Here is a 71,144-nt window from a genome sequence, read left to right on the forward strand (position 1 = left end):
CAGATTTGTACCTTGTCAGCTCGGGGATTTGAACTTGCAACCTTCCGGTTACTAGTCCAATGCTCTAACCACTAGACTACCCTGCCGACAAATCATAATGGATTACCATTTTAAATTAAGGCCGTAACACAACATAACACACAGGTGTGAATACCTTCTGAAGGCACTGTACATGCGCTCCAGTCCCTATGGAAAACATTGTTTCCATTGTAACTCCGCAGAATATCACAACTACTGACTCCACTGTAGTTTCCACAATGATTGTGGACAACTGTCACATCAAGGACATCATAGACCGGACTCTAAAACTGACATTAAAGTCTAATGGAAGCCTTTGTTGTGAAATAAAGGTTGTGATGTCTGTTTATAGCACTTCTCATAATGTGGTCTCACTGCTCTGTCTTTAGCAGCACATGCATGGATGGAGCCTCAGATTAACTGGTGCATCTCCTCTGGCTTGGCAGGTCACTCCAGAATCGATCGATCTAGATGGTGTACGTTATATTATTTATGATAATTATGCTTTTGGACTGTTTTGATCCATGTTTACCGTTTCAGCAGGCTAGATTTGTGGAGCAGGTATAGAAGAGAGTTAAAATGAGGGTGCGAAGAGCGACCTGACCTAAGGACAATCGCGAGAGATGTGCAGGGGGCAGCTGTATTCTCTAACTCCAGGATGTTGTGGCGTAGAAAGCAGAGGGGGAGCCGCTCTGTTCAGGTAGCGCTGTTCTCCAGAACACCTGATTTATATATGAGCCCAGGCTATGTGACGTCAGAGCAGGGAGGGGAGGTGCACTCCTCAGCCGCAATGCAGTACAGCACACACACACACCCACATAGTGAGATCCTCACACCTCATCTTCCTCACCACCGCTGTGCTTCTTTTCATACCACCTCAGTTGGTGTTCCGTTCAGAACTGTTCCTTTCTTCATAGTGTGTATACTGGCATGTACAGTTGAAGTCAGAGGTTTACATACACCTTAGCCAAATACATATAAACTCAGTTTTCACAATTCCTGACATTTAATCCTCGTAACAATTCCCTGTCGTAGGTCAGTTAGGATCACCACTTTATTTTAAGAATGTGAAATGTCAGAATAATGGAAGAGAATAATTGATTTAAGCTTTTATTTCTTTCATCACATTCCCAGTGGGTCAGAAGTTTACATACACTCAAATTAGTATTTGGTAGCCTTGGGTTAAGTGTTTTGGGTAGCCTTCCACAAGCTTCCCACAATAAGTTGGGTGAATTTTAGCCCATTTCTCCTGACAGAGCTGGTGTAACTGAGTCAGGTTTGTAGGCCTCCTTGCTCGCACACACTTTTTCAGTTCTGCCCACTCATTTTCTATAGGCTTGAGTACATGGCTTTGTGATGGCCACTCCAATACCATGATTTTGTTGTCCTTAAGCCATTTTGCCACAACCTTGGAAGTATGCTTGGGGTTATTGTCCATTTGGAAGATCCATTTGCGACCAAGCTTTAACTTCCTGACTGATGTCTTGAGATGTTGCTTCAATATATCCACATAATTTTCTTGCTTCATGATGCCATCTATTTTGTGAAGTGCACCAGTCCCTCCTGCAGCAAATCACCCCCACAACATGATGCTGCCACCCCCGTGCTTCACGGTTGGGATGGTGTTCTTCAGCTTGCAAGCCTCCCCCTTTTTCCTCCAAACATAACGATGGTCAGTATGGCCAAACAGTTCTCTTTTTGTTTTCATCAGACGAGGGGACATATCTCCAAAAAGCACGATCTTTGTCTCCATGTGCAGTTGCAAACCGGCCTTTCAGGTTACGTCGATATAGGACTTGTTTTACTGTGGATAAAGATACTTTTGTACCTGTTTCCTCCAGAATCTTCACAAGGTCCTTTGCTGTTGTTCTGGGATTGATTTGCACTTTTCGCACCAAAGTATGTTAATCTCTAGGTGACAGAACATGTCTCCTTCCTGAGCAGTATGATGGCTGCATGGTCCCATGGTGTTTATACTTGCGTACCATTGTTTGTACAGATGATCGTGGTACCTTCAGGCGTTTGGACATTGCTCCTAAGGATGAACCAGACTTGTGGAGGTCTGATTTCTTTTGATGTTCCCATGATGTCAAGCAGAGGCACTGAGTTTGAAGGTAGACCTTCAATTGACTCATTATGTAAATTAGCCTATCAGAAGCTTCTAAAGCCTTCTAATGACATAATTCTCTGGAATTTTCCAAGCTGTTTAAAGGCAGTCAACTTAGTGTATGTAAACTTCTGACCCACTGGAATTGTGATAAGTGAAAAAATCTGTTAACAATTGTTGGAAAAATTACTCATGCCTAAAGTAGATGTCCTAACCAACTTGCCAAACTAGTGTTTGAACAAGAAATTTGTGGAGTGGTTGAAAAACGAGTTTCAATGACCCCAACCTAAGTTCCGACTTCAATTGTACATGAGAGGAACTAGACGGAAGCGATATAATTTGTCGTCTAGTACCTCAGTACTATACCAGTAAATTATCTATTTTAGCAAGCCATTTTTTTTCTCACTGGACACACACTGGTTGAATCAATGCCAGTTTCCACACCATTTCAATGAAATTACATTGAACCAATGAGGAATAGACGTTTAATTGACGTCTTTGCCCAGGTCAGGTCGAAACCATCACTGAGGCAATCAGTATATTTCACACCAGAGTATATTTTAGTATTAGAATGATATAATAATAATAACACACAGAAATTGTTCAGTTTGAACATTTTATTAGTTACATCAGTTTGTATTGCATATTCTTAGCAGTTTATACATGGCACAGTCGTCCCTGACTTCAGAGTTCTCCTCCCTGACCTAGCATACTAACCACAGCACAGTGACTCAGCATAACCATCAGACAGGGAGCTGTTTAAGGTGCACAATGAGCGGGTTCATAGTCTCTTTGCTTTTTATAGTCAATATAATATACTAATTTATATCGTCATAAATATACACATACAGTACAATATATTCACCTGACACAATCTTTTATAGACATTTGTTGACATCTCTGCCCTTGAAGGCTTCAGAAGGTACATGGCCCTGTGCTGTGCTCCCAGCCAGAGCAATGTTGCTATTTTAATGCACTTGTTATTATTGTTGGGAAGTCAGACACATTCAGATAGAGTTTAGAGCATTCTGCATTCTTTACAGTCATACATTAGAATAAGCATCATATCAGGGTTGAGTACCCAGTAACTAGAGAAACACTATTGCTTTGCTTGTTTACTGTTTGTCTCCTACTCTGCTCTGGCCTCTCTTTACAAAGGCTTCTCAGATCTTCAGTAGCCTCCCTCCCTCCCCCTTCCATCCCTCCCCGATAATTCTTTGGCGTCTCTCTCTCTCTCTCTCTCTCTCTCTCTCTCTCTCTCTCTCTCTCTCTCTCTCTCTCTCTCTCTCTCTCTCTCTCTCTCGGCTCATACACAACGCGTTAGTGATTCACTTCATGGCTTTCTCTTTGACCTCAGTGCTGGAGGACTTTTCGTCCTTCTCTGCCTTCCCTTCCACCTTCGTATCCTTAACCTCTTTACTGTCGGACCCTTTAGAGGCCTCCTGCTTGTCCTCCTTCACCTCCTCTTTGGGCTCTGGTTTCTTCTCTTTCTTGCTCTCTGTTTTCTCTGGTGATTCTTTGGGGGCAGGCTTCAACTCTGCCTGAGGTTTGTCGTCTGTTTTGGATGGGGCCTGTTTCTCATCTTCCTTCTTATCAGGGATGGGGCTCTCCTTGGCGGGGGCGGGCTTCTCCTCTGCAGGCTTGGCCAAGGCGGCGGCAGGAGGGGCAGGTGTTGGGGTCTCCTCTGGCTTGCTCTCCTTCTTGGGATCTGGTTTATCTGTCTTCTCCTCAGCCTTCTCTTTAGGCTCGCTCCCACTCTTCTCTTTCTCCTTGGGTTCTGGCTCCTGTTTCTTCTCCTCTTTTACAGGCTGGGGTTGTTCCTTCTCTTTCTTCTCCTCCTTGGCTGGTTTGTCTTCTGCAGGGGGCTTGGCCTTCTCCTGGATGGGGGACTTGGGTTCAGGAGACTTGGGGAGGGGGACTTGGGTTCAGGAGACTTGGAGAGGGGGATTTGGGAGGAGGGGACTTAGACTCTGGGGATTTGCTAGGGGGAGATTTAGATGGTGATTTCACAGCCAGGGATTTGAGCTGGGGAGATTTCTCCGTGGGAGATTTGGGGGCAGGAGACTTGGCGGGTGATTTGGGGAGGGGAGATTTGGCTGGGGGTGATTTGGATTCAGGGGATTTGACGGCGGGAGATTTGGGCTGGGGGGTTTTGGTGGGAGACTTAGATGGAGAAGCAGCCTCCTCAGGTGACTTAGACTTCTCTTTCTCCTCACCTGACTCCTCTTCCCCCTTATCCTCAGATCCTTCCTCTTCCTCCTTATCACCCTCTTCCTCCTCCCCTCCCTTATCCTCAGATCCTTCCCCTTCCTCCTTATCACCCTCTTCCTCCTCTCCTCCCTTATCCTCAGATCCTTCCCCTTCCTCCTTATCACCCTCTTCCTCCTCTCCTCCCTTATCCTCAGATCCTTCCCCCTCTCCTACCTCAGCTTTGGTCTCATCCTCTTCCTTTACTTCCTCTTCATTCTCTTCGCCCTTCTCTTCCTCTCCTTCCTCTGTCACCTCAGTGACCTGTGTCTCATCCGTCTGTTCCTCCAGTATGACTGTGTCTGAGAGCTCCTCCCCCTTAAGCTTAAGGTGAACGGAGGAGTAGGAGAACAGGCTTGGCCCAGATAGGAAACGTGTCTCCTCCCCTTCCAGCAACTTCCTGTTTAGGGGAAGAATATGGGAAGTACAGTCTGAGTTGGGTGTGTCAATACAGTCTCCTGTTAAAAAATATATATATATTCCAAGAGTAAGGTTGTTCAGAGCCAGTCTGAACACCCCTAACCTCTCCCCCTTAACCCCTGACCCACCTGTAGGCAGCTATCTCTATATCCAGAGCCATCTTGACATTCAGCAGCTCCTGATATTCTCTCAGCTGACTGGCCATCTCCCACTTAGTACTCTTCAGCTCACCGTCCAGCTGGTGGATGGTCTCCTACAGACACACACACACACACACACACACACACACACGTTGGTGAGCAATGTGTGTCAGAATGAAGGAGAAAGAGAAAAGCCAGACAGATGGTCAGTCAGACAGAGGAGTGTACCTGTAGGGAGTGGATATCCCCATGGTGTCTGTCCTCACTATCCATGCGTTGCCTCTCCAAAGACTCCTTGGTTCCTTTGAGGGTCTCCAGTTCGATGGTGCGGCTCTGCAGCTGTCGTCTATACTCGGCTATCTCCTCTTGGGCACCGCGGATTGCATCCGTATTAGAGTGAGCTGCATCCGCCAACCGTTCCATACGCACTTCAGAAGGTGGTGGATAGGGTCAGAGGCAGGGTGTTAGAGGTCATGGGGACAGGGGCTATAACCCAAAATTATAAAATAGTCTCCTGTCTTAGGACTGGCCAGGTGCCTGAATGCTTTTCTGTATTGAGCTTTAGTAAAGGTCTGTCATTGAGAACACACATCCTCTTCTCCAGGAAGGAGTGACCTTGACACTGCCTGTCTGTCTGTCAGAGGTCTGACTCAGATACATGACACTGAACAACATATTGATGAAAATCTTGTCAAAAAAATATTCCAAGGAGTCTTGAATGAGGCATCTGTGTTTTTAGGGACCTAATACTGCTGACTCATAGTTGCCTGCGGCAGGAATGCATGATAAACAGTAATAAGATTTTCCAAACAGGACTGCAGGTGGACAGATCGAGTTTACACCAGACAGAACACTTAGTCCTCTCCATAAAATAAACCAGTGGACTATTTCATCACATTATTCACATCCAATACTTTTTCCAAATGCAATCATAGCCTATCATTTCATAACTATGACGTTTGATTCGAAAGTACCCTTGTCACTCAAGGTGTCATTATAGTAATTGGTATGCACTCATAGGAGGATGCTTACGCAGGTTTAGCTGAATATATAGCCTAGAGAGTTTAAAGCAGTTCGCTTCCAATTGTGATCTTACGAGGCGTCAATGTCCCAAATGGGATTGATAATAGCCTAGATGCACCACTATGTACCACTAGCCTATTTGATTGTAAAACCAAAGCGCTCCCAAATTCAGCACCATGGACAGCGAGCAATGATGCGTCACCGCACGGCCACACATTATAGTCCTATAAGACTATAAAACTGGCTTTCTCACGACCACTCTAGGTAAAGCCAGGTGGGTATTAAGGTAGATTGATATAAAGTTGCACCTCTCACCTTTGAACCATCCCTCTGCCTGCATTGCGCTCTTGGTTGCGTGGCCATCCAGCTGAGCGCGGATCTCCCGCAGCGCGCTCGTCACGTCTGCCTTGATCGTGTCTCGAGCCTCGAACCTCACCTGTGTACCCTGGATCTGTGCGAGCATCTCGGCCACCTCATCCTCGTGGTTCTTCTTCAGGAACGCGGCTTCTTCCTGCAGCGCAAACAGCTTCTTGTCCAGCTCCAGCCGTGCAAGCCCAGACTCATCCACATACTTGTTCATGACGCGTGCTGCGGCCTCCAGCTCCTCCCGGCTGCGTGCCTCGTCCTCGAGCCTGGTCCGCACATGCTGGATGTCCTCTTCAAGGTGGTCATGCTCCAAGAGTGTGCGTGCCTTCTCCCCGGTCAACTGCTGGACCATAACCCTCAGGTCCCCCAGCTCACGCTGATAGTGCTCTCCGACGGTAGCGCGCCCCGTCTGGCTCTGTCGCAGCGCAGCCGCTTCCTGCTCCAGATTCGAGTTAATCAGCTCGAGGTTCCGCACCTTGTCGATGTAACCGGCGAACCGGTCGTTGAGTGTCTGCAGAATCTCCTTCTCGTTCCTCCGAGCCATGTCGCCATTAAAGATTTCCAAGCTGTCGGCAGAGGCTGCCTGGCTGTAGGCCGGGCGGTGGCGCTGGGAGGTCGTCCATGGCTGGGAGTGGTAGCCGGAGGAGGAGAGGGAAGCGGCGGGCCGGGCAGAGTGTCCCTGTGGTGTCCTGCGATAGGATCCGTGGCCGTAGAGGTAGTCCAGTGGGTAGCTCATCTCTAAGCCGGATGCAGACTGCGGCAGGGTGAAGAGAGTTGAGCTTTTATACCGCGGGAGGAGAAACAACTCAGCAGGAACAATCTCTCTCTTTAAAGAGACATCATCTTCGCTATCGTCATCACCCCTCCTTCCTTATCACACAGACTAACCACAGAAACACCATGATACAGCGGATGATAGGCTTCTTGAATTTTCTCCCAAATGTCCAATTGTATGATATTATTTACTCTTGATTTCTGAGTGCCCACAATGGGATTACGTGCCATGTTCGTTACAGTAGACCTAGGCCTATAGGCTTCAACTTTTTGAAACAAATGATGCCCACAATACCATGATCACCAAAAGAAAAGTACATGGCTAATACATGCTGGGTTTAAATTCTATGATTGGGTTTGGACTAGTTTTATGTGCAGCTCTTCATTCTATTTGTCAGTGCTGTGAATACATGACAGTGGAAGTGTGTGTGGTTCTGTCAGTGGGCCAGGTGTGTCCCCCAGGTGGGTTGGAGTGGATCTGCAGACTCACACTGCAGAGGTAAACCAACTGCACAGCAGCAGAAAGCGGCGCTTTCTCTTTGTCTCTCCCCCCCTCTCTCTCTCTCGCTCTCCCTCTCGCTCACACACCTGGCTGGCCCACTGACAACTTTACACCTCATAACAGTGTGTGAGGTTTGACACGTCTTCATCATGATCCTCAGAAATGTATATAAGTGGATGGATCAGAATGACCTCTGTCAATAACCCAGGTTATTTGAAAAATTTGACAGTGGAGAATTGTGCTGTACGCAGACACTTGCTATTTTAGTGCGGCCCTTGTAGGTGTGTCAGCTGATTTGGAAGACTGTGTCTGAGGATAATTCTGTCCCTACTACAGCACCTATTGATCAGACTCCTTCAGGCTTCACACACACACACACACACACACACACACACACACACACACACACACACACACACACACACACACACAGCACACAGCACACAGCACACACACACACACAGCACCATGGCTGTAAATCTTAAAGGAACACCTTAAATATCTCTGTCATTGTAAAGTTCTGCAGCCCCATTTTACACAACTTTATACCGTCATGATCGTGGATACAAAGACTGAAATGTTTCTGCACGTGTCAACATTGCACAAGCCCTTGTATTTTCTCTGTTTGTATATGGCAGGTGATCACCCTTAGACCGAGACCCATACGTTGTCATGGCCTTCTCCTCTGTGACATAAACACTCACATTGACATTTTTGTCATTTTGCAGATGCTCTTATCCAGAGCGACTCACAGAAGCCTAGTCGGCATGGTGAATCGAATCAGCAACCCTTTGGCCCAACGCTCTTAACCGCTAGGCTATCTGCCACATATTTCTCATCACATTTATGATCACATATTTATAATCATATTTATCAGACAGAGTATCACATTTAGACCAGAAATGAACACTCCACATGCTTCTAGTCCCAGTTACTCACTACATCCACTATATACAATGCCTTCGGAAAGTATTCAGACTCCTTGACTTTTTCCTAATTTTGTTATGTTACAGCCTTATTCTAAAAAAAATGTTTTTAATTAATCCTCAGCAATCTACACACAACACGCCATAATGACAAAACAAAAGCCGGTTTTTAGTAATGTATTAAAAATTAAAAACAGAAATACCTTATTTACATAAGTATTCAGACCCTTTGCTATGAGACTCGAAATTGAGCTCAAGTGCATCCTCTTTCCATCGATCATCCTTGAGATGTTTCTACAACTTGATTGGTGTCCACCTGTGGTAAATTCAATTGATTGGCCAGATTTGGAAAGGCACACACCTGAGAATTGTACGTAGAGCTCCGAGACAGGTTTGTGTCGAGGCATAGATCTGGAGAAGGGTACCAAAAAATGTCTGTAGCATTGAATGTCCCCAAGAACAGTGGCCTGCATCATTATTAAATGGAAGAAATTTGGAACCACCAAGACTCTTTCCAGAGCTGGCCGCCCAACCAAACTGAGGAGTCGGGGGAGAAGGGCCTTGGTCGGGGAGGTGACCAAGAATCCGATGGTCCCTCTGACAGAGCGCCAGAGTTCCTCTGTGGAAATGGGAGAGCCTTCCAGAAGGACAACCATCTCTGCAGCATACGACCAATCAGGCCTTTATGGTAGAGTGGCCAGACGGAAGCCACTCCTCAGTAAAAGGCACCTGACCGCCTGCTTGTAGTTTGCCAAAAGGCACCTAAAGACTCTCAGACCATGAGAAACAAGATTATCTGGTCTGATGAAACCAAGATGGAACTCTTTGGCCTGAATGCGAAGTGTCACGTCTGGAGGAAACCTGGCACCATCCCTACGGTGAAGCATGCTGGTGGCACTATCATGCCGTGGGGATATTTTTCACTGGCAGGGACTGGGAGACTAGTCGGGATCGAGGCAAAGATGAACAGAGCAAAGTACAGAGAGATCCTTGATGAAAACCTGCTCCTGAGTGCTCAGGACCTCAGACCGAGGCGAAGGTTCACCTTCCAACAGGACAACGACCCTAAGCACACAGCCAAGACAACGCAGGAGTGGCTTTGGGACAAATCTCTGAATATCCTTGAGTGGCCCAGCCAGAGCCTGTACTTGAACCTGATCAAACATCTCCTGAGAGACCTGAAAATAGCTGTGCAGCAATGCTCCCCATCCAACCTGACAGAGCTTGAGAGGATCTGCAGAAAAGAATGGGAGAAACTCCCGAAATACAGGTGTGCCAAATATTTTTTTTAACTAGGCAAGTCAGTTAAGAACAAATTCTTATTTACACTGACAGCTTACTGGGGAACAGTGGGTTAACTGCCTTGTTCAGGGGCAGAACAACTGATTTTTACCTTGTCAGCTCAGGGATTCGAACCAGCAACCTTTCGGTTACTGGCCCAATGCTCTAACCACTAAGACTTGAGGCTGTAATCACTGACAAAGATGCTTCCACAAAGTACTGAGTAAAGGTTCTGAATACTTATGTAATTTAGCAAAAATTCTAAAAAACATTTTTTTCTTTGTCATTATAGTGTATTGTGCGTAGATTGATGAGGGGGGGAACTATTTAATACATTTTACAGTAAGGCTGTAACCTAACAAAATGTGGAAAAAGTCAAGGGGTCTGAATACTTTCCAAAAGCACTGTATCAGTTGACTGCGGGTGGAGCAGAGAGCACTGAGCCAGAATGGAGGGGTAGAGGGGTGGCCTGCACTCTCAGTCCTTGGAATGTCAATCAGTTTGAAGTTTGAGGAAGGTAAGTGAAGTGAAATGGGATGAAGTAAGAGGAAGAGAAAAAGAAGAGGGGAGGAGGAGGGAGATGAAGAGGAAGGGGAGAAGAGATTTGATGGACATGGAGGGAGGAGAGAGAGATGATGGAGGGAGGGTGAAGAGAGTGACCTTGGAAAGACAGAGCTCTACTGGCAGGCCTCATATAGATGAGTCAGCATCTGTACATTTAACGTTTTGGATGATATTACATTGTGTGTGTGTGTTTGTGTGTGTGCAAGAGAGAGATGTCAACCATTTCCAAGTCCATTGACATACAGTATACTTGTCTTTGGTGACCTAAACACCAGAACTCGACAAGAACCCGACACCTTCAGCACACAGAGGGACAAGCACATACCTGGAGGGGACAGCATTCCCTCCCAAATATTCCCCTCTAGACACAGCTACAACAAAACAACCAAGAAAAATGGGTCACAACTTTTGCAGCTCTGTCGCACACTGGGTCTGTTCAGAGTCAATGGTAGGCTTCGAGTGGATTCCTACAGTAGGTTAACCTACAACTCATCTCTTGGCCATAGTACTATGGACAACTTTATCACCGACCTCATCCTAGAGTCTCTCAGCAAGTTCACAGTCAGCCTACTAGCACCCTTATCAGACCACAACAAAATCCAAATCTACTTGAACAGAGCAATACCCAGCCATGAGGTAGCGAAACCGAACAAACTGCATGCTATTAAGAAATGCTATAGATGGAAGGAGGGTGGTGTAGAAACGTACCAACAAAAACAATTGACCAACAACAAATCCAATCCCTCCTAGACAAAATGTCTCTCTTCAATAGTGAAGGTGTGAACTTAGCAGTAGGAAGCCTGAACAGTAAATTGAACCTATCAGCTAGCTATTAAAATAAAAACATTCTAGAAGAAAACATAAGAAAACTAAGAAAAATGAGAAATAGTTTGATGAAGAATATAAAAATCTGAGAAAGAAATTGATAAACCTATCCAACCAAAAACACAGGTACCCAGAACCTATGCATTCACAATGGGGAAACACTAAAACAGTGAAGAAATACACAAAGAACGAATAAAGAACAGCATGTCATAAAACAGCTCGTTTGTGATTAAAGAAAACTTTTGAATAAAATGACTGATGTGGAAATGTGAACACTTTAAACAAACAACAACACAAAGAGCCATCTATCCAACATGGAGATGTATGGATGAACCACTTCAACAACATTTTAGGCCATATAACAAAGAACCAAGAGCAAACACATATGCATGATCATTTGCAAAACTCAGAATCAGCTATTAAAGACTACCAGAACTTGCTGGATTCTCCAATTACATTGAATGAGCTACAGGACAAAATACAAACTCTCCAAACCAAAAACGCCTGTGCTGTTGATGGTATACAAAACAAAATGATAAAATACACAGACCACAAATTAAAATGGCCTATACTTAAAACTCATCAATGTTATCCCCAGCTCTGGCATCTTCCCCAATATTTGGAACCAAGGTCTGATCACCCCAATCCATATAAATGGAGACAAATTTGACCTCTACAGTTACACTGGAACCTGTGTCAACAGTATTCCTCAGGAAAATCCTCTGCAGTATCATCAAAAGCAAAAAAAACATTTCCTCAGTGAAAACAATGTCCTGAGCAAATGTCAAAATGGCTTCTCACCAAAATATCACACGGCAGACCACATGTACACCCTGCAAACCCTAATTAACAAAACAAAAAACTATTATAAAATCAATGTACACAAACAAGTGTCCAGTTAAAATTGGCAATAAAGAGCCGTGGGACGAGACAGGGATGCAGCTTGAGTCCCACCCTTTTCAACATATATATCAGGTCATTGGCGAGGGAATAAGAACAGTCGGCATCACCCTGCCTCACCATACTAGACTCTGAAGTAAAATGTTTACTGTTTGCAAATTATATTGTGCTTCTGTCCCCAACCAAGGAGGGCCTACAGCACCACCATATCTTCTGCACAGATTCTGTCAGACTTAGGCCCGGACGGTAAATCGCATTAAGAGAAAAAATAATGATGTTCCAAAAAAGTTCCCCATGCCAGGACAATAAATGCAAATTCTTTCTAGATACCGTTGCCATAGATTACACAACGATTTATACCTACAGTTGAAGTAGGAAGTTTACATACACCTTAGTCAAATATATTTCAATTCAGTTTTTCACAATTCCTGACATTTAATCCAAGTAAAAATTCCCTGTTTTAGGTAAATTTGGATCACCACTTTATTTTAAGAATGTGAAATGTCAGAATAATAGTAGAGAGAATTATTTATTCCAGCTTTTATTTATTTTATCACATTCCCAGTGGGTCAGAAGTTTACATACACTCAATAGTATTTACTAGCATTGCCTTTAAATTGTTTAACTTGGGTTAAACGTTTTGGGTATCCTTCCACAAGCTTCCCACAATAAGTTGGGTGAATTTTGGCCTATTCCTCCTGACAGAGCTGGTGTAACTGAGTCAGGTTTGTAGGCCTCCTTGCTCTCACACGCTTTTTCAGTTTTGCCTAAATCAAATCAAATCAAATCAAATTTATTTATATAGCCCTTCGTACATCAGCTGATATCTCAAAGTGCTGTACAGAAACCCAGCCTAAAACCCCAAACAGCAAGCAATGCAGGTGTAGAAGCACGGTGGCTAGGAAAAACTCCCTAGAAAGGCCAAAACCTAGGAAGAAACCTAGAGAGGAACCAGGCTATGTGGGGTGGCCAGTCCTCTTCTGGCTGTGCCGGGTGGAGATTATAACAGAACATGGCCAAGATGTTCAAATGTTCATAAATGACCAGCATGGTCGAATAATAATAAGGCAGAACAGTTGAAACTGGAGCAGCAGCACAGTCAGGTGGAAGTTGAAACTGGAGCAGCAGCATGGCCAGGTGGACTGGGGACAGCATGGAGTCATCATGTCAGGTAGTCCTGGGGCATGGTCCTAGGGCTCAGGTCAGTTGAAACTGGAACAGCAGCATGGCCAGGTGGACTGGGGACAGCAAGGAGTCATCATGTCAGGTAGTCCTGGAGCTCAGGTCCTAGGGCTCGGGTCCTCCGAGAGAGAGAAAGAAAGAGAGAAGGAGAGAATTAGAGAACGCACACTTAGATTCACACAGGACACCGAATAGGACAGGAGAAGTACTCCAGATATAACAAACTGACCCCAGCCCCCGACACATAAACTACTGCAGCATAAATACTGGAGGCTGAGACAGGAGGGGTCAGGAGACACTGTGGCCCCATCCGAGGTCACCCCGGACAGGGCCAAACAGGAAGGATATAACCCCACCCACTTTGCCAAAGCACAGCCCCCACACCACTAGAGGGATATCTTCAACCACCAACTTACCATCCTGAGACAAGGCTGAGTATAGCCCACAAAGATCTCCGCCACGGCACAACCCAGGGGGGCGCCAACCCAGACAGGATGACCACAACAGTGAATCAACCCACTCAGGTGACGCACCCCCTCCAGGGACGGCATGAGAGAGCCCCAGTAAGCCAGTGACCCAGCTCCTGTAATAGGGTTAGAGGCAGAGAATCCCAGTGGAAAGAGGGGAACCGGCCAGGCAGAGACAGCAAGGGCGGTTCGTTGCTCCAGAGCCTTTCCGTTCACCTTCCCACTCCTGGGCCAGACTACACTCAATCATATGACCCACTGAAGAGATGAGTCTTCAGTAAAGCCTACAAATTTTCTATAGGATTGAGGTCAGGGCTTTGTGATGGCCACTCCAATACCTTGACTTTGTTGTCCTTAAGCCATTTTGCCACAACTTTGGAAGTATGCTTGGGGTTATTGTCCATTTGGAAGACCCATTTGTGACCAAGCTTTAACTTCCTGACTGATGTCTTGAGATGTTGCTTCAATATATCCACATAATTTTCTTGCCTCATGATGCCATCTATTTTGTGAAGTGCACCAGTCCCTCCTGCAGCAAAGCACCCCACAACATGATGCTGCCACCAACATGATGCTGATTCACAGTTGGGATGGTGTTCTTTGGCTTGCAAGCATCTCCCTTTTGCCTTCAAACATAACGATAGTCATTATGGCTAAACAGTTCTATTTTTGTTTCATCAGACCAGAGGACATTTCTCCAAAAAGTACAATCTTTGTCCCCGTGTGCATTTGCAAACAGTAGTCTGGCTTTTTTATGGTGGTTTTGGAGCAGTGGCTTCTTCCTTGCTGAGCGGCCTTTCAAGTTATGTCGATATAGGACTCGTTTTACTGTGGATATAGATTATTTTGTACCTGTTTCCTCCAGCATCTTCACAAGGTCCTTTGCTGTTGTTCCGTGATTGATTGGCACTTTTCACACCAAACTACGTTCATCTCTAGGAGGCAGAACGTGTCTCCTAGATCGGTATGATGGCTGCATGGTCCCATGTTGTTTATACTTGCGTACTATTGTTTGTACAGATGAACGTGGTACCTTCAGGCGTTTGGAAATTGCTCCCAAGGATGAACCAGACATGTGGAGGTCTACAATGATTTATTTTTAGGTCTTGGCTGATTTCTTTTGATGTTCCCATGATGTCAAGCACAGAGGCACTGAGTTTGAAGGTAGGCCTACATCCACGGGTACACCTCCAATTGAATCAAATTATGTCAATTAGCCTATCAGAAGCTTCTAAAGCCATTACATAATTTTCTGGGATTTTCCAAGCTGTTTAAAGGCACAGTAAACTTAGTGTATGTAATCTCCTGACTTTCTGGATTTGTGATACAGTGAAATAATCTGTCTGTAAACAATTGTTGGAAAAATGACTTGTCATGCACAAAGTAGATGTCCTAACCGACTTGCCAAAACTATAGTTTTTTAACAAGAAATGGGTAGAGTGGTTGAAAAACGAGTTTTAATGACTCCAACCTAAGTGTATGTAAACTTCCAACTGCAACTGTACCTCTGCCTAAAAATCAAAACCACAGGTAACTTCCACAAGGCTGTAAATGGTCTAAGAGACAAAGCTAGAAGGGCTTTCAATGCCATCAAAACTAACAGAAAACTCTACATCCCAATTAGGATCTGTCTAAAAATACTTCAATCAGGTATAGAACCAGTTACTCTCTATGGTTGTGAGGTCTGGGGTACACTCACCAACCAATAATTCACAAAAAAAAAAAAATCCAGAAAACCAATTCTGCAGCCACCTAAAGGGAAGTGATGCCCACACATTCCACCACAAAGCCCTCACTTACAGAGAGAGGAACCTATCCAGCTGGTTCCTGGGCTCTGTTCACAAACAGAACTCACAGAGCCTCAGGACAGCAACACAATTTGACCCAACCAAACTATGAAAAAACAAAAGGAAAACTGTTTAACACACTGGAAAGAATAAACAAAAAAAAGAGCAAACTGGAATACGATCTAGCCCTAAACAGAGAATACGATCTAGCCCTAAACAGAGAATACGATCTAGCCCTAAACAGAGAATACGATCTAGCCCTAAACAGAGAATACGATCTAGCCCTAAACAGAGAATACGATCTAGCCCTAAACAGAGAATACGATCTAGCCCTAAACAGAGAATACGATCTAGCCCTAAACAGAGAATACGATCTAGCCCTAAACAGAGAAGCCCTAAACGATCTAGCCCTAAACAGAGAATACGATCTAGCCCTAAACAGAGAATACGATCTAGCCCTAAACAGAGAATACGATCTAGTCCTAAACAGAGAATACGATCTAGCCCTAAACAGAGAATACGATCTAGCCCTAAACAGAGAATACGATCTAGCCCTAAACAGAGAATACGATCTAGCCCTAAACAGAGAATACGATCTAGCCCTAAACAGAGAATACGATCTAGCCCTAAACAGAGAATACGATCTAGCCCTAAACAGAGAATACGATCTAGCCCTAAACAGAGAATACGATCTAGCCCTAAACAGAGAATACGGTCTAGCCCTAAACAGAGAATACGATCTAGCCCTAAACAGAGAATACGATCTAGCCCTAAACAGAGAATACGATCTAGCCCTAAACAGAGAATACGATCTAGCCCTAAACAGAGAATACGATCTAGCCCTAAACAGAGAATACGATCTAGCCCTAAACAGAGAATACGAGCCCTCTAGCCCTAAACAGAGAATACGATCTAGCCCTAAACAGAGAATACGATCTAGCCCTAAACAGAGAATACGATCTAGCCCTAAACAGAGAATACGATCTAGCCCTAAACAGAGAATACGATCTAGCCCTAAACAGAGAGAATACGATCTAGCCCTAAACAGAGAATACGGTCTAGCCCTAAACAGAGAATACGATCTAGCCCTAAACAGAGAATACGATCTAGCCCTAAACAGAGAATACGATCTAGCCCTAAACAGAGAATACGATCTAGCCCTAAACAGAGAATACGATCTAGCCCTAAACAGAGAATACGATCTAGTCCTAAACAGAGAATACGATCTAGCCCTAAACAGAGAATACGATCTAGCCCTAAACAGAGAATACGATCTAGCCCTAAACAGAGAATACGATCTAGCCCTAAACAGAGAATACGATCTAGCCCTAAACAGAGAATACGATCTAGCCCTAAACAGAGAATACGATCTAGCCCTAAACAGAGAATACACAGTAGCAGAATACCTGACCAATGTGACAGACGTCACTGACCACATGAAATGGTCCATTTACACAGACAGTGTGGTGAAACCAAATCCAATTTTATTTGTCACATGCGCCGAATACGACAGGTAGACCTTACAGTGAAATGGTGCGGCAGGGTAGCCTAGTTGTTAGAGTGTTGGACTAGTAACCGGAAGGTTGCAAGTTCAAATCCCCAAGCTGACAAGGTTCTACCCCTGAACAGGCAGTCAACCCACTGTTCCTAGGCCGTTATTGAAAATAAGAATTTGTTCTTAACTGACTTGCCTAGGTAAAGGTAAAAAAAAAAAAAAAAGCTTACTTATAAGCCCTTAACCAACAATGCAGTTTTAAGAAAAGAAAAATACATTTAAAAAATAATTAAAGAGCAGCAGTAAACTAACAATAGTGAGGCTTTATTTTATTTGTTATTTTAGCAGGTAAGTTGACTGAGAACACATTCTCATTTGCAGCAATGACCTGGGGAATAGTTACAGGGGATGAATGAGCCAATTGTAAACTGGGGATTATTAGGTGACCATGATGGTTTGAGGGCCAGATTGGGAATTTAGCCAGGACACTGGGGTTAACACCCCTACTCTAACGATAAGTGCCATGGGATCTTTAAGGACCTCAGAGAGTCAAGACACCTGTTTAATGTCCCATCTGAAAGACAGCACCCTACACAGGACAGTGTCCCCAATCACTGAATTGGGTTATATATTTTTTTAAACCAGAGGAAAGAGTGCCTCCTTCTGGCCCTCCAACACCACTTCCAGCAGCATCTGGTCTCCCATCCAGGAACTGACCAGGACCAACCCTGTTTAGCTTCAGAAGCAAGCCAGCAGTGGTATGCAGGGTGGTATGCTGCTGGCACTGAAAGGGGGTACTGGGGGGTACCTGTACAGAGTCAATGTGCAGGGGCACCGGTTAGTCGAGGTAATATGTACATGTAGGTAGAGTTATTAAAGTGAGTATGCATAGATAATAAACACAGAGTAGCAGCAGCATAAAAGGGGAGGGGCAATGCAAATAGTGTGGGGAAGCCATTTGATTAGATGTTCAGGAGTCTTATGGCTTGGGAGTAGAAGCTGTTTAGAAGCCTCTTGGACATAGACTTGGCGCTCCGGTCCCTCTTGTCGTGCAGTAGCTGAGAGGACAGTCTGTGACTAGGGTCGCTGGAGTCTGACAATTTTTAGGGCCTTCCTCTGACACCACCTGGTATAGAGGTCCTGGATGGCAGGAAGCTTTCCCCCAGTGATGTACTGGGCCGTACGCACTACCCTTTGTGCCTTAACATCGGAGGCCGAGCAGTTACCATACCAGGCAGTGATGCTCTCGATGGTGCAGCTGTAGAACCTTATGAGGATCTGAGAACCCATGCCAAATCTTTTCAGTCTCCTGAGGGGGAATAGGCTTTTTCGTGCCCTCTTCACGACTGTCTTGATGTGCTTGGACCATGTTAGTTTGCTGGTGATGTGGACAACAAGGAACTTGAAACTCTCAAGAAGCAACATTAAAACAGCCCAGGTTACAGCAACCTCATAATGGGTACATGGAAAATTTGAGTATCATGTAGTAGCCTAAACCTATTGATGTTACATTGAACTGGGTGAATGTAATAAAGCACCCGATGTCCCAGGAACGCCAAGAATATCATCAAGGACCTCAGCCACCCTACTCATGCCTGTTCCCAAGAAGACAGTGCAGGTGTGTCAAAACTGAGACGGAGAGACTGAAACAGCTTCTATTTCGAGGCCTATTTCCACCCAGTATCCTGCCCTGAACCTTAGTCACTGTTCTAGCTGGCTACCACACGGTACTCTACCGTGCACCTTAGAGACTGCTGCCCTATGTACATAGTCATTGAACACTGGTCACTTTAATAATGTTTACATACTATTTTTTATACTTCATATGTATATACTATATTCTAGTCAAGGCTGATCCTATATAGCATCACAGTGCTAGAGGTGTCACTACAGACCCTGGTTCAATTCCAGGCTGTATCACAACCGGCCGTGATTGGGAGTCTTATAGGGCGGCGCACAATTGGCTCAGCGTTGTCCGGGTTAGACCGTGATTGTAAATAAGAATTTGTTCTTAACTGACTTGCCTAATTAAATAAAGGTTAAATAAAAATCTAATTAAAAAAGATCTACTGCTGTACACATCTTTTCTATTCACTGTCCATAGTCTATATACACCATTATACACACATATATATTTACAGTATATTCCGGACTCTGACATTGCTCGTTCTGATATTTGCACCTGCGATAACATCTGAAAATATGTGTAAAGTTGATTTAATTGTAATTTTATTTGAGCTGCACTTCCTTACCTCCTGCCAAAGGTATGGCCATATTTGAGACACATATTTCCCACAGATCCACAAAGAATTTGAAAACAAGTCAAACATTGATATACTCCCATATATGTTAGGCTAAATACTGCAATGTGCAATCCCAGCAGCAAGATTTGTGACCTTTTGCCATGGAAACAGGGCAACCAGTGGAGCACATACATCATTGAAATACAACCAATATTATCTGTTTACTTATCGTCCCCTACTGTTCACACTACAACTATTTGCACATGGTTAAATCACTGTACATCGCTGATAACGTTTGAGTGCAATGTTTACTGTACACTTGTACTTTTTTGTTGACGTTGTTTTAGTTTATTCTCACTTTAGTTTTTTCCCCACTTGCTTTGATAATGTAACATGTTTCACATGCCATTAAAGCCCCTTTGAATGGAATCGAGAGTGTTGCCTGCTTTATCCAGTAGGCGGCGGTAGAGCAACATGGACATACGCCGGACAGAACATTCTTCGCTGACAAATAGCTTCCTGTCTTTGACTCCAGAGAGGGAAAGTTCGAAACAACAACAGAGACACGAGCGGTTGTATTTTGAAATATTTGTAAAGGATTGTGTGACAACGATGTCTCGCGTATCTGCTCCATGTTTGCTGGACAGATGGACTGAAGAAAATAACGCTATCGTAGACAAGTGGAAGGTGAGCTACTATAGCTAGCTAGCTAGCCAACAAAAGAAGGGTCACGTCTAGATGGATCCAACAATTGTCAAAAGTATACTCGTGTGTGTATGTATATATATATATATATATATATATACACACACACACACACACACAACTTCCTACAAATGATGAATCCCTTCGTGACCACAAAGTGTTGCCCTCTATCAATTGAATTTGGCAGTTAATTAACGTTATACTGAACAAAAATATGAACGCAACATGTAAAGTGTTGGTTTCATGAGCTGAAACAAAAAAATGTCTCAAATGTTATGGACAAAGGTGCTAACATCCCTGTTAGTGAGCATTTCTCCTTTGCCAAGATAATCCGTCCACCTGACAGGTGTGGCATATCAAGAAGCTGATTAAACAGCATGATCATTACACAGGTGCACCTTGTGTTGGGGAAAAATAAAAGGCCGCTCTAAAATGTACAGTTTGGTCACAACACGATGCCATAGATGTTTTAATTGAGTGTGCAATTGGCATACTGATTGCAGGAAGGTCCACCAGCACTGTTGCCAGATAATTTCTCTACCTCCAATGTAATTTTAGAGAATTTGTCAGGATGTCCAACTGGCCTCACAACCACAGACCACGTGTTACCACGCCAGCCCAGGACTTCCACATCCGACTTCTTCACCAGCAGAGTTGTCTGAGACCAGCCACCTGGACAGCTGATGACACTGGGTTTGCACAACCAAAGAATTTCAGCACAAACTGTCAGAAACTCTCTCAGGGAAGCTCATCTGCATGCTTGTCGTCCTCACCAGGGTCTTTGCTGATATCAACGTTGTGAACAGATTGCCCCATGGTGGCGGTGAGGACCGGGTTATCATATGGGCAGGCAGGCATAAGCTATGGACAACAAACACAATTAGATTTTATCGATTGCATATGGGTACACAGAGATATCCTGAGGCCCGTTTTCATGCCATTCATCTGCTGCCTTCACCTCTTGTTTTAGCATGATCATGGACGGCTCCGTGTCACTAGGATCTATACACAATTCCTGGAAGCTGAAAATGTCCCAGTTCTTCCATGGCCTGCATACTCACCAGATGTCACCCATTGAGCCTGTTTGGGATGCTCTGGATCTACGTTTACGACAGTGTGTTCCAATTCCTGCCAATATCCAGCAATTTCGCACAGCCATTGAAGAGGTGTGGGACAACATCCACAGGCCACAATCAACAGCCTGATCAACTCTATGCGAAGGATATGTCGCACCAGATACTGACTGGTTTTCAGATCCACGCCACAATCTTTTTTTTAAAAGGTATCTGCGACCAACAGATCTGTATTCCCAGTCATGTGAAATTCATAGATTAGGGCCTAATTAATTTATTTCAATTGACTGATTTCTTTGTTGCATGTCGCGTTTTATATTTTTGTTCAGTGTAACTGCTTCCATAGCCTCTTTAAAGTGAACTCTGGGGTAAAAAACTGTTCTTTGTATTCACATTGTCCTTGCCTTTGAATGAAGACTCAACTCTTTTGCCAGTTTACCGGATGACGGTAAACCCGGATGACGCTGTGCCAATTGAGCGCCGCTCTATGGGACTCCCAATCACAGCCGGTTGTGATACAGCCTGGAATCGAACCAGAGTCTGTAGTGACTCCTCTACCACTGAGATGCATTGCCTTAGACCGCTGTGCCACTCGGGAGCCCATTTAATAGAAATGAGTGTATCTGGGAATTAACGGTAAATGTACTACTGGTGAGCCATTCCCGCAGCCTCCACAATGGATTAGTCCACTCTGAGAAGCGTGAATCAGACAGGTTTCTCGTGTGCCATAAAAATGTTTATATATTTATTTGGGACTGTTAGGCTGTTGGTCGACCAAGTTTTTTTTTTTGTCTATCTACCAAACAATCGCTGACCTCCAACTTTAGTTTTCATTCACGGCACCTACTGTACTAGAGTGCCCCGCCTCCCGAGTATTTAAATTTAAAAAATTACCAATAGAAGTATAAAGATGCAGGAACGCCCCAAATTGCGGGTCGCAAATGCACCCGTCTCATTTATTAGGCTACAGATTAAATTAATTATGGTAATTTCACAGGGTGATGAGCTTGGTGCTCCTTTCCAATAAATATTGAGTGTATTATTCTGGTGACATGATCGCTATTTTGTCAAAAATAATCTAATGTAGTGGGCTATACCAGCTTTGTATCTGCAAGCTGTTGGCTAGAGCGCACTTGCCAATACCAGAGGGGGCACACATTATATAACGCAAACAGTAGAGTTGAACATTTGTGGAAAATCATTTAGCTTGTATTTTATATTCGATACATTGGAATTGAACCGGAAGGGTAGTTTATGTGCACTATGGCATCACGCACAGCCTTTTCTCCGCAACAAGTCAATTCGATGGAAACCCATCTCTGGTAGGAAAATGCGCATATTGTTTTTATGCACATTTTGTCTATGTTCACGTGAAAATCTGTCGCCAAATGGATGGTGGCACCAATGTGAGGGGATTTGGCAGGGGAAACGGTGTTGCAGTAGGCCATTGTGTGGTGTGGGAATAATAACATGCAAACCTGAAAAAGGAAACCGGACCGTGGAATTTAAGTGTACCAAACTCAGACCACTTCTGGAGATGGTCTCAGTTCGGTTCGCTACAGGGCTCTTTTCTAAGGGTCTGAGTTCCTTTGGAGCATTAACACTGCACAGAAAATTAAGCGAACAGCACTGAGTTCACGAAAGTTGTCTGAAAGGGACCAAGTGTGACAACACCCTAACAAACGTGTCTTTTCAGCAACATCGTGACAGAGGAGACGCAGTAACTCGGGAACAGGGTCTGACACTACTGAAGTGGTGCTACGTGGAGAGTCACAAACTATTACAGAAAATACAAGGTGCAATATCTAAGATGGCGTTTAATTTAAGCTAGCACCCCCCAAAAAAGTCTTATACAGATAAGTCTCCCCTCACCTCCTCTCCATCCCTTTCCGCCCCCTCACCTCCCTTCCCCTCCAGGTGTACTTGCGGTGCCGGCCCATGTCCAGTTGGAGTTGACTGTGGTGTATAACTGCTGTCTGTTCTCCTTCAGTCAGACACAACTCACTGAGGCAGAGCATGTCCTCACACACAGCCTGGAGAGAGGTATGAAACACGTGCACACTCACACAGGTAGGAAACACACACATCTATCTTTGCCCTCTTCCCCCATCTCTCTCACCTCACCCCCTGTACTTTGTGCAGCTCTCGGTGCTGTAGGTTGTGATCGTCCACCTCCCAACCCCCCAGTGTTCTGGTGTATGGTTCTAAAGTCCCTGGGTTCCACACCTTCCCTGCGCTCCTGTGCTCTGCATCTGCTCTGTCTGAGCTGGGCTCTCTGGCTGTCTACCTGCAGACTGGGGCACATACAGGAGCTGCAGGTAGTGTGTGTGTGTGTGTGTGACCAACCTGTTATTGGATTTCTCTGTGTGTAAAACACTAGGATTGGCGTATTAGGTCATGATGAAGTAATCAGAAATGAGGTCTTGAAACAATAGTTCTTTACTGTTACACACTGACATCACAAATATTCATGTTTTTCTGGTTCCTGTCTGCAGGAAGAGCTGCAATCACTCTCTGAGGGACTGGGGGCAGTAGAGGTGGCTGTGGAGAGGAGTGCAGTCAGGCCAGCGGTGCTAGTGCACCCCGGGGATCTAAAAGACCTCCTTCTCATCTGCACTGTCATCGCTCAAGGTCTGAACCATTCAGAGCTCCCCATGCTGGTTAGATTAACCCTTACCTGTCCAAGGTCAGAGAGGTTTAACCCTTACCTGTCCTTACCTTTGCAGGTGCTGAGCTGCTGTGTGAGGGGCGGTGTTCAGAGGCCCTGACTGTTCTTCAGAGAGACCCCTCCCCATTGGCCCCCAGAGAACTGCTGGCCCAGATACACACTCTCACAGGCCTCTGCCTCAGCCGCACGGTAAAAACACACACCTCACAAGCCCTTCAGACGCATGGTGAGAGAGAGAGTGATGACAACTGAGATGTGTTTATGTGCAGGGTCGTCCACACAGTGCTATGCAGTGTTATAGGAAGGCGTTGGAGACGGACGTGAGGTGTGTGTGTGCGCTGCACCAGAGCATCCTGGTCTACAGGCAGTTGGGAAACACACAAGCAGAGATCCAGGCTCTACGTCTGCTACACTCAGTGAGTGACACACACAGATTAAAGGCATCTGTCTGAGGCAGTAGTTGACTGAGATGTGATGGGTCTTGTGTCTGTGCCAGGTTCTGATAATGCCACCTGCCACCCAGCCTGCTGTGGCCCCACCTATCATCTGTCCCGCCTCTCTGCTCCCTGGCCAATCCCTATCCAGCCTGCTTTCTGTCCCCTCCCCCCTCAGCGTACTACACAGTCTGGCTCAGAAGTGTGTGCTCCATGGAAGGCAAGTTCCCAGATAGCCAACGTTGTCGACATACCTCCTAGGAACGTCTTCAGATCTGAGAGGGTTGAATTTGTACGACTGTTGTTTATCTTGTAGTGTGCTATCCTATGGTTGTGTGTTTTGTGTTGTAGTGTGTCAGAGGGTGTAGAGCACTACCTGGACCTCCTAGCTGCTCTTCAGTCAGATCACCAGCTGTCTCAGGGGTTCTCTGAGGCCCCTTCGCTCCCCAGGTTACCTGAGCTCTACCTGGAGGCTGGCTCCTCCCTGCTGACCGCCCAGCGGCCTACAGACTGCCTGGCACTTTGTGATGAAGTCATCAGTACGACTCTGGAGCTGCTCCCAGAGAGGCTGTTGCTGGAGGAGCCCATGGAGGCATCTGTGCCTGGGTCTCCAGACAAGCTGGGGTTAGGCCAGGACCGGCTGGGTGTGGTGCTGTGGTCTGGGGCTGCCTACCTTCTCCAGGCCCACTGTTACTCCCACCTCAAGGACTGGAAGCAGGCTGTCACCCACTACACCAGGTGAGCCTCATCTCATCTCGTATCACACTTCACAGTGGTTAAGGGCGCTGTACTGCAGCGCCAGCTCTGCCATCAGAGACTCTGGGTTAACCGGCCGCGACCGGGAGGTCCGTGGGGCGACGCACAATTGGCCTAGCGTCGTCCGGTTTAGGGAGGGCTTGGCCGGTAGGGATGTCCTTGTCTCATCGCGCACCAGCGACTCCTGTGGCGGGCCGGGCTAACCAAGGTTGCCAGGTGCACGGTGTTTCCTCCGACACATTGGTGCGGCTGGCTTCCGGGTTGGATGCGCGCTGTGTTAAGAAGTGCGGGTTGTGTATCGGAGGACGCATGACTTTCAACCTTCGTCTCTCCCGAGCCCATACGGGAGTTGTAGCGATGAGACAAGATAGTAGCTATTAACAGTTGGATACCATGAAATTGTGGAGAAAAGGGTCAAATTCAACAACAAAAAACAACAACAAAAAAGTCTATCGCATCACATCAACATAGAAGTTCCCATTAGACTGGTCGGGTTACCGACTCCACCAGGTGAGCATCAGTCCTTACACCTGAGTGCTGAAACTGTGTCTTCTAGTTCTGAAGGAGTGTGTGTTGTGTTTCAGGTGCATCAACCTGCTGATGAAGGTGTCTGTTAAACAGAAAGGCGAGTATTCAGACTGGCCACTTGGACATATGTCAATTGATGTTGTATGTTTGTTGATTTGTCTTGACGTGTGTTGTGTTGCAGGCTGTGTGAAGCTGGAGCTAGGTGTTAGGACCCTGCAGAGGCTGAAAGGGCTGGCTCTGGCAGGGAGAGGAATCAGCTTCACACACAGAGACCAGAAGAGGGAATCCCTGAGAGACCTACAGCTCAGCCTGCAGGCTGCACCAGGCAACTACAGGGTTAAATTGTCTTTATGTAGACTAGTATCTAGTAAGTAATACATGATTGTAATCCAGCCCCTGGGTGTGCATACAGGGTGTGCGAGCGCTGGGCTGTGGCTGACTGAGGTGCTGTGGAGGCTGGGGAGGAGACAGGAGGCTGCAGCCTTTTGGGAGAAGACCCAGAGCTCCAGCACAGCTCCATCATTAGAGTAAGATGACATCAGTGGTACAAATGATCACCTGGATTTACTCGCAATACAAATGGAAAAACATGTAGAAAAAAGTTTTGAGTATAAAATTGAGAGTTATAGGTGTCATTTGAGACACATCCTAACCCTCTGTTTGTCTGTGTTCTCTCCTTCCAGAGGTGTTCCCCTGTACCTGCTGGACCCCCAGACTGGCCCCTCCCTGGACCTCACTGACCTCCAATGCAGAGTGGAGGAGTTCATCAATGCTCAGCACAGCTAGGGTGTGTCCACATAAGTTCTGGGATGTCTTCATAAGGCTTAGTAAGCCCTGTACCTGGGACAAGCTGGTTTTACCCACCTGACATAGTGCGAGGTTCATATCCTGGCTGAAGTGGAGTTGGAACTCTGTTAACCTCTGAAGCCCAGCCAAGATTTTGGAGGATGGTCACTCGAGATTAGAACTCTGTAGACCAACTGTGCCACTGTGAGCTGTAGCCACACTGCCTGGCGAGGCAGTAGCCTGTCCTGTTCCGCATACAGAAGGAATAGGACAGGCAACTCTTTGGGAATGCCACAGTGCTCTGTCTCAGTGACTTATGTAACAATGTGTCAGTAGTACATTATAGTGATATGACAAATATGATACGGTGTTGCCTTATTTCTGTAAATATGTAAAAAAATATATTAAAAAAATAGAAATGATTTTTTATTTACTCAGCACCATAAACCACACTCTTTATCTCTTCTGTGTCAGTTATTGTTTTAATGAATGTTCAGTGTGGGAGATTTAGCAAGCTCCTGTTACTGGTAAAAACAACTGTCTCTGTTATGCTATTAGGATGAACTTGTGCTATAAGGTTAGATCAAGAGAGCTAATGTTATAAAGCAACACAGTGATTATATACAGTCAGCGTGATATTATGGGGGATTGCACTTATTTTACGCCCCAGCAAACCGAGGCAGAGTCGAGATATGGACCAGAGAATAGACCGATAATGCCACTAAGTCGGTTTCAATAAATCGAGTGCATCTGCCTTGTCGCCATAACCTCAACGCGGTGCACTCTGATTGGAACATAGCAGTTTAATGACAGGCGCATTAGCCAATGGGTCTGAGCACATGGATGTCGCCTACTAACTGTCTGTGAATCCAATTGGTCAACAATTTCACAATGTTCTAAAAAATGTTAAAACGGCCTATGTGATTGGGTTCTCGAATGTAGTGTCTCGTTTTGCATCAATTTGAGAGCTCTAGTCCATAACAGTAGCAATTGGACCTGAAGAGATCGGTGTGAAGTTACTTTGCCAGTGACGCTTCACAAATAGCGAGCTACTTTTTATTTATACATACTATTTCAGTAGTACCATGGCCTCGGGAGGAGAGTAAGTAGAAATGTGTTACCAGTTGCCTAACTACTGTTAGCTAAACAGCCAACACATCTAGAAAGTGTATTTTCACAAGCTTGTTACTAAACTCGAGTATTATACCTCAGCTAAGGTTAGCTAGCTAGTTAGCGTATATGTCATGCCCTACTAACGTTACGAATTAACTTGGCTAGCTAACTAATGTATGAGTTTATGTAAAGTGTAATTGGGACCAGTTTGACAAACGTTTGTAGGTAGGCAGTTAGCTAGCTAAGTTACGCTGTGTCAAGCTAAGTTGGCTGGGCCTACCGGCACATTTTACCTCTGTAAGCTAACTAGCCTGTGACACGCTGGCCTCCAGGCTTGACAAGCTCATCCAACGACCATGATGATAAATTAGAGTCAGGAAATGTCTAAGTTACTGCAAACCCAATTCGTTAAACGTTACTAGTTAGCCAACTCGCTAGCTACGTAACGTAAGTGGCTAGCTAACTCAAAGCAGGGTGAAAATGTCGGCCTTGTCACTGGCTTAGCTAACATACTAGCCTAACGTTACTAGCCTAGCTAACTAATACACGGTTAGTGTTATGAAGGTTTAGGAGTATGGCATATTGCGAAAATGTAAACTAGAGATCTAGCTAATGCAATAAGGTTTATATACCGAACTAGCTAACGTTAGCTACATCAATGTTTTAGCTGGTTTAAATAGCCGTAGCTTGCCAGCTCGGGATCCCAAAAGTTGTCCTTTTGCTGTGTCATCTGCTCACTGCTACTGAGCTAACGGTAGCTAGTTAGCCAACATTTGCTAGCTGGCGATGAATTAACAGTATTTATGCCGAGCTATTTAACATAGTTGACTAACTGACTACGAAAATTACGTTTCTAAATCTGAATAAGACCAGGACTAAATGTTTATGGAGTAACAACTGCGAATTATCTGACGGTCAGCTTTGAGTTTTAATTTGTCGCTTTTGTTTCTGTTTGAACTAGATCCAAAAATGATGACCTTTCCACTGCGATTCTGAAGCAGAAGACCAGACCAAACAGATTGATTGTCGATGAATCCATCAATGAGGACAACAGTGTGGTTTCTCTCTCTCAGGTAGGCCTAAAATACAGGTCATTGGGTGGATTTGTGTTCACGTTTAGAATCCCAGAATGTGATTATTTTATTATGTGTTATTTTGATACTGCTGCTTGTGTGGAAAAGATCTGGTTCTGCGGTCTACGTATTTAGTACACTTAGTGAAATTAACGTCATCCGTGCTCTGTTTTTAGGCAAAGATGGATGAGCTGCAGCTGTTCCGTGGCGACACAGTGCTGATGAAGGGGAAGAAGCGCAGGGAGTCTGTGTGTATTGTCCTGTCCGACGACACCTGCTCTGATGAGAAGGTCCGCATGAACCGTGTGGTCCGCAACAATCTCCGTGTCCGTCTGGGGGATGTCATCAGGTATGCGCACACACAACTGTATATTAACCGGATGGCACCGATAGAGATGGCAGCTTCGCTTCAAGTCCTTAGGAAACTGCAGTATTTAAAATGTTTGTTTGTATTTCTTAACTTGATTGCCCAGAAAACAACCTTAAGTGTTATTACATACAGACGGGAATAACTATTGGCAATCAGAGAGATGTCAATTTACCAGCACTACAACCAGGAATACGACTTTCCCAAAGCAGATGCAGACACAAAGGTGTCTGCACCTCCCAGGGCATTTGAACTGATTAGGGTTACCAAAACATCGCCATCGGAGGAGATGGTGCCAGAGTGTTCTTCCAGTGAGGCTTCGGATACACGCACACCACCCATAGCTTCCGAGTATATTACTCGCTAATGTCCAGTCCCTAGTTAACAAAGTCGACGAAAATAGGGAAAGAGTTGCTTTCCAAAGAGGGATCTGGGATGGTAACATACTGTTTCACGGAGACATGGCTAGCTGGGGACATGCTGTTGGAGTCCATACAACCAACGGGATTTTCAGTGCATCGAACAAACGTCCGGTAAGAAGGGTGGGGGTGTATGTATCATGATTAATGACTCATGGTGTAATTGTAACAACATAGAAGAGCTGAAGTCCTTTTGTTGACCTGACCTAGAATTCCTCACAATCAAATGCCGACCGTATTATCTCCCAAGAGAATTCTCCTCGGTTATCGTCACAGCCGTGTATATCCCCCCAAGCGGATACCAAGACGGCCATCAAGGAACTTCACTGGACTTTATGCAAACTGGAAACCATATCTCCTGAAGCTACATTTACTGTAGCTGGGGATTAGAACAAAGCTAATCTGAGAACAAGGCTACCTAAATTCTATCAGTATATTGATTGCAGTACACAAGAAACACACTCGACCACTGCTACTCTAACTTCTGCGATGCATACTAGGCCCTCCCCTGCTCTCTTTTTGGCAAATCTGACCATTACCCCATCTTGTAACTCCCTTCGTATAGGCATAAACTAAAACAGGAAGCGCCCGTGCTTATTTCTGTCCAATGCTGGTCTGACCAATCGGATTCCACACTTCAAGATTGCTTCAATCACGTGAACTGGGATATGTTCCGGGTAGCTTCAGACAATAACATTGATGTATACGCTGTAAGGAAGTGTATAGAAGATGTTGTACCCACTGTGACTATTAAAACCTTCCCTAACCAGAAACCTTTGCAGCATTAGCGCAAAACTGAAAGCATGTAGCATTTAAGCATGGCTTTAAACTTTTTTTCCCAAGATGTCGTAGTAGTAAGTCGTCGTGTCCCTTGTATATATCGTCTCTTTTTCGTTTTTTTTTACATATTTTTCATCGCATATCTCTTTAAAAACATTTTGCTAAACCTAAGCTTCCAAATACTCTCCTGCAACCCGCCTCACCCAATGTAGCTATTTTTCCTAAAGTATTTATATTTACTTCGGAACCGGAACCCCTCAACTGAAGCTAGCCAGCTAACCACCAGCTATGCTAGCGGTCTTCAGCTAACCGGTCATCAGCTAACCTTTAGCTCGGAAATCTCTTGCCAGTTCGAACAACGCGACTCTAACCAGAGCATAACGGACCTATTTATTTTTCATTCCCGGATTCCCACCACAAACGGAACATTTTTCAGCTGGATCTTCACAACTAGCCATCTAGCTAAACTGCAACCCCGGATGATTACTCCTGGCTAGCGTTTCCACCCACTTAGCTTGAAGCTAGCCCGGCCAGCGCACCTGTGCTACCACCGTAGCATACTCCTGGGCTACAATACCCGGGCCCACGACCGGTCTATCGATGTCACCGCATGAAGAGGAATAAACAGACTCACCCCATCGCGACGTCCCCAAAGGCTAACTCTCTAGCCCTCGCTATCTCCCTGCTTGCTAATTCGGCCTGCTAACTGCTAGCTTGTCTAGCTCCGGTCCGCTAACTGCTACCTTGTTTAGCCCGGGCCTATGAACTGTTAGCTTGTTAGCACAGGCCTGCTAACCGTCTGAATCGCGCATCCCAAACACTCACTGGACCCATATTAACTTTCTATCTCTTTTTGATTTTTAATTTGTTTATACCTTTCCGGAAACCTGCCTCACCCAATGTGATACGGAATCGCTATTATTTTTAATTTTTTGAACACACTCAAGAACCTCCAGAAGCTAACCAGCTAACTAGCTACAAGCTATTTAGTCATTGTTAGTTTTTTTTCAACCTGGATAACACTCGCCAGTCCAGCTTCCCTGCCCCATCCACCGCTGCCCCCTGGACACTGATCTCTTGGCTACATAGCTGATGCACGCTGGACTGTCCATTAATCACGGTACTCAATTCTGCTTGTTTGTTTTATCTGTTGGCCCCGTTGCCTAGCCAATGCCATTTTACCTGCTGTTGTTGTGCTAGCTGATTAGCTGTTGTTTTAGCTAGCTTTCCCAATTCAACACCTGTGATTTACTGTATGCCTCGCTGTATGTCTCTCTCAAATGTCAATATGCCTTGTATACTGTTGTTCAGGTTAGTTATCATTGTTTTAGTTTACAATGGAGCCCCTACTTCCACTCTTCATACCCCTGATAACTCCTTTGTCCCACCTCCCACACATGCGGTGACCTCACCCATTACAACCAGCATGTCCAGAGATACAACCTCTCTCATCATCACCCAGTGCCTGGGCTTACCTCCGCTGTACCCGCACCTCACCATACCCCTGTCTGCGCATTATGCCCTGAATATATTCTACCATGCCCAGAAACCTGCTCCTCTTATTCTCTGTCCCCAACGCTCTAGGCGACCAGTTTTGATAGCCTTTAGCCGCACCCTCATACTACTCCTTCTCTGTTCCGCGGGTGATGTGGAGGTAAACCCAGGCCCTGCGTGTCCCCAGGCACCCTCATTTGTTGACTTCTGTGATCGAAAAAGCCTTGGTTTCATGCATGTCAACATCAGAAGTCTCCTCCCTAAGTTTGTTTTACTCACTGCTCTAGCACACTCTGCTAACCCTGATGTCCTTGCTGTGTCTGAATCCTGGCTCAGGAAGGCCACCAAAAATTCAGAGATTTCCATACCCAACTATAACGTCTTCCGTCAAGATAGAACTGCCAAAGGGGGAGGAGTTAGCCTGCAAAGTAATGTCATACTTTCCAGGTCCATACCCAAACGGTTCGAACTACTAATTTTGAAAATTACTCTCTCCAGAAATAAGTCTCTCACTGTTGCCGTCTGCTACCGACCCCCCTCAGCTCCCAGCTGTGCCCTGGACACCATTTGTGAATTGATCGCCCCCCATCTAGCTTCAGAGTTTGTTCTGTTAGGTGACCTAAACTGGGATATGCTTAACACCCCGCCAGTCCTACAATCTAAGCTAGATGCCCTCAATCTCACACAAATCATCAAGGAACCCACCAGGTGCAACCTTAAATCTGTAAACAAGGGCACCCTCATAGACGTCATCCTGACCAACTGGCCCTCCAAATACACCTCTGCTGTCTTCAACCAGGATCTCGGCGATCACTGCCTCATTGCCTGTATCCGCTACGGAGCCGCAGTCAAACGACCACCCCTCATCACTGTCAAACGCTCCCTAAAACACTTCTGTGAGCAGGCCTTTCTAATCGACCTGGCCCTTGTATCCTGGAAGGACATTGACCTCATCCCGTCAGTTGAGGATGCCTGGTCATTCTTTAAAAGTAACTTCCTCACCATTTTAGATAAGCATGCTCCGTTCAAAAAATGCAGAACTAAGAACAGATACAGCCCTTGGTTCACCCCAGACCTGACTGCCCTCGACCAGCACAAAAACATCATGTGGCGGACTGCAATAGCATCGAATAGTCCCCGTGATATGCAACTGTTCAGGGAAGTCGGAACCAATACACGCAGTCAGTCAGGAAAGCTAAGGCCAGCTTCTTCAGGCAGAAGTTTGCATCCTGTAGCTCCAACTCCAAAAAGTTCTGGGACACTGTGAAGTCCATGGAGAACAAGAGCACCTCCTCCCAGCTGCCCACTGCACTGAGGCTAGGTAACACGGTCACCACCGATAAATCCATGATTTTCGAAAACTTCAATAAGCATTTCTCAACGGCTGGCCATGCCTTCCGCCTAGCTACTCCAACCTCGGCCAACAGCTCCGCCCCCCCCGGCAGCTCCTCGCCCAAGCCTCTCCAGGTTCTCCTTTACCCAAATCCAGATAGCAGATGTTCTGAAAGAGCTGCAAAACCTGGACCCGTACAAATCAGCTGGGCTTGACAATCTGGACCCCCTACTTCTGAAACTATCCGCCGCCATTGTCGCAACCCCTATTACCAGCCTGTTCAACCTCTTTCATATCGTCTGAGATCCCCAAGGATTGGAAAGCTGCCGCCGTCATCCCCCTCTTCAAAGGGGAGACACCCTGGACCCAAACTGTTACAGACCTATATCCATCCTGCCCTGCCTATCTAAGGTCTTCGAAAGCCAAGTCAACAAACAGGTCACTGACCATCTCGAATCCCACCGTACCTTCTCCGCTGTGCAATCTGGTTTCCGAGCCGGTCACGGGTGCACCTCAGCCACACTCAAGGTACTAAACGATATCATAACCGCCATCGATAAAAGACAGTACTGTGCAGCCGTCTTCATCGACCTTACCAAGGCTTTCGACTCTGTCAATCACCATATTCTTATCGGCAGACTCAGTAGCCTCGGTTTTTCGGGTGACTGCCTTGCCTGGTTCACCAATTACTTTGCAGACAGAGTTCAGTGTGTCAAATCGGAGGGCATGCTGTCCGGTCCTCTGGCCGTCTCTATGGGGGTGCCACGGTTCAATTCTCGGGCCGACTCTTTTCTCTGTATATATCAATGTTGCTCTTGCTGCGGGCGATTCCCTGATCCACCTCTACGCAGACGACACCATTCTATATACTTTCGGCCCGTCATTGGACACTGTGCTATCTAACCTCCAAACAAGCTTCAATGCCATACAACACTCCTTCCGTGGCCTCCAACTGCTCTTAAACGCTAGTAAAACCAAATGCATGCTTTTCAACCGCTCGCTGCCTGCACCCGCATGCCCGACTAGCATCACCACCCTGGATGGTTCCGACCTTGAATATGTGGACATCTATAAGTACCTAGGTGTCTGGCTAGACTGCAAACTCTCCTTCCAGACTCATATCAAACATCTCCAATCGAAAATCAAATCAAATCAAGAATCGGCTTTCTATTCCGCAACAAAGCCTCCTTCACTCACGCCGCCAAGCTTACCCTAGTAAAACTGACTATCCTACCGATCCTCGACTTCGGCGATGTCATCTACAAAATTGCTTCCAACACTCTACTCAGCAAACTGGATGCAGTTTATCACAGTGCCATCCGTTTTGTCACTAAAGCACCTTATACCACCCACCACTGCGACTTGTATGCTCTAGTCGGCTGGCCCTCGCTACATATTCGTCGCCAGACCCACTGGCTCCAGGTCATCTACAAGTCCATGCTAGGTAAAGCTCCGCCTTATCTCAGTTCACTGGTCACGATGGCAACACCCATCCGTAGCACGCTAAAGCCAACACCTCATTTGGCCGCCTTTCGTTCCAGTACTCTGCTGCCTGTGACTGGAACGAATTGCAAAAATCGCTGAAGTTGGAGACTTATCTTCCTCACCAACTTCAAACATCTGCTGTCTGAGCAGCTAACCGATCGCTGCAGCTGTACATAGTCTATTGGTAAATAGCCCACCCATTTTCACCTACCTCATCCCCATACTGTTTTTATTTATTTACTTTTCTGCTCTTTTGCACACCAATATCTCTACCTGTACATGGCCATCTGATCATTTATCACTCCAGTGTTAATCTGCAAAATAGTAATTATTCGCCTACCTCATGCCTTTTGCACACATTGTACATAGACTCCCCTTTGTTTTCTACTGTGTTATTGACTTGTTAATTGTTTACTCCATGTGTAACTCTGTGTTGTCTGCTCACACTGCTATGCTTTATCTTGGCCAGGTCGCAGTTGCAAATGAGAACTTGTTCTCAACTAGCCTACCTGGTTAAATAAAGGTGAAATAAAAATAATAAAATGGCGACTGGAAACATGACCGAATACAGTGTAATTATTCCCTCCGTAAGGCAATCAAATGAGCAATTCAACTGCTCAAACACGAGACTTGTGTGGCAGGGTCTACAGACAATCAAAGAGAGAACCAGCCGTGTCACGGACATCGACGTCTTGCTCCCAGATAAATTGAACAACTTTGCGCGGTGAGTAAAACATTTAACCGTGTCAACCCTCGCAAGGCTGCCTGCCCAGACGGCATCCCTAGTCACGTCCTCAGAGCATGCGCAGACTGGCTGGCGTGTTTACGGACATAATCAATCAATCCCAGTCTGCTGTCTCCACATGCTTCAAGATGGCCACCATTGATCCTGTTCCAAAGAAAGCTAAGGTAACTGAACTAAATGACTATCGCCCCGTAGCGCTCACTTCTGTCATCATGAAGTGCTTTGAGACTAGTCAAGGATCATATCACTGTCACCCTAGACCCACTCCAGTTTGCTTAGTGCCCCAATAGGTCCACAGACTATGCAATCGCCATCATACTGCACACTGCCCTATCCCATCTGGACAAGAGGAATACCTATGTAAGAATGCTGTTCATTGCCTACAGCTCAGCATTCAATAACATAGTACCCTCAACTCATCATTTAAGCTTGAGACCCTGGGTCTCGACCCTGCTCTGGGCAACTTGGTCCTGGACTTCATGAGGGGCTGCCCCCAGGTGGTCAAGGTAGGAAACAACGTCTCCTCTACGCTGATTCTCAACACTGGAGCCCCACAAGGATTTGTTCTCAGCTCTCTCCTGTTCTCCCTGTTCACCCACAATTGTGTGGCCATGCACGCCTCAAACTCGATCAAGTTTGCAGACGATACCAGGGTGTTAGGCTTGATTAACAACAATGACGAGACAGCCTACAGGGAGGAGGTGAGGGCCCTCTGTGTGGTGTCAGGAAAATAACCTCAGTCAATGTGAGCAAAACAATGTGGATTTCAGGAAACAGAGGGAGTACCCCACTATCCACATTGACGGGACAGCATTGAAGGGGGACGGTCTTATGTTCCTCGGTGTAAACCGACAAACTGACTGAAACGGTCCACACACACACACACACACACACTGACAGTGTGGTGAAGGCGCAACAACGCCTCTTCAACCTCAGGAGGGTGGGAAAAAATATGGGTTGTCACCGAAAACCCTCAACTTTTACAGGTACACAATTGAGAGCATCCTGTTGGGCTGTATCACTGCCTGGTATGCCAACTGCACTGCCCTCAACCGCAGGGCTTTCCAGAGTATTTGTTGTGCAGAATGCTATCTGCCCTTCAGGACAACTACAACACTTGATGTCACAGGAAGGCAAAAAGATCATCAAGGACAATAATCACCCGAGTCACTACCTATTTACCCTGCTTCCATCCAGAAGGTGGTCAGTACAGGTGCATCAGAGCTGGGACAGAGAGAGGAGCTGTTTTTCAATCTCAAGGCCATCAGACTGTGAAACGGTCACCACTAGCACAGATATCATCGGCCACTTTAATAAATGGAACACTAGTCACTTTAATAATGCCACTGTTTTAAAGTATATACACATACAAGATATGTAAACATACTGTATCCTTCACAATCTATTGGGTCTTAGCTGCTCTGTTGCTGCTCATCCATATGTTATACTTATTCTCATTCCTTTACTAGATTGTATCAGGTTTAGTTGTGGAATTGTTAGATACTGCTGCACTGTCGGGTCTAGAAGCATAGGCATTTCGCTACACTCGCAATAATATCTGCTAATCTTGTGTATGTTACCTATACGATTTGATTTATATAAATATTACCAAAGCAAATTGAGATTAGTGACGTTTCTCCTTCTACAGTATCCAGCCGTGTCCTGATGTAAAGTATGGGAAGAGGATTCATGTGCTGCCTATTGATGACACAGTCGAAGGGATCACTGGCAACCTGTTTGAGGTCTACCTCAAACCCTATTTCCTAGAGGCCTACAGGCCCATCCGCAAGGGTCAGTACACACACCTGTTACCATTCATTTTGTTTCCAAAGTAAGACTGAACAATCGAGTTTGTTCCGTATTTAATTCTGTGATGTCATTGTGTGTAGGTGATATCTTCCTGGTTCGGGGGGGTATGCGTGCGGTGGAGTTCAAGGTGGTAGAGACCGACCCCAACCCCTACTGCATCGTCGCCCCAGATACAGTCATCCACTGCGAGGGAGAGCCTATCAGGAGAGAGGTGGGTCACAACCTTCCCCATCGCTTGTGGGCAGAGCACTCTTCATTTAGCCTATGAAAATATAGGCGTTGTGCTTGCTTTCCCGAAGTCCACAGCAACGGGTGGGGGGTGATATCTATATTGAATTGGGTCCTATGTATCCTGAAGTCCCTGCCAATACCTGGCAAATGGTGAGCAAACCTACCCTCAGACTGACTTGTATGTTTCCTGTGTGTAGGATGAGGAGGAGTCCCTGAATGAGGTGGGCTATGATGATATCGGAGGAGTGAGGAAGCAGCTAGCTCAGATCAAGGAGATGGTTGAGCTGCCTCTCAGACACCCTGCACTGTTCAAGGCTATAGGAGTCAAGGTAAAACACACAGAGCTCCTATCTTCTAGGCCAGGTGTATTCAACTCTTACCCTATGAGGTCTGGAGCCTGCTGGTTTTCGGTTCTACCCGATAATTAATTCCACGCACCTGGTGTCCCAAGTCTAAATCTGTCTCTGACTAGAGGGGGAAAATGAATTAAAGCAGTGGATCTGGCTTTGAGGTCCAGAATTTAGTTTGAAGGTTCTAGGCCTTCTGTCAGCCTCTACACACTTTCTTGATTAGTAGAATTTAAACGCATGCTTTCTTGACTTTTAAAGTCAATGATTTCAGTTGGCTTAAGCACAGGAAACATTTAGTTGTATTGGAAACGTGTTCTAATGTCCCCTGTCAACAACACTAAGGAGATTGACATGTACCTCCACTCTCCTACAGCCCCCCCGTGGTATCCTGCTATACGGACCTCCCGGTACAGGAAAGACCCTGATTGCCAGAGCTGTTGCTAACGAGACCGGAGCCTTCTTCTTCCTCATCAACGGTCAGATGCTAAACCTTACCCTGTCCCTGGTAGAGGATCATTATGCTTTTGTCATTTTGTGGTAGCTATTTTGATTTTGCCCTGTATGACCTCTATCGGTCTGTGTGCCGGTCTGTGTGTGCGTAGGTCCTGAGATTATGAGTAAGCTGGCTGGGGAGAGTGAGAGCAACCTGAGGAAGGCCTTTGAGGAGGCTGAGAAGAACTCTCCTGCCATCATCTTCATTGATGAACTGGACGCTATCGCTCCCAAGAGAGAGAAGGTGTGGAGAGGGGGAATGGGTATTAACGGTCTATATCGGTTGATGTGCAGGAGAGGGTTAATCAAAATGGAATACTAAGAAACCTGAAATCCCATTTTTAAAGGACAATAATAGGTCACCCAACAATGACACTATAATAAAGACCAAGTGTAGCAGCTATAAATGGTGGTCTGAAATTTACTGTAGACCAACTGTTAGATGGAGAGACATTTCATGCTGTTATGTTAACTGTGGTTGTAGACTCATGGAGAAGTGGAGAGGCGTATCGTGTCTCAGCTGCTGACCCTGATGGACGGGCTGAAGCAGAGAGCTCATGTCATCGTCATGGCAGCCACCAACAGACCAAACAGCATAGATGCTGCACTTAGAAGATTTGGTACATATACACACTATCTGTTGGATACAGGGTGTTATTGTTTTATTGTGCAGGTGTTGTGTATTGGTTTTCCCAATGCTAAAACGTGTGTGTGTGTCCAGGGCGTTTTGACAAGGAGGTGGACATTGGTATCCCCGATGCTACAGGCAGACTGGAGATCCTGCAGATCCACACCAAGAACATGAAACTGAATGACGATGTTGACCTTGAGCAGGTGTGTGATGATTCTTTGTGTCTCAAAGGCACTCTATACCCTATAGCCCTGGTCAAAAGTAGAGCACTATTTGGGGATAGGCGGCCATTTGGGATGTATCCTTGGTGGGTGTCTGTCTTGAAGTGTCTGACACATTTGGCTAGGTGATATGGGCCAAATATATCACTGTATTTCTCTAATTTCTGATGGTATTTGATGTTTCCGAATAATCGTTAGAAAATGTTTGTGTAGTTCATGGCAACAACTTAATTCTAAGTAGATTTAATGAGTTTTCTCCTTTTCTGATTGCTTTATACCGTTCAACCAAATTGAGGCCAAACTGACAGTATTCCGATTTGTACAACTTTGCATATGATACTCGACCAATGGGTGTCCATTTGCATTATTGATAAATTACAGCATTTTCATAGTTTATTTCATACACTAATTTATCATTGTCATTTCTTTTGTCTTATAAATACTTTCTTATTTTCGCCACTAGGGCTAGTCGGACGATTTCTGGGGAACTGTTTGGCAAGCAGAAAGTTGGCTAGCAGTTCTCAGCATTTAGCAGTTTCTTACTGGCGATTTTAAAAATGTATGATTACCATAATTGTCTAAACATTACTGAACAACTTTAATGGAACAACTATAACGATATTTTTGTGTTAGATAAAGTGAAAATCCAATCCGGTCCGTGAATGAATACCTGTATTTTACTGCCCAGCCCATGTAACTGTCAGCATTGTTTTCTGAGGGGCTCCTGCATGTGTTAACTCCCTCTGTCTTTGTGTAGGTGGCTAATGAGACCCACGGCCACGTGGGTGCTGATCTGGCTGCCCTGTGCTCAGAGGCTGCTCTCCAGGCCATCAGGAAGAAGATGGACCTCATCGACCTGGAGGACGAGACCATCGATGCGGAGGTCATGAACTCCCTTGCAGTTACCATGGATGACTTTAGGGTAAGAAACACTCTACCAACTGTAAACTACGTAGGGTAGACTACACACTATCACAATCCTGCATATAATAACTATACAGCTACCTGTTATGTGTTTTTAAATATTAAACGTGGGTATTTCTTTCAGTGGGCTCTAAGCCAGAGTAACCCATCAGCTCTGAGGGAGACAGTGGTGGAGGTTCCTAACATCACCTGGGGGGACATCGGAGGACTGGAAGACGTTAAGCGGGAGCTGCAGGAGCTGGTGCAAGTAAGGCTTGCGCAGCGCACACAGTTTAACCTTACACATTGTCAAACCTAATTACACATTATCATACCTAATTACCTCTTTTCCCTGTAGTACCCAGTGGAGCACCCAGATAAGTTCCTGAAGTTCGGTATGACTCCTTCAAAGGGAGTGTTATTCTACGGGCCTCCGGGTTGCGGTAAGACCCTGCTGGCCAAGGCCATTGCCAACGAGTGCCAGGCCAACTTCATCTCCATTAAAGGACCTGAGCTTCTCACCATGTGGTTTGGAGAGTCAGAGGCTAACGTCAGGGAGATCTTTGACAAGGTATGACATAGTGACTCTCTAACAATAAGTGAACATTTTGTATTAGTGCACTACAGTAGATTCTAAATCAACATGGAGAAAAACTGGGGTGTTAGCATTGAACCCTGCGGTTCAATCTCCTGTGTTTCTCTGTTTGCAGGCTCGCCAGGCAGCCCCATGTGTGTTGTTCTTTGACGAGCTGGACTCCATAGCAAAGGCCCGTGGAGGTAATGTGGGAGACGGTGGCGGTGCGGCCGACCGTGTCATCAACCAGATCCTGACTGAGATGGACGGCATGTCCAGCAAGAAGAACGTCTTCATCATTGGAGCCACCAATCGCCCTGACATCATCGACCCTGCCATCCTCCGACCCGGCCGCCTGGACCAGCTCATATACATCCCTTTGCCTGACGAGAAGAGCAGGATCAATATTCTCAAGGCTAACCTCCGGAAGAGCCCCATTAGCAAGGTAAAACACACAGTTCCCCAACAGTCCATCCTCCTACGCCCGTCATCATGCCAATGTAGCAAGGGCTGATAATGCCGTTATATAACCTTAAATGATTGGTTAAACCTGGTCTCTTCCATCTGTCCTGTAGGATGTTGATCTGGACTTCCTGGCTAAGATGACCAATGGGTTCTCGGGTGCTGACCTTACAGAGATCTGCCAGCGGGCCTGTAAGCTGGCTATCAGAGAGTGCATTGAGAACGAGATTCGCCGAGAGAGGGAGAGGCAGACCAACCCCTCTGCTATGGTCAGCTCACTCGCTCACTTAATTAATGTTTCTCTCCCTATGTCTACTTTTCTCTTTTTCAATTAACCTTTCTCGTCTCCAGGAAGTGGAGGAAGACGACCCTGTGCCTGAGATCAGGAAGGACCACTTTGAGGAGGCCATGCGATTCGCCCGCCGCTCTGTCAGTGACAATGACATCCGCAAATACGAGATGTTTGCGCAGACACTGCAGCAGAGCCGAGGATTTGGCAGCTTCAGGTACGGGTGTGACTGCGACTGCGGGGTGGGGGGGTGGTGTGTTTAAAAAAATTTTTTTTTTATGTAATAGTGAATATTTTCTCTCTCCCAGGTTCCCCTCCAATGCTGCAGGGGGCAGCGGTCCCAGCCAGGGTACTGGGGGCACTGGTGGGGGGCCAGTGTTTAACGAGGATAATGATGATGACCTGTACGGATAGATGGACAGCTGGATGGATGGTGCCACATGGTGGCCAGCTCTGTTATCATACCTGTACAAACACTCAAACCCAATTGACCATTTTTAGGACTATGTGCTTCTTTCATGTGTTTCTTTTTGTATGATTCCTCTCTGGTGAAGAAAACAACATGTAGCTGCCTGGTTTGATCTGGAAGGGGGGCAGTGGATAGAGGTGATTGGTTGATGGGGGTGGGGGGGGGGCTTGAGTGGCCCCATTCTGAGTTTATTACAATCCCATGTGACTGATTTTAGTTGTGGGATTCTATGCGAGACTATAAAAGGGGATTAAAGAATAGCTAATGACTTAATTTTTTTTATGAGTAGTAGCATATAATGTATGACAAGTTTGAAAATGTTGCAAATAAAATCTCACGAAATGACAATGTTTGACGTAATTGATGTCTGTCTGTTCCAATTCCTTGTTTGACACCAGGTTCACCATAACAAAGTTGTCTAACCAGTTTCTCATTCCTTTAGATGGGATGTCAGAGGTCTGACCTATTGTGGGACTGGGTATTGAACCCAGGACATCTGCATGCTTTAGGACGTGTTAGACCATTGTGCTAAAAAGCCTCTATTTGCTCTAGTCGCTAACCTGAGCCCTTAGGTCTTCAGGGTTTGTTATAACAAGCTTGTTGAGTAGGAGTGTTAACCCTAGTGTCCTTCCAAACCTGGTCACCGTACCGCCATGGCAACTTTGCGTTAAACACCTGTAAATTCAATTACAATGGATAAAGTTGAATGTATGAGCTCTCAACGTGTATATCCAAAATGGTGGCCATGGTTTCAATGTATGCAATCCCTTATCTGACCACACGGTGTCCCACTTACCTGACCAGCTCATCCCAGGGTGCATATAAACTGCAATTTAAACTTTGACGCACATGTTGATTGTTTATATTCAAATGTATTTAATGAGCCCGAGTTCTGTCTACGAGTAAAAATGGGTTATTTGCAGATGGGCTGTTTCGGGGATGTTCCTCTAGATGCGTAAGTTCCGTTTTGGCTGTTTACCAACAATTTGGGTTACAGATCCAGCCAGACTTGGTCTTAAACCAGTGTGACTCCTGAGTATTACAGACTGGCTGACAGACAGAACTATCACTCCTTACGGTTTCTTACTCTAGCATGTTATTTATACACGGATGTAACTTCTCACATTTACAGGGAACCTTTACTCTCCACGGTGGACAGGCGCCATAATGTTTGACTAAGCTGCACTATTGTCTTAATTAATTCATCACTATTTGCACGCAATGTGGTTCAGAGCAGCGTTGAAAGGGTGTAGACCATAGCAATCTATTGGAACCAATGCAGTTTTAAACTGAAGCTGAAACAAGTAGCAGGGGAGGGTAATTCTGATTTCAGCAGCATGACCTCAGACCACTCAACCTGCTTTGGGTATTGGACTATGCTTTAATACAATTCTCTATCACGTGACAATGTAATATAGGATGATACTATTTAGACATGTATTCAAGCCAGCCTGTGACTGTCATATAGTTGGATCAGCTATTTAGCTACAGAAGCTAAATGAATCGAGTTAAATTATGATGGGTTCAGAGCTGTTTGAAAGCGAGACGGAGAAAAGTGGTGGATTTGGCTGTTTTAACTATGTATATGGGGTATCATATCCCTGTCTCGGATGATATAAGTATTTGTCACACGTGAGACCCCTGTGCTCAGTTAATGAATTCCAACATGAGTGATAATCAGTAACACCGCATTCAGACTTAGTCATGGTGACTTGCAACTCACTCCAGGTCATCTGGGTCATTCTCCGAGTCCTATAGAGATGGTTTGACCTCTAGAGCTAGATACCGTGTTGCTACCTCATATACAATTCCATTCATTCCTAATGTCTGTCTGCCTGCCTTGTCAAAACCTCTGGTCTGAACCATGAGTTTCTACGTGACCCTGTTGTCTGGGAACCTGGAAGAGCGCTCCCGGACAGGTCAGAATGCTATTAAAAGTTACGTTTTTAAGCTAGCTGTGGAATGAGTTAATGGTACGTTAGCATGCGAGCATGCGCAAGCTTTCTTGTTCCCATTGTGGTGATAGAAATGAGAATGAATGTGCATGCACGCAACTGGAAAAAATATTGTCCTTTAATGCTTATTCAAAAAAACAACCGTAACCTGTGTTTATGGTTTGACCATCTGCGTCTCCAGATGAAGCAGGAGGTGCTGGCGGCTCTGGACTGTGGCTACAAACACAATGATTGTGCTGCAGTTTACAGCAAAGAGCAGGAGGTGGGGGAGGCACTCGCTCTGAGGCTGGGACCAAGAAAAGTGAGCCACACACACACTGTCTTTCCAAGGCCATTCTACGCTTCCGGGACCATTCTGACACACACAAACACACAGGAAGAATAATCAGGTCGAGGAAAAGTAGAAGTTTGATCGAAGAGCATTACCAAAAGTCTTTAAAAGCTACACATGATCACAAGTATGTGGACACCTGCTCCTCAAACATTTCATTCCAAAATCATGGGTATTAATATGGAGTTGGTCCAGCCCTTTGCTGCTATAACAGCCTCCACTCTTCTGGCTTTCCTCTAGATGTTGGAACATTGCTGCGGTGACTTGCTTCCATTCAGCCACAAGAGCATTAGTGAGGTCGGGCACTGATGTTAGGTGATTAGGTCTGGCTCGCAGTCGGCGTTCCAATTTATCCCAAAGGTGTTCGATGGGGTTGAGGTCGGGGCTCTGCAGGCCAGTCAAGTTCTTCCACACCGATCTCGACAACGTTTCTGTATGGACCTCGCTTTGTGCACAGGGGCATTGTCATGCTGAAGCAGGAAAGAGCCTTCACCAAACTGTTGCCACTAATTTGGAAGCACAGAATCGTCTAGAATGTCAGTGTATGCTGTAGCGTTAAGATTTCCCTTCAGTGGAACTAAGGGGCCTAGTCCAAACTATGAAAACACAGCCCCAGACCATTATTCCTTCTCCACCAAACTTTACAGTTGGCACTATGCATTGGGGCAGGTAGCTTTCTCCTGACACCCGCCAAACCCAGATTTGTCCGTCGGACTGCCAGATGAGGAAGTTGATTGTTGGAAAGGTGTCATCCTATGACTGTGCCACGTTGAAAGTCACTGAGCTCTTCAGTAAGGCTATTCTACTGCCAATGTTTGTCTATGGAGATTGCATGGCTAGGTGCTCGATTTTATACACCTGTCAGCAACAGTTTGGCTGAAATTTCCAAATCCACTAATTTGAATGGGTGTCCACATACTTTTGTACATATAGTGTATGTGTGTCATGTGTGTTGATCCCCTGTGCAGTCCCCCAGGCCCTGCGTCATGAGGATGTGTTTCTGACCTCTAAGCTGTGTAACACCCAACATCACCCTGACTACGTAGAGACAGCCTGTAGTAAGAGTCTAATACACCTGGGACTGGAATACCTGGCCCTCTACCTCATGTACTGGCCCACAGCCTTCCAGTGAGCAACATACACCTAATCACACCTCGAATTTGTCCCACACATGTTGGTCCTCTGAGCTGCCTGCGTGTTCTCCAGGCGTGGGACAGAGCTGATGCCCAAGCGGGTCGTTGGCAGTGTGAGTTACGATGACATACGCTACTGGGAAACCTGGGTTGCCATGGAGAACCTGGTTGATAAGGGGATGTTCCGAGGAATCGGTCTGTCCATCTTCAATTAGGTATGTGTGGTGTGTGTGTGTACAGTATGTTTTTGTAATGGTGTCTCACTCTGTGTGTTAGTAGGTGTCACCCATGTCTGTCCCAGGCCAAGCTGCTGAGTCACTGCAGGTAGGTGTGTGTGACAGCCTACTGTCCCCTGGGTAGTGCTGAGCAGTCCAGGGCTTTGCCTGACGAACCCTGCCTGCTGCAGGACCCTGGACTGGGGGGCTGTCACCCTCCACCACAGAAAGACCCCTGCTCAGGATATACTCACGTAACACACAAACACCTCAGTGTAACTAGCCATAGTGTAATTAACAATGCTCATGTGTGTGTGTGTGTCTCTGTCTCCAGGTGGCAGGTACAGAGAGGGATGGTCTGCATCCCCAAGAGCGTTACTCCTTCCAGGATCCTGCAGAATCTGCAGGTCAGGAGGACAGTGCCATCTAGTGGAAGGAATACCAATTGAACTGCATGATGTTTTACCAGTTTGGAAACTACTCACCTCTTCCACAAAATGTGACTTTTCGCTGGCTGAGTCTAGGAAACTACAGGCTATAATTCTGTGTAGCTGCTGGGATTGTTTTTCTTGAGTGGGAATTTGTTTGTCTGATTGACAGGTGTTTGACTTCTCCTGTCGGATGAAGACCTGAAGCAGATCGAGTCGTTCAACAGAAACGAGAGGTACATCATCCCGGCTGTGGAGGTGAGTTCTGATTGTCTCAGATGAGACCTCAGGGTGCAGGTCCATAGTCTTATATACAGCCTCATTATATAGTCACAACTAGATAGGTGAAGAAGAGCAGATGAGGATGCCGTATGAGACTACTGAGATGCAGCCAAATTCAGAGCCATGGGGTTTTGTGGTGGTACTGAATGGAACTGTGTGTGTTCTCTTCACAGAGGGACAGAGAGTGGAGGGATGCAGACCACCCTCATTTCCCGACCTGATCTACAGACAGATCCACTGGCCACATCTAGAGTCAGATTTACTGGCCCCACATCGAGAGTCAGCTCTACTGGCCCCACATCTAGAGTCAGCTCTACTGGCCCCACATCTAGAGTCAGCTCTGCTTACCCCTCCTGTCTCAGCCTCCAGTATTTATGCTGCAGTAGTTTGTGTCGGGACCTAGGGTCAGTCTGTTATATCTGGAGTACTTCTCCTGTCTTATCCGGTGTCCTGTGTGAATTTAAGTATGCTCTCACTAATTCTCAGGACTACCATGCCTCAGGACTACCTGGCATAATGACTCCTTGCTGTCCCCAGTCCACCTGGCCGTGCTGCTGCTCCAGTTTCAACTGTTCTGCCTGCGGCTATGGAACCCTGACCTGTTCACCAGACGTGCTACCTGTCCCAGACCTGCTGTTTTCAACTCTCTAGAGACAGCAGGAGCGGTAGAGATACTCTTAATGATCGGCTATGAAAAGCCAACTGACATTTACTCCTGAGGTGCTGACCTGTTGCACCCTCTATAACCACTGTGATTATTATTATTTGACCATGCTGGTAATTTATGAACATCTTGGCCATGTTCTGTTATAATCTCCACCCGGCACAGCCAGAAGAGGACTGGCCACCCCTCATAGCCTGGTTCCTCTGTAGGTTTCTTCCTAGGTTTTGGCCTTTCTAGGGAGTTTTTCCTAGCCATCGTGCTTCTACGCCTGCATTGCTTTCTGTTTGGGGTTTTAGGCTGGGTTTCTGTACAGCACTTTGAGATATCAGCTGATGTAAGAAGGGCTATATAAATAAATTTGATTTACTGACCCACACATATACTTTTCTTTTTACAGAATACCTGGACTGGAGTTACTAGGCCTAGTCACTAGAGATTTTAATATTTGATCAGACAAAAACCATCTGTTATGCAGCTCATGTTCCCTTAGTAAGAATCTACATACATACAGCTTACTCAATTATTAAGAATTCATTATTAGTGGGAAAATATATTTGTTTCTAATCCTTGATTTTGTTATACTCAAACTGATCCAGTGTTCCGATGTGTGGATATCTAATCTGTGAGATTGTTGGACAATAAATGATAGATAAATCATCCTTTCCTTCCGTCATTGAAGTAACAACAGAGCTGAGTGTGATGGATAGGTGAAAGCAGTCGAATGGGGGTCAGCTACAAATAACTCCACTCCTCACATAAACACACCAGACCATACATAGGTCAATACTTGGTTTATTGGTTGTCATTGTAAAATTCAACTCACATGAGAAACTTTGTCAAAAGTACAGAAGCTGTGAAACAGTGAGAATCACTCGGTTGCAGTGTCTGTATCTCTGTGTGTGAACATGAAAATACGTTTGGCACAACCTATAGGCAGGGAGCAACAACCGTATCATTCTGTTTCCTTACATATTCCTTCAATTCCCTCTATACTGTAGACCAGGGCTCGCCAACCCTGTTCCTGGAGAGTTACCTTCCTGTAGGTTTTCAATCCAACCCCAGTTGTAACTAACCTGATTCAGCTTATCAACATGCTAACTATTAGAATCAGGTGAGCTAAATTATGGTTGGAGTGAAAACCTACAGGACTGTAGCTCTTCAAGAACAGGGTTGGAGAGCTCTGCTGTAGATATTTCGTCAATAGAAAACATATTACAAGTGGCAAAAAGACCAAGAAAAGGGTCTCCATTTAATATTGATAGTCTTGAAGTGATGTATGATAGTACCAGACTGATAGGCCCCTCAGCGCAGTACAGATCACTGCAGCCCCCATACGGTCAGTGTCGGTATACACTGGTACTGAGTACCATCAACTAAAATGTTCTACTGGTTGAGTAGCAGCACTCATATTTATATACATATATAATCACTTTAAAGAATTGCGGTGTTCCAGCTCTTAAATAGAATCATTTCCAGGAACAAAAATGAGTCCCAGCATCTATTTCATCCCTTCACCTCAAGCACCACATACAGTAGCACTCCCACTAAACTCCCCACAGCCAAAAGACGGCATCCACAGTAGATCAGTCCTGGCTATCTGGGCAGGTTTACATTGAATGTGTTTCACAAAACCTATTATAAAGTTTCATAGAAATGTGTCTTCATATTCTCTGCGTTTAACCTGTGGACACTGAGTGTGTGTGTGTGTCTCCAAGTTAAGGCACTTACCAGTCTCTCATTGAGTCAGGGAGAGCTTAAGGCGGTTGTTAAAGACTTAGTCATTCCCTTTAAGAGAGACACACCACAGGGATCAACGCACCTATGGATGACAGCCTTAGATGAAACGGTTCAATTCTGGTCCTGGCGGGCCAAAACCCTTTTGTGTCTTTTGTTTCTACCTGGTGTTTAATTGCACTCACCTGGTGTCCCAGGTCTGAATCAGTCCCTGATTAGGAGAGGATGAAAAACAGAAGTTCAAGCACTGACCTAGATGATGATGACCCTTAGTGCAGGGGTATTCAACTCTTACCCTACGAGGTCCAGAGCCTACTTTTCTGTTGTACCTTTTAAGTAATTGCACACACCTGATGTCCCAGGTCTAAATCAGTCCCTGTTTAGAGGGATAAGAATGGGGGTGGGGGGTTTGAGTTGTTGAATTTGAGGGCCATAGTGGATCACACAGTGCTGGGCTTCTCAGCCAGTCAGGGGGTCTGGACCAGAGACATAGATACACAGAGTTCAGCAAACTGTCCACCATGTTACAACCAAACCTTTCACAACAATTACATGCTCATTTGCACTTCGAGTGTGGATTATGGTGAGCAAATCCAAATCTCAAAATATGTTTGCCAAACTATACATCTGTGTCAGTTGTTCTGCACTGGGAGGATCTGGTAGTAGTGGCTGGAGCAGTAGCCTCGTCCAGCAGATAACACAGAGTTCACACATGATGCTTTATTAAACATTAGAAACAGATGATTACGTTAAAATGGGGAGCAGAGACTGAAGCTGCTGGTAGATAAACAATCAAATAATCCACTTTCAACTTTCCTCTGGAAAATCCTGGACAATCTTCTCTTTTTCAAATCAAGTGTTCCTCTCAACTCCTCCATAAGAAGAGGAGGATCAGGGGGATGTATAAAACCCTTGATAAATGTGTAGAAAAGAAGAGCATTAAGAAAAGGAGTTCCGGTAAAAGCCAAAGCCACGCTGAGCCGTTCCTCCGTATCACTTCGCCATGTCCGTGTGTGTGCGCTTGGGCGAAAAGAAATAAAAACATCCGAAAACTGGAGGCCCTCTTGTCATTCCCAGAAAAAAACCTTTCCCTTAAAAATAGTGTCCATGTAATGTTGTGTGGTAGAAACAGTGAGATCTTGAAATGGGGGAAGATGGGTTGGGTCCAACTGGTAAAAACGGTTTGTGTGTATGTGGTGGGGTGGGGAGGGATGGCAAGGGGGGGGGGGTAATGAGTCTGGGGGGTGGGGAAGGGAGGAGTGTAATGAGTCTGGGGGGTGGGGAGTGGGGTAATGAGTCTGGGGGGTGGGTTAGGGGGTAATGAGTCTGGGGGTTGGGGAAGGGAGGAGTGTAGGGGGTAATGAGTCTGGGAGGGGGGTTGTCCTAAGACTGGGGTAGGTGTTGTCTGATGATCTCTCTGGACTGGGGAGGGATCCTGTCTGGGAAGCGAACCGTGAACTCTACAATGAGATCGCCGCGCTGAGTGGGGCTCTTAGGGAGGGGCAGGCCCTCCCCCCTCAGCCGCTTTACCGTCCCCGGCTTGATGACCTCATGGCAGGATAGCGGGATGACGCGGTTATCCAGGGTGGGAATGTTCACCGTACAGCCACACAGCGCCTGGGGGAGGGGGATAGGAGAGGGTTTACTACTGTATCATATGACACAAGCATGTTTACTATATGACTGCTTCATTACAACAGTGATTCTCAATCTGTTCCTCTTGGCGTTGCACAGAGTTGTTCTACTCACACCCAATGATGACAAAATCATATGTTGTTAGTTGTTAACTAATTCAGTGATTAAGGATAGGTGAAAATGTGTGTTTCGGGAGCTATGGACTTAGAAAACTAGTATCTGTTCCAGTTTAGCAGTCTAGAACACAGATTCAGCTGGAGAACATTAGAGAACATGACTTGGCGCTCAGAGTGGAACAGAATGACATCATCATCTACAATGGATCATTCCCTCTCTGACACTTAAACAAGTTTCCTGAGCTTGGAAAACCCCGGTGTGTGTAGGGTTTATAGTTGGGGGGTTGTAGAGTGCACAGGAGGCTAATTTTAGAGTGTGGTCTCATTTCTACAGCTAATGAAGTAAGACCGAATAAGCTGAGGTCGTGGTCTCTCTCTCTCTCTCTCTCTCTCTCTCACACACACACACACACACACACACACACACACACACACACACACACACACACACACACACACACACACACACACACACACACACACACACACACACACACACACACACACACACACACACACACACACACACACACACACACACACACACACACACACACACACACACACACACACACACACAGACACACACACACACAGACAGACAGAGAGAGAGACTCATCTTAGGTCAGTTTTGCACCCTACAATTAAGTAAAAGAAAACTGATCCTTGGGTAGTAACTGAGTAATCAGAATACAAAAACAAAGTAACTAATCAGCTTGGATTAATTACAAAAATGAATAATCTGATTATGCTTGCATTCTTAAAAACAACTGATTGCATTTGGGATTACTTCATCTAATCTCAAGAGGCAACATTTGTAAAACTTTGCCAGCATTTGCCCACTTTCATTTTGCGCACCCTCAAGACTTCTCACACGCTCTTAAAGGTTCTATCATTCTGCTGACCTCTCATCAAGGATGGATGGCTTCTTTAGTATTGAACTGGTTGAATGAATAGGTAAGGCTTCCAAAACTTTACACCTAGCCTTCTGGTCAGACAGTCGTCATAGAGTTTCTGCTTGCTGCGTTGCACTTTCCCTCTTTCTCCGTTGTGAGCTCTGTCCGTAGCAGTAGAGAAATGCTTTCTGATTGCGCAATATTTCAAGACGCAATCCCAGAATAACACTGAAGAGAACTGGGACCCAGCGTTCTGTAGGTCTGAATTCTATTTATCAACTCTTACTATTGAACATAGGGCACTCACGTCGGCCATTCAAGGTGACAACATAGGCCTATATATTACATTTACTGGTGTAAATACTACGGCAGACTATCAGTAGTCTAACTCTCAGTAGTCTAACTCTCAGTAGTCTAACTCTCAGTAGTCTAACTCTCAGTAGTCTAACTATCAGTAGTCTAACTCTCAGTAGTCTAACTCTCAGTAGTCTAACTCTCAGTAGTCTAACTCTCAGTAGTCTAACTCTCAGTAGTCTAACTCTCAGTAGTCTAACTATCAGTAGTCTAACTCTCAGTAGTCTAACTCTCAGTAGTCTAACTCTCAGTAGTCTAACTCTCAGTAGTCTAACTATCAGTAGTCTAACTATCAGTAGTCTAATATTAGGCTAGATGTATTGTTTGCAATCTAGCTAACTACTTCCTCATTTGGTGAATTAGCCCCAAATTAATTTGTTTGTGATTTTTTGTGCCCTAAAATAGTTACTTAATCTCTAAAATGCTGGGAATGTATTTTGACAGTAATATACAATTGCCTAATTGTCCAACTCAAAATTCGTGACAATTTAGGGTGTGCATCATAAAAATATCTGGAATTGTGCATTCAAATTAATTTATTGATCATACCATTTTATTCTAGTACTTAATGAAGCAGGTTTAATTACTTAATAAGATGATTAGGCAACTCGTGTTTTCTACTGCGTGACCCTGCAACAAAATCTTGGTGCGACCATATGGTCCAGACAACTGAAAATGTTGGTATGGAGCCCTGTGACTATGCTCTCACATATCAAACACTTGAGTTGTAGGATCTTTATGCTCTCACATATCAAACACTTGAGTTGTAGGATCTTTATGCTCTCACATATCAAACACTTGAGTTGTAGGATCTTTATGCTCTCACATATCAAACACTTGAGTTGTAGGATCTTTATGCTCTCACATATCAAACACTTGAGTTGTAGGATCTTTATGCTCTCACATATCAAACACTTGAGTTGTAGGATCTTTATGCTCTCACATATCAAACATATGAGTTGTAGGATCTTTATGCTCTCACATATCAAACACTTGAGTTGTAGGATCTTTATGCTCTCACATATCAAACACTTGAGTTGTAGGATCTTTATGCTCTCACATATCAAACACTTGAGTTGTAGGATCTTTATGCTCTCACATATCAAACACTTGAGTTGTAGGATCTTTATGCTCTCACATATCAAACATATGAGTTGTAGGATCTTTATGCTCTCACATATCAAACATATGAGTTGTAGGATCTTTATGCTCTCACATATCAAACACTTGAGTTGTAGGATCTTTATGCTCTCACATATCAAACACTTGAGTTGTAGGATCTTTATGCTCTCACATATCAAACACTTGAGTTGTAGGATCTTTATGCTCTCACATATCAAACACTTGAGTTGTAGGATCTTTATGCTCTCACATATCAAACATATGAGTTGTAGGATCTTTATGCTCTCACATATCAAACATATGAGTTGTAGGATCTTTATGCTCTCACATATCAAACATATGAGTTGTAGGATCTTTATGCTCTCACATATCAAACATATGAGTTGTAGGATCTTTATGCTCTCACATATCAAACATATGAGTTGTAGGATCTTTATGCTCTCACAATAGTCCCCCATTTAGAAAGACTAATGTTACTCAGTTAAATAATACTGTATTAGGTGAACATTTTTTTATGTTTTAAAATATCTGGTAATCCCAAAGTAATCCAAAGGATCACGTTACCGATTACTTTATTTTCATGTAACTGTAATCCGCAACAGATTACATTTTTAAAGTAATCCGCCCAACACTATCTAGGGCTAGATTGAATCATTAGCGCCGAAGATAAGCACGATTGAAATTTGAAGACAATGTTTCCGCGTTCACGGTGACTGCATTCTCGGTAAACGCTGCATATGCCGCCTCAATCAAAAATTACCTTAACATTTCAACCGCGCTACAAAAAATGACATTCTGCTCTATGGTTCGAATCCAGCCCCTAGACAGGATGCCATGACACTGGAGACACACAGACAGCTGACATAAAGCCGGTCTAATGATGTAAGCCTCAGCTCAGACAAGGCAGCACCAGAATAATATATACCACTCCTGATAAATTCAAACTCTGACTATGTGCAGTAGGCTTACAGTTTTCCAGTCCCAATTCAATAACATAAAACTATTTTGAATTGTATGTTCCAGTTTAGTGCTTACAAGTTGCCCAATCAGGTGTCAACAGTCCCAGTTAGCAGTTGCCTAATCCAGTGTTTACTAACCCCCGCACCTCAACCCCCCTACCCTCCAAAACATAAGGCATCCAGAAACCATTGCCTAAGCGTTATCACATGCTATGTTGTCTTTGCCAATGCATATAGCATATTTCTCTGTAATATCAGAAGTCAAGTTCCTCTTAGAGTTAGCGATAGCCTTCTAAGTATGATTGTGTGTGTGTGTTCTTCCTTCCTGTTTTTCACACTGACGCCGAATGGCAAACTGTCCTGATTTAGAGAGAACAGCCGGAGAGACAGCAGGGCTTGAAGCCTGCAGTTGCAGGTTAAGGCCACCGGCTCCAGTGATGACATAAAGGTCCAGACTCCAGACATCCTTGGTAGAGGTCATTGAATGGTCATAATGCAGAGGTAACAATTGTCTTTAGCAGACTAAAGAGCCTTCAGCTCTGCACTCTGCAATGTAGCTCTCATTGGGCTTGTTATTGTTAGACCTAAAGCCTGTGTAAAATAGAGGGCCTAAAGCCAGCTGGTGTAGCTAGCATAGGGTCTGACCCAGCTATTTTAGGGCCAAAACCCAGCCAGCATAGCTAACGGAGTGTATAAAAGCAGCCAGCCCGTCAACAGCGCCCAGTGCCAGGCCTCTGTAATCATACCTTCCTGTTGGATGGAAGCAGAGCTCCCTGGCAGCTCCAGTTAAACTATATTTTTCAGATAATGGTTCAGATAACCCAAATACCCAATACTCTCTCTCCCTTCAACATCTCCCCTTCCTCCCTCCTCACCTCTCTCCGGTCTCTCTCCGGTCTCTCTCCGGTGTCTCTCAGGTCTCTCTCCTTCACTGGATCTAAATGAGCATTTATTGTCTTTACTGGATACATTAGGGGCTCGATTCAATCCGTATCGCGGCAGTTCAGCGCTGTAGCACGTTTGAAATGTAAATCAAATCAAATTTGAATGGTTATACACCTATTTAGCAGATGTTATTGCGCGTGTAGAGAAATGCTTGTGTTCCTAGCTCCAACAGTGCTAGGCAATGTTCCCATCGGAAATGACCTTTACGTTTCAATCACGCGACAGCGCTGAACTTCCGAAATACGGACTGAATCAACTAGGTCTGTGTCCCTGATGGTACCCTATTCCCTACATGTTTAATGCACGAAGAGTAGTGCACTATCTCATAACTAAAAGATATTTCTATGGCAGTATATGACATTAAGATAGAACAGTTTATGACAGCAGTAAAACAGGCCTCCTGGTTAATGAGCTTATCTGAGCACTGCGGTACTTGTATAATTAATACAGTATGTACTTAACAAGCTCCTGTTTAGGGTCTGCCATTAGCCAGTCCATTAATATAGGCAGTAGATAAATGGCAGCTATATTGGAACTATAAAAGAGTGTTTCATTTCACAGGCTGGTCACAGCTGAGCTTGTGACCACACAGGAATAGAGGTTTAATTAAATGAACTGTCTGTCAGAATACCACCCTCACACCACAATCCTCTCTCTCTCTGTCTCTCTCTATGTCTCTCTCTCTGTCTGTCTCTGTCTCTCTCTCTCTCTGTCTCTCTCTTTCTCTCTGTCGCTCTCTCTCTCTCTCTCTCTCTGTCTCTCTTTGTCTCTCTCTCTGTCTCTCTCTCTGTCTGTCTCTCTCTCTGTCTCTCTCTCTCTGTCTCTCTGTCTCTCTCTCTCTCTGTCTCTCTGTCTCTCTCTCTCTGTCTCTCTCTCTGTCTGTCTCTCTCTCTGTCTCTCTCTCTCTGTCTCTCTGTCTCTCTCTCTCTCTGTCTCTCTGTCTCTCTCTCTCTCTGTCTCTCTGTCTCTCTCTCTCTGTCTGTCTCTCTCTCTGTCTGTCTCTCTCTCTGTCTCTGTCTCTCTGTCTCTCTCTCTCTCTGTCTCTCTGTCTCTCTCTCTCTCTCTCTCTCTCTGTGTCTCTTGTCTCTCTCTCTATCTGTGTGTGTGTGTCTCACCCTCTCTCTGTATAAAAGAGAAAGAGAGCTGTCTAAGTGTATAAATCCTTTATTGTGTGTTTTTGCACTACATGGTGAGTACCATAACAATGGTTGTGCTCATTAAAAGAGCTATCATAAAGGAAGACATATGAGGCAGGACAGGGCAGAGTGTGAGTGGGCCTGTCACACAGGGACAACACATTCCCCCAGGCTCACTCACACTGCAGCGCCAGAGCTACATTCTGCACAGCACTCAGTCTGCCCACCCAGAGCTCAGCTCACTTCACAGATAGACTGGAGGGATGTGTTGAACAAGGTCATGTACTCAGAGGAACAGCCTCTTTTAGGTGGAGTACCCATGTTTAACTGCACACACACACACATCTTCCACCACTGCCCACAGCCTAGTGCTAGAAACATGAACACCAGTGTACTGCTGTTAGAGGTGCCTGGGGCTCTGAGTCAGAGAGAGTAGGAAAGAGTGAGAGAAAGAGAGTAGGAGAGAGAGAGAGTAGGAGAGAGAGAGAGTAGGAGAGAGAGAGAGTAGGAGAGAGAGAGTAGGAGAGAGAGAGAGAGAGAGAGTAGGAGAGAGAGAGTAGGAGAGAGAGAGCGAGTAGGAGAGAGAGAGAGTAGGAGAGAGAGAGCGAGTAGGAGAGAGAGAGAGAGAGAATAGGAGAGAGAGAGAGTAGGGAGAGAGAGAGAGTAGGAGAGAGAGAGATTAGAGAGAGAGAGAGATTAGGAGAGAGAGAGAGGAGAAAGAGAGAGAGAGAGAGAGAGAGAGAGAGAGAGAGAGAGAGAGAGAGAGAGAGAGAGAGAGAGAGAGAGAGGGAGAGAGAGAGAGAGTAGGAAAGAGAGAGAGAGAAGGAAAGAGAGAGAGAGAGGGAGAAAGAGTAGGAGAGAGAGAGATGTGACTTTTGATGCTCTTCATTAGAACATCTCCACTTACTAAAATAATATTAACACACACACCCTTGTGAAAACCTAGAGGCAGATAGAGTTTGATCTCCTGTAGAGTAGAACATTTCAAATATTGTCTGAACAGGTTAGTACCACAGGCCTCCAGTTCTATGTGAGTGTTCTGTAGGGTATTTGTGGATTGAAGGAGAGAGAAAGAAAGTAAAAGAGCACTTTGTCACAGGCTGCTAGTTTTGTAATAATGTATTTGTGGAGATAAAGGCTGTGTGAGAAAGACAGAGCGACAGACAGAACGACAGAGCGACAGACAGACAGCTCCTACCTCCTTCAGACTGATGTTGCCTGTGTAGATGATATTGGAGCCATCTCTCCTAAAGTGGGCGTGTCCTTTGTCTCTGAGCACAAAGGCGATGTCTGCAGGAATGTTCTCTGGTGTCTCGTCCCCCTCCTTAGGGAAGGTGATCTTGGTGCCCTCCTTCCATCCCCTCTTTATCACGATGTTCAGGATCTTGTCCTCCGTACAGCTGCTCCTGCCATCAGGGTTCAACCTCCTCCTGGTGATCTTCATCCGCTTGGTGCAACCATGGAAGATCTCCTCCAGAGACACCTTCAGCTCGTGGACGACCGGGGGGTCCTGCTGCCTCCTGGACCCCCCCAAACGCTCCGACTGCACCCCCCTCCTCCTGCCCCCGCCATGGCCAGGGAAGCCGTTGACCCCCCCGGGGAAGCCGAAGTGTGTGAAAGAGGCGAAGGGGTCTTCCTCATCCAAGTCTGTTTCCATGTCATGGTCGTTGGGGACCTTGGAGTGGACGCCGTTGGAGCGGTTGTGGTGGTTGCGGTGCGGTCCGAAGAACATATCGAAGGGGTTGGACCCGCCGAAAAAGGAGGCGAAGGTGGCATGGGGGTCCCCATGGAAGGTGTAGTGGTACGACCCACCAGGAACCCCAGACTGACCACTACTGCCCCCCGCCTTCAGACCTGACCGAGAGGGAGAGAGAGAGAGAAGGCTGTGAGTACACACACTCACATACATACCTGTAGCCTAATTCCCCTTCCGTAGAGAAAGGAGAGAGTTAAATCGTTTTAGAGATTTGTTTACAGCAGGTAGGAGGGAGTTTGAGGAGTGGAGGCCCTGGAGGCATGAGTAGCAGTCAGAGCGAACTCATGTGGGTGAGAGAGTTCCCACAGGATCCGGTGAGGGGGGTCTAGCAAGAGCCTTGCTGCTACAGAAACAGAGAAGACTACCCACTGCTAAACACACACACACATACACACCACCTCACTGCTATTCTTATCTCTGCCTCCGCATGGATTCAGGCCTATCTGAGAGACGCAAACACACTGTGGAAAGACCTGGTCAGACAGAAGAGAACACACAGTCAGACTGTCAGTGGGTAGAGGTGGAAGGGTGAGGTAGGGGGGATAGCTAAATAAAGAAAGGAGTCTGCTCAGTGTTCTCTCTCTCTCTCACACACACACACACACACACACACACACACATACACACACACACACACACACACACACACACACACACACACACACACACACACACACACACACACACACACACACACACACACACACACACACACACACACACACACATAACGATAAATTACTTCATGACAATTATATAATCACACCGACAACACTCTCAGAATGCTGAGCACCCTCTCTTTCTCTTACCCTCCTCTCCTAGCTGGTCATAGATGACCCTCTTCTTGGGGTCACTCAGAACTTCGTAGGCCTCAGCGATCTCTTTGAACTTGTCCTCTGCATTTGCGTCTGTGTTCTTGTCTGGGTGGAACCTCAGTGCCATGCGGCGATATGCCTTCTTGATCTCCTCCTCGTTAGAACCCTTAGGGATACCCAGCGTCTTATAGTAGTCCTTCCCCATGGCAACGACCTTTCTGTGACCCCCAACACACACCCTGGCACTCTGGAGGTAGAGGGAGAGAAAGGTTACTGGGTTAGGCATACTCCTGGGCCTGAAAAAAACGGATCCACACAGCCTGGCTCTCTGGTGAGGCACACACACACACACACACACACACACACACACACACACACACACACACACACACACACACACACACACACACACACACACACACACACACGTATTCTAAACACACATGTGAGTATTCTAATGAATCTTGAAGTCTTTACTCCATCACAGATGATGTGTGGAACTTGCTATGGTAATGAGGTAAGGTGTTGCCATGGCAGTGTAGTAAAAGCTCAAAGTTAGTGAATGTGAGGAACTCCCTACCATCTGACACCTCACTATCTGCTACACACACACACACACACACACACACACACACACACACATGCTATCAGTAGTCTTATAAAACCGCAGTCCTGTTAGCCTAAATATGACACTATGCGTCTGTCACTGTAGGCTACAGTCTGCCCTGCGAGCTATTTTATAGCTGGATAAACTACAACAGATGGTAGGCTATTTATATGGCCTATGTATGGTTGTTATTTAGGTTTTCCTGCAAATATCTTCATCACTGTGAATCTCTACGGTAGAAAATGAGACAAAGAAACAGCACCTGTCATCCATTATAGAGCCGATCTGCGCCGCACCGAATTTCGCTGTCGTTGTTCCGCCAGGTAGGCTAATTGTAGACTATTACCGGCAAATATGTCAAGAGACAACAACGCCTCTCAGTGTGAGAATCGAACCTATCGATTGACCAATGCAGAAACCGGAGTGGTGCAACACCAGCTATTCCACAGGCTTCAATGACAGCGGTGGAAACTGACAGTGAGCGGTGCGGAGAGAACACATAAGAATAGAAGGATGAAATTAAACGTTTCCTACCCGTTATAATTTTCAGTAGAAAAATCGGCAGATCAGATGAACATATCCCCGTCCCTCTCTTCTCTCCCGCCCTGGTATCCCTCTCGGGTCTTTATTGTGTGACGTCAGAGTTCAACTGCTCACCGGTTCCGAAATAGTTGGTGACAGAACAACGCTCTGACGTCAATTAGGCGAATAAAACCAAAACCCATGCCATTCAATCAGTGACTCAAAATCACATAGTTATGCGGTGTGGTTCTGTTTAAATTAAATAGACCTTCAACACTTATTTCCACTTACGATGTTAAACGTCTGAGGAGAAATACAGCGTAGGCCCACAGCAACAACCCAATTCCTGTCCTGGCCATAAGCTGAAATAGCCTAGGCCATATCTACTTCGAGTTAGTCTAGTAAATTAGTCCGTAGCCGGTGTGTTTTCGTAGCGTCTTACCGTATGCTAGTGACTGTCTCTGGACTTCACCAACTGTCCCTCGCCGCTCCTCCGCACGACAGCTGATTTGCGGGTCGAACTCTGCCAGTTCAACGCGCAGCGCGCTTTGTTCCAATCCACTCCGAGCGGATGGGAAAATACAGCCTGACTGTCTAGATCATTTGTTGCGCTGATTGAAGCGTTTATCAAATTAACTTCACCCGAGTCAATTTATCCAATCCATTTAATCATTGATCCACTAAGTGAGATGTTGGTTTACTTGACTTCCATTCCTGGGAGGAGATAAACAGTCTGAAGTTTAGGATTAGTCTACATCATGGCTCTGCTTCACTCTGAGAGAGCTGGGATTCTACTCTAAAAGAAAACAGAGACATATTAGGAGTCTGTCTGACTGTCTGTCTGTCTGACTGTCTGTCTGTGTGAGAGAGAGAGTGTGATAGCAGAGCCCTAGGCAGATTTACCCAATGCCCGTGGATGGTACTCCAGGCTGAGGCGGTGTGTGTTTGTGTGTATGCCCGTGGATGGTACTCCAGGCTGAGCTGTGATATAAACAGAGTTGGTACATGTGATCACTGGCAGTCAGGGACTAGAACCTTCCCGCACACGCGCACGCAGGCAGGCAGGCAGACAGACAGAGAAGCCTGAGGAATGAGTCAGTCTCTCTCACTCAGCACAGAGACCAGGGGTACATTTCAATAGTCTTAAGTGGCTGCCTCTCCTTGTGTCCTTTCCTTAATTGACAAATCTTACATAAATCTTACGTCACTTCCATTCATCCAATGTTGTCAGTTCAGTAGAAATAAAGAGGAGAGGCCATTTTAGACTGCTGAGACGCAGCCTGTGTCTCCTTCCCAATATTCTGCTCTATACATACTGTATTTATATCTGTCCACATGTCTACCCCTTCTCCTCTTCCTTTCCCCTCTTTCAAGAGGATGTGTTATGTCATCAGAGAGTTATGCTGTAAGAATCTTTTCTGTGACATTTTTACTGTTAAGGACGTTAACTGACATTAACTGCCTGCTCAGTACAGCACAATTAAAAAAGGAGTTGATTATAGATTTCATTCCTACATTATGCAATTTCCAAGAAAATGCACTCTGTTCAGAAGCCTGTAAGCAGTAAATGTACCTCCAAGAGACATAAGAGAGCGCAGAACCATTAGGGTGTGGGGGAGGATTGAAGAGGTGGAGATAGGTGGGATGGGTGGAGAGGTAGAGATGCAGGCATGTCACTCAAGGTAGACAGAGAGGGAAGGGGATAGATGGAGGCTAAGGGGGAATTGTAGAGAGAGAGAGAGAGAGAGCGAGAGAGAGCGAGAGAGAGAGAGACAGAGCGGCAGAATACCTAACCACTGTGACTGACCCAAAATTAAGGAAAGCTTTGACTATGTACAGACTCAGTGAGCATAGCTTTGCTATTGAGAAAGGCCGCCGTAGGCAGACATGGCTCTCAAGAGAAGACAGGCTATGTGCTCACTGCCCACAAAATGAGGTGGAAACTGAGCTGCACTTCCTAACCTCCTGCCCAATGAATGACCATATTAGAGAGACATATTTCCCTCAGATTACACAGATCCACAAAGAATTCGAAAACAAATCCAATTTTGAAAAGGGCAACCAGTGATGAACAAACACCATTGTAAATAGAACCCATATTTATGCTTATTTATTTTATCTTGTGTCCTTTAACTATTTGTACATTGTTAAAACACTGTATATATATATATAATATGACATTTGTAATGTCTTTATTGTTTTGAACTTCTGTATGTGTAATGTTTACTGTTAATTTTTGATTGTTTATTTCACTTTATATATTATCTACCTCACTTGCTCTGGCAATGTTAACACATGTTTCCCATGCCAATAAAGCCCTTGAATTGAATTGAATTGACAGAGAGAGAGAGAGAGAGACAGACAGACAGAGAGACAGAGAGAAAGTAGAGGAAGAGAGCGAGAAAGTTGGCCCAGGTTTAGTCTGGCTATAGCTTGAGTCATCCCTTTCTCTTCAGTAGTGAGGAGGTGTGAAAGAAACGAGTGACTTAGTGGAGAAGAGCAGCTCTCGTGGGAGGAGTCTGTCTGATAAACCGTGCACATGCACGCAGCATGTACAGTGCCTTCGGAAAGTATTCAGACCCCTTGACTTTTTCCACATTTTGTTACGTTACAGCCTCATTCTAAAATGGATTGAATTGTTGTTTTTTTCTCACGTCAATCTACACACAATACCCCAAAATCACAAAGCAAAAACAGGTTTTTAGAAATGTTTGCTAATTTATTAAAAATTAAAAACTGAAATATCACATTTACATAAGTATACAGACCCTTCACTCAGTACTTTGTTGAAGCACCTTTGGCAGCGATTAAAGCCTCGAGTCTTCTTGGGTATGAAGCTACAAGCTTGGCACACCTGTATTTAGGGAGTTTCTCCCATTTTTCTCTGCAGATCCTCTCAAGCTCTGTCAGGTTGGATGGGGAGTGTTGCTGCATAGCTTTTTTTCAGGTCTCTCCAGAGATTTTCGATCGGGTTCAAGTCCGGGCTCTGGCTGGGTTGTCCCGAAGCCACTCCTGCATTGTCTTGGCTTTGTGCTTAGGGTCGTTGTCCTGTTGGAAGGTGAACCTTCGCCCCCAGTCTGAGGTCCTGAGTGCTCTGGAGCAGGTTTTCATCCAGGATCTCGCTGTACTTTGCTCTGTTAATTTTTCCCTCGATCTTCACAAGTCTCCCAGTCCCTGCTGCTGAAAAACATCCCCACAGCAAGTTGCTGCCACCACCAAGAGATAGTGCCAGATTTCCTCCAGATGTGATGCTTGGCATTCAGGCCAAAGAGAATCTTGTTTCTCATGTCAAATCAATTGAATTTACCACAGGTGGACTCCAATCAAGTTGTAGCAACATCTCAAGGATGATCAATGGAAACAGGAGGAACCTGACCTCAATTTTGAGTCTCATAGCAAAGGGTCTGAATATTGAAGGTAAATAAATAAGGTATTTCTGTTTTAAATGTGCAAACATTTCTAAAAACCTGTTTTCACTTTGTCATTATGGAGTATTGTGTATAAAAAATATGTAATACATTTTAGAATAAGGCTGTAACGTAACAAAATGTGGAAAAAGTCAAAGGGTCTGAATAGTTTCTGAAGGCACTGTACACTGGTGTCAGGTGTAAGGGCACATACCATACAGTACAGTTTTTTTTCTGTTGACATTTCCTGAGCCATCCCCTGTGGCAAGCTGGGTTTGGCCGGTAGGGATATCCTTGTCTCATCGCGCACCAGAGACTCCTGTGGCGTGCCGGGCGCAGTGCACGCTAACCAAGGTTGCCAGGTGCATGGTGCTTCCTCTGACACATTGGTGCGGCTGGCTTCCAGGTTGGATGCGCACTGTGTTAAGAAGCAGTGTGGCTTGGTTGGGTTGTGTATCGGAGGACGCATGCCGTCAACCTTCGTCTTTCCCGAGCCCGTACGGGATTTGTAGCGATGAGACAAGGTAGTAGCTACTAAAACAATTGGATACCACAAAATTGGGGAGAAAAAGCTGTAAAAATGTAAATAAAAATTAAAATAAAATAAAAAGTGAGTGTGAGTGCAATAGGGTAATTTGCATTGATTTAATTGAATAAACATGATTAATCCTATAAAGGGATTAACACACTGGATAACATTTATGTGAGTGTAATATTTCGGTGATTGTACACAGGAAGGCTCTAGACACTACATGTACTGACTGCTGACCCAATGTTCGTTTCCATGACAACAGAAGGAGCTGCCAACAGCGGAGCCCTCTGAGTGCTCTCTGTCTGTCTCAGCCTAGTCCTCTGTCTGTCTCAGCCTGGTCCTCTCTCATCCTGGTCCTTTGTCTATCTCATTCTGGTCCGCTGTCTGTCTCAGCCTGGTCTCTGTCTCAGCCTGGTCCTGCGTGTGTGAGGGTGGTGAGCGTGTGTCCCAGCAGAACGGGTAACAGAACCTGTCACAAAGTCTCACACATAGATCTACTAGCAACCAATTCCATGAGCAACAGCACTTAAGAAGAGCTCCTCCTTAAATTGCACATGTTTGTAAAAAATGTGTATTATATGTTTACAGTTGAATTGTGCTGTGGACACCATATGTGAACTGATTGCCCCCCATCTATCTTCAGAGTTCGTGCTGCTAGGCGACCTAAACTGGAACACGCTTAACACCCCAGCCATCCTACCATCTAAACTTGATGCCCTCAATCTCACACAAATTATCAATGAACCTACCAGGTACCTCCCCAAAGCCTTAAACACGGGCACCCTCATAGATATCATCCTAACCAACTTCCCCTCTAAATACACCTGTCTTCAACCAAGATCTCAGCGATCACTGCCTCATTGCCTGCATCTGTAATGGGTCAGCGGTCAAACGACCTCCACTCATCACTGTAAAACGCTCCCTGAAACACTTCTGCGAGCAGGCCTTTCTAATCGACCTGGCCGGGGTATCCTGGAAGGATATTGATCTCATCCCGTCAGTAGAGGATGCCTGGATATTTAAAAAAAATGCCTTCCTAACCATCTTAAATAAACATGCCCCATTCAAGAAATTTAGAACCAGGAACAGATATAGCCCTTGGTTCTCCCCAGACCTGACTGCCCTTAACCAACACAAAAACATCCTATGGCGTTCTGCATTAGCATCGAACAGCCCCGTGATATGCAGCTGTTCAGGGAAGCTAGAAACCATTATACACAGGCAGTTAGAAAAGCCAAGGCTAGCTTTTTCAAGCAGAAATTTGCTTCCTGCAACACTAACTCAAAAAGTTCTGGGACACTGTAAAGTCCATGGAGAATAAGAACACCTCCTCCCAGCTGCCCACTGCACTGAAGATAGGAAACACTGTCACCACTGATAAATCCACCATAATTGAGAATTTCAATAAGCATTTTTCTACGGCTGGCCATGCTTTCCACCTGGCTACTCCTACCCCGGTCAACAGCACTGCACCCCCAACAGCAACTCGCCCAAGCCTTCCCCATTTCTCCTTCTCCCAAATCCATTCAGCTGATGTTCTGAAAGAGCTGCAAAATCTGGACCCCTACAAATCAGCCGGCTAGACAATCTGGACCCTTTCTTTCTAAAATTATCTGCCGAAATTGTTGCCACCCCTATTACTAGCCTGTTCAACCTTTCGTTCGTGTCGTCTGAGATTCCCAAAGATTGGAAAGCAGCTGCGGTCATCCCCCTCTTCAAAGGGGGGGACACTCTTGACCCAAACTGCTACAGACCTATATCTATCCTACCGTGCCTTTCTAAGGTCTTCGAAAGCCAAGTCAACAAACAGATTACCGACCATTTTGAATCTCACCATACCTTCTCTGCTATGCAATCTGGTTTCAGAGCTGGTCATGGGTGCACCTCAGCCACGCTCAAGGTCCTAAATGATATCTTAACCGCCATCGATAAGAAACATTACTGTGCAGCCGTATTCATTGATCTGGCCAAGGCTTTCGACTCTGTCAATCACCACATCCTCGTTGGCAGACTCGACAGCCTTGGTTTCTCAAATGATTGCCTCGCCTGGTTCACCAACTACTTCTCTGATAGATTTCAGTGTGTCAAATCGGAGGGTCTGCTGTCCGGACCTCTGGCAGTCTCTATGGGGGTGCCACAGGGTTCAATTCTTGGACCGACTCTCTTCTCTGTATACATCAATGAGGTCGCTCTTGCTGCTGGTGAGTCTCTGATCCACCTCTACGCAGACGACACCATTCTGTATACTTCCGGCCCTTCTTTGGACACTGTGTTAACAACCCTCCAGGCAAGCTTCAATGCCATACAACTCTCCTTCCGTGGCCTCCAATTGCTCTTAAATACAAGTAAAACTAAATGCATGCTCTTCAACCGATCGCTACCTGCACCTACCCGCCTGTCCAACATCACTACTCTGGACGGCTCTGACTTAGAATACGTGGACAACTACAAATACTTAGGTGTCTGGTTAGACTGTAAACTCTCCTTCCAGACCCATATCAAACATCTCCAATCCAAAGTTAAATCTAGAATTGGCTTCCTATTTCACAACAAAGCATCCTTCACTCATGCTGCCAAACATACCCTTGTAAAACTGACCATCCTACCAATCCTCGACTTTGGCGATGTCATTTACAAAATAGCCTCCAATACCCTACTCAACAAATTGGATGCAGTCTATCACAGTGCAATCCGTTTTGTCACCAAAGCCCCATATACTACCCACCATTGCGACCTGTACGCTCTCGTTGGCTGGCCCTCGCTTCATACTCGTCGCCAAACCCACTGGCTCCATGTCATCTACAAGACCCTGCTAGGTAAAGTCCCCCTTATCTCAGCTCGCTGGTCACCATAGCATCTCCCACCTGTAGCACACGCTCCAGCAGGTATATCTCTCTAGTCACCCCCAAAACCAATTATTTCTTTGGCCGCCTCTCCTTCCAGTTCTCTGCTGCCAATGACTGGAACGAACTACAAAAATCTCTGAAACTGGAAACACTTATCTCCCTCACTAGCTTTAAGCACCAACTGTCAGAGCAGCTCACAGATTACTGCACCTGTACATAGCCCACCTATAATTTAGCCCAAACAACTACCTCTTTCCCAACTGTATTTAATTTTTATTTATTTATTTATTTTGCTCCTTTGCACCCCATTATTTTTATTTCTACTTTGCACATTCTTCCATTGCAAAACTACCATTCCAGTGTTTTACTTGCTATATTGTATTTACTTTGCCACCATGGCCTTTTTTGCCTTTACCTCCCTTATCTCACCTCATTTACTCACATCGTATATAGACTTGTTTATACTGTATTATTGACTGTATGTTTGTTTTACTCCATGTGTAACTCTGTGTCGTTGTATCGGTCGAACTGCTTTGCTTTATCTTGGCCAGGTCGCAATTGTAAATGAGAACTTGTTCTCAACTTGCCTACCTTGTTAAATGAAGGTAAAATAAATTTTAAATTAAAAAAAAAAATGTATCTTGGTGGATTTCTGTGTTCTGGCCATTTAGAGGACTTGGAAGATACTTTTCTTTTGTGGAAATAGTTTGGAGATTTTGAGAGATTGATCGACTTGGTCTTGCGGTGCTGACTCATCAAGACTCATCTGCGGTGCTGAATCATCAGACAACACAGGATAGGGGAACTATAAACCCAACATGGACAACAACAAGAATTAGGACATAGATAAACAAACACAAAACCAACAAAGGGAGAAAGAGGAAGGATTTCTGAGGAATTTCTGAAAGATTAGTTCAGGCCTTGATAGCGAAACAAGCATTCAGAAGAAACAACAAACAATCAAAGTAGCACTTGGAAAAGAGGTGGGAACATTCTGAACATTGAGAGAGTATCTTCATTTATGTGCAATGTGTTGTTTCGTTGAAAAACACATTTCATATTTTTACTTATATTCTTCATAAAAGTGCATTGTTTAAAAAGTGAATGTATCTATAGGTGCATTATTGAAATAAGTGCTTTCATCAAGAAGCACAAGCACATCATTCTAGAGTAGAGTGAATTGTTTAATGAGGTCACAATGGAGATGAAAAGGAATGCATTCTCTAAGCATTGTTTCAGAGACCTTGCCATCACATATCTTGAAAATGTTACAAGTGAGTCAGGAAAAAATAAATTGCTAAGAGAATCCCCAGAGACTCTGCGGGCAGACTTAATTCTAAAAGCAGATGATCCTAATGCTTGGCACACAGCTCTCCACAAGAACAATAATGAACTTAAAATGTCAGGAAACAGAACAATGAGGCAACTGTACATTGATTCCACCCCCAAATCTAACATGCATTTTTATAATAACGGCACTGTGATGGTTCAAGGTTCGGAGGCCAGTCTGGATCAATTTGTCCACAACTTCGACCAATAAAACCTCTTGTTGCTGAACTTAAAACCTCTCCATTGTCACTACCTACAACAGCCTCCACTCCCTCTGTGCCCCAATATGTAGTCCCCAGTGTCCCTCCCTCGGCTGCAGCAGACACAGTCCTGAGCAAGCCTCTCTCACACGGGACACCTGCAGTACCATAGAATATTATAGAGGAGGAGACCAGCCTGGTGCGTCAGCATAGGGATGAGATCAGCCTGGTGCGTTAGCATAGGAACGAGATCAGCCTGGTGCGTCAGCATAGGGACGAGATCAGCCTGGTGCGTCAGCATAGGGACGAGATCAGCCTGGTGCGTCAGCATAGGGACGAGATCAGCCTGGTGCGTCAGCATAGGGACGAGATCAGCCTGGTGCGTTAGCATAGGAACGAGATCAGCCTGGTGCGTCAGCATAGGGACGAGATCAGCCTGGTGCGTCAGCATAGGGACGAGATCAGCCTGGTGCGTCAGCATAGGGACGAGATCAGCCTGGTGCGTCAGCATAGGGACGAGATCAGCCTGGTGCGTCAATATAGGGACAAGATCCAGGAGCTGCAGTGTGCAATGAAAAATGTTGAGGAGGACAACCGGGTTCTCAGGATGGAAGTGTGTAGACTTAGAGAGGAACTGTCCAGCACAGTCAACACCAGCCACATGTACGACCTGCAGAAGGAGCTACATGAGCTGAGGCAGGCCACCACCAGCCACCACCATCCACTCTACAAAGAGTCCCACAAAAACCCAGGACCAAGCCAACAGCTGAATCAGAACCAACCAACCAACCCAACCAACCAATGCACCAACCCAGCTGACACCCTCCATCCCCATCTCACGGCCTGTAATTACTCCCATCACTCCTGACATACTCCACAGATCTGATGAGAAACCAGACATTATATTAACGATGGACTCCAATGGAAAGTTTATATTAAACTTTTCCCAAATAAATAAAAAGGTGGCAAAATGATGGTGCCCCACAACAGAGAGAGGTATGGATCTCTTGACTGTGGCCCAGCTTGTCTCCCCATCATTCACACAGGGACCAATGACCTGCGTGCCCAACAGGAGAGAGTGGCCACATCACTAAGAGGAGTGATTGACAGGTCCTCCACCATTATCCCCATTGCAAATATTGTAATATCTACCTTGCTCCAGAGGAGAGATTTCTACCACAGGAGGTTGGTGGCACTTTAATTGGGGAGGATGGGCTTATGGTAATGGCTGGGCGGAATGGGTGGAATGGTATCAAATACAAACACATGGTTTGATGCCATTCCATTTCTTCCTGGCCATTATTATGAGCCCTCCTCCCCTCAGCAGCCTCCTGTGATTTCCAACTTGCCACCATCGAAGGTAAATGCCAGCCTCTCTCGGGGGACTGTGTGCTATGGCCTAACGTACACCTGGCCCACCATCCCACCCTCAGCTTGGACTGTCTTTACGACAATGTACACCTGTACAAAGAGGCAGTCACCTTCTCCAGGACCTTAAAGGATGTTGCTCTGGGTGGCCAGTCCACCTCACCTCACAGGAGCAACAGAACAGCCACAAACTCCCTGAGACAAATCAGATGCTCCATTAGACATGCATCCAGTGGTGCCTCACAGAGACTGGAGAACAGCCAGCAACACTGACCCCACACCACCATCTACCACTTCTCTCCCAGGAACTGCATGCAGACACACTGAGCTATGACCAAGTCATACGCAGTCAAAGACGCAGAGTTCAGAGCATCTCCGGCCACACTGCCCTCCACACCACCCTCTTCAATTCTCCCTACAACCTCCCTCCCATGTTACCAGACCAGGCCCGCCTCAGCACAGCTCTACCAGACCAGGCCCGCCTCAGCACAGCTCTACCAGACCAGGCCCGCCTCAGCACAGCTCTACCAGACCAGGCCCGCCTCAGCACAGCTCTACCAGACCAGGCCCGCCTCAGCACAGCTCTACCAGACCAGGCCCGCCTCAGCACAGCTCTACCAGACCAGGCCCGCCTCAGCACAGCTCTACCAGACCAGGCCCGCCTCAGCACAGCTCTACCAGACCAGGCCCGCCTCAGCACAGCTGTACCAGACAAGGCCCACCTCAGCACAGCTCTACACAGCACATACTTCTACCCTAGGGTCTGGCAAAACACTGTTGAGGTTATTGCACCACATGATGCAGTCCACACCATGTATCATTCACATCATCAGCCCTTGTTTGCTGAGAGTTTGGAGCTTCGCCAGCCACACCACCCTCCTCAATTCCCCCCACACCCTCCCTCCCAGGCTAGTTTTGGTTACCCTCCCTACTCCCATCCCCAGGGCAGGCCTGGGACACTCCTGCCCCCCATGTCAGCCCCAACCCTGCAACAGGAGCTAGAATAGAGCATTGGCAGCCACTCCGGCCGGGTGGACTGAGCTCTGCCAACACTGCACTCCCAGTTCCTGCCCCAGCCCCTGCAACCAGCAACTTGAGAGAGGTCTGTCAAATGCTCAGTCTGCTCTGCTCTCACGTGGTTGGCCAGGGACCATGGCAAAGTCTCAGCTCACTCAACACTCGCGCTCACTCAATAACTGCAGATGACCCTATGCCTGTTAGCTCTTATGAGCTGAATACCCCCTCTGACTTTAAATCTCTCAGGGTGCTTGGGCTAATGCATCTAATGCGCGAAACATGAATAAAAAAATGGACACAATTGCCATTTGGGGACAGGACTCATGTCCTGACATTCTGGCTCTCTCTGAAACATGGTTAAATCAAATCAAATTTATTTATATAGCCCTTCGTACATCAGCTGATATCTCAAAGTGCTGTACAGAAACCCAGCCTAAAACCCCAAACAGCAAGCAATGCAGGTGTAGAAGCACGGTGGCTAGGAAAAACTCCCTAGAAAGGCCAAAACCTAGGAAGAAACCTAGAGAGGAACCAGGCTATGTGGGGTGGCCAGTCCTCTTCTGGCTGTGCCGGGTGGAGATTATAACAGAACATGGCCAAGATGTTAAAATGTTCATAAATGACCAGCATGGTCGTATAATAATAAGGCAGAACAGTTGAAACTGGAGCAGCAGCACGGCCAGGTGGACTGGGGACAGCAAGGAGTCATCATGTCAGGTAGTCCTGGGGCATGGTCCTAGGGCTCAGGTCCTCCGAGAGAGAGAGAGAGAGAGAGAGAGAGAGAGGAGAGAGAGAGAGAGAGAGAGAGAGAGAGAGAGAGAGAAAGAGAGAATTAGAGAACGCACACTTAGATTCACACAGGACACCGGATAGGACAGGAGAGGTACTCCAGATATAACAAACTGACCCTAGCCCCCCGACACATTAACTACTGCAGCATAAATACTGGAGGCTGAGACAGGAGGGGTCAGGAGACACTGTGGCCCCATCCGAGGACACCACCAGACAGGGCCAAACAGGAAGGATATAACCCCACCCACTTTGCCAAAGCACAGCCCCCACACCACTAGAGGGATATCTTCAACCACCAACTTACCATCCTGAGACAAGGCTGAGTATAGCCCACAAAGAACTCCGCCATGGCACAACCCAAGGGGGGGCGCCATCCCAGACAGGATGACCACATCAGTGAATCAACGTACTCAGGTGACGCACCCCTTCCAGGGACGGCAAGAGAGAGCCCCAGTAAGCCAGTGACAGCCCCTGTAATAGGGTTAGAGGCAGAGAATCCCAGTGGGAAGAGGGGAACCGGCCAGGCAGAGACAGCAAGGGCGGTTCGTTGCTCCAGAGCCTTTCCGTTCACCTTCCCACTCCTGGGCCAAA

General features: G+C 45.7%; 4 protein-coding genes and 1 long non-coding RNA gene across 9 annotated transcripts; 3 read left to right on the forward strand and 2 right to left on the reverse strand.

The window, feature by feature from the left end:
- Positions 1 to 2,727: 2,727 nt before the first annotated feature.
- LOC112248560 (neurofilament medium polypeptide) lies at positions 2,728 to 7,124 on the reverse strand. Its single transcript, XM_024417700.2, is given in 5 exon segments — positions 2,728 to 4,036; positions 4,038 to 4,772; positions 4,921 to 5,045; positions 5,161 to 5,360; positions 6,271 to 7,124. Coding segments are annotated over 5 exon segments (2,430 nt in total). The 5' UTR covers positions 7,058 to 7,124; the 3' UTR covers positions 2,728 to 3,453.
- Positions 7,125 to 19,727: 12,603 nt separating this feature from the next.
- On the forward strand, positions 19,728 to 26,696 carry fancg (FA complementation group G). The gene is made up of 13 exons (XM_024417702.2): positions 19,728 to 19,954; positions 22,742 to 22,841; positions 22,963 to 23,088; positions 23,188 to 23,363; positions 23,541 to 23,676; positions 23,772 to 23,902; positions 23,983 to 24,129; positions 24,210 to 24,367; positions 24,499 to 24,885; positions 25,488 to 25,528; positions 25,613 to 25,756; positions 25,844 to 25,958; positions 26,115 to 26,696. Exons 1-13 carry the CDS (start codon positions 19,742 to 19,744, stop codon positions 26,215 to 26,217), a joined length of 1,977 nt encoding a protein of 658 aa, XP_024273470.1. The 5' UTR covers positions 19,728 to 19,741; the 3' UTR covers positions 26,218 to 26,696.
- Positions 26,697 to 27,161: 465 nt separating this feature from the next.
- On the forward strand, positions 27,162 to 41,805 carry LOC112248562 (transitional endoplasmic reticulum ATPase). The gene is made up of 17 exons (XM_024417703.2): positions 27,162 to 27,319; positions 28,292 to 28,403; positions 28,580 to 28,752; positions 36,675 to 36,817; positions 36,916 to 37,046; positions 37,264 to 37,395; positions 37,790 to 37,892; positions 38,019 to 38,152; positions 38,393 to 38,528; positions 38,630 to 38,742; positions 39,518 to 39,682; positions 39,809 to 39,931; positions 40,022 to 40,234; positions 40,374 to 40,682; positions 40,813 to 40,968; positions 41,051 to 41,205; positions 41,297 to 41,805. Exons 1-17 carry the CDS (start codon positions 27,303 to 27,305, stop codon positions 41,400 to 41,402), a joined length of 2,421 nt encoding a protein of 806 aa, XP_024273471.1. The 5' UTR covers positions 27,162 to 27,302; the 3' UTR covers positions 41,403 to 41,805.
- A 2,789-nt stretch (positions 41,806 to 44,594) lies between these two features.
- On the forward strand, positions 44,595 to 46,239 carry LOC112249503. The gene is made up of 4 exons (XR_006083310.1): positions 44,595 to 45,200; positions 45,426 to 45,498; positions 45,692 to 45,777; positions 45,975 to 46,239. It is a non-coding gene; the product is annotated as an uncharacterized LOC112249503 (long non-coding RNA).
- A 3,310-nt stretch (positions 46,240 to 49,549) lies between these two features.
- Positions 49,550 to 60,036, reverse strand: LOC112248563 (dnaJ homolog subfamily B member 5-like). Of its 5 annotated transcripts, XM_042320641.1 has the most exons (5): positions 59,966 to 60,024; positions 59,505 to 59,776; positions 57,928 to 58,180; positions 56,561 to 57,216; positions 49,550 to 49,816 (listed from the first exon to the last, which is right to left on the reverse strand). In XM_042320641.1, exons 3-5 carry the CDS (start codon positions 58,136 to 58,138, stop codon positions 49,583 to 49,585), a joined length of 1,101 nt encoding a protein of 366 aa, XP_042176575.1. In that variant the 5' UTR covers positions 58,139 to 58,180; positions 59,505 to 59,776; positions 59,966 to 60,024; the 3' UTR covers positions 49,550 to 49,582. The 5 variants fall into 5 exon arrangements, 4 of the variants coding, with proteins under 4 accessions (XP_042176575.1, XP_042176574.1, XP_042176577.1 ...); XM_042320640.1 differs by having other exon boundaries at positions 59,505 to 60,036; XM_042320643.1 differs by lacking the exons at positions 59,505 to 59,776; positions 59,966 to 60,024 and adding an exon at positions 59,075 to 59,179.
- Between the last annotated feature and the right edge of the window lie 11,108 nt (positions 60,037 to 71,144).

This window comes from Oncorhynchus tshawytscha, linkage group LG04, assembly GCF_018296145.1.
Source record: "Oncorhynchus tshawytscha isolate Ot180627B linkage group LG04, Otsh_v2.0, whole genome shotgun sequence".
NCBI classification, from domain to species: domain Eukaryota; kingdom Metazoa; phylum Chordata; class Actinopteri; order Salmoniformes; family Salmonidae; genus Oncorhynchus; species Oncorhynchus tshawytscha.

Excerpts from the sequence above, each read along its gene's own strand:
- LOC112248563 (XM_042320640.1), bottom strand. The coding sequence starts at position 58,138 with ATGGGGAAGGACTACTATAAGACGCTGGGTATCCCTAAGGGTTCTAAC. Across the intron at positions 57,217-57,927 it reads TGACCAGCTAGGAGAGGAGG|GTCTGAAGGCGGGGGGCAGT; the intron begins GTAAGAGAAAGA and ends CCTCTCGGTCAG. Across the intron at positions 49,817-56,560 it reads GCAACATCAGTCTGAAGGAG|GCGCTGTGTGGCTGTACGGT; the intron begins GTAGGAGCTGTC and ends CCCCTCCCCCAG.
- LOC112248562 (XM_024417703.2), top strand. Across the intron at positions 28,404-28,579 it reads GTGTGGTTTCTCTCTCTCAG|GCAAAGATGGATGAGCTGCA; the intron begins GTAGGCCTAAAA and ends CTCTGTTTTTAG. Across the intron at positions 41,206-41,296 it reads CGAGGATTTGGCAGCTTCAG|GTTCCCCTCCAATGCTGCAG; the intron begins GTACGGGTGTGA and ends TCTCTCTCCCAG.
- fancg (XM_024417702.2), top strand. The coding sequence starts at position 19,742 with ATGGACATACGCCGGACAGAACATTCTTCGCTGACAAATAGCTTCCTG. Across the intron at positions 22,842-22,962 it reads ACTATTACAGAAAATACAAG|GTGTACTTGCGGTGCCGGCC; the intron begins GTGCAATATCTA and ends CTTCCCCTCCAG. Across the intron at positions 24,368-24,498 it reads AAGTGTGTGCTCCATGGAAG|TGTGTCAGAGGGTGTAGAGC; the intron begins GCAAGTTCCCAG and ends TTTGTGTTGTAG.